The sequence below is a fragment of the Peromyscus maniculatus genome, chromosome 3 (genome assembly GCF_049852395.1).
Source record: "Peromyscus maniculatus bairdii isolate BWxNUB_F1_BW_parent chromosome 3, HU_Pman_BW_mat_3.1, whole genome shotgun sequence".
Taxonomy (NCBI): Eukaryota; Metazoa; Chordata; class Mammalia; order Rodentia; family Cricetidae; genus Peromyscus; species Peromyscus maniculatus.
In genome coordinates, this window is record NC_134854.1 from 128988479 (window position 1) to 129060567 (window position 72089).

Genomic DNA, 72089 nt, shown 5'->3' on the forward strand with positions numbered 1-72089 from the left:
GAAGAAGAGTGAGGCCAGCAGGACGCAGAGCAGGGGTTCTCAACCTTCCTGATGCTATGACCCTTTAATACAGTTAGTTCCTCACGGTGCCACCGGTGACCCCCATCATAAAAGTACTTCATTGCTACTTCACAACTGTGACTTTGCCTCTGTGGTGAATCATAATGGAAATATCTGATATGTAGGCTATCTGATGCGTGACCCCTGTGGGGTTGCAGCCTGCTGGCCGAGAATCACTGAGATAGAGAGAGTGTGTGGAGTAGACAAATCATGAGGACTGTAAGAAGGATGAGTAAGTGGGGGAGTGAGGGGCCTGGATGCTAGCCTGGACTTTGAAATTTATAGCAGGTATTTGCGATACTGAGGGAGCCTGGAGGCCAGCATGGGCTGTGATATGCTGATAGGTGCCACAGGTAGCCATGTGCCCCTTCTACCAGAGCTAAGGAAAATGACTGCTTTTGACAGATGGGATCTGGTTTCACAAGTTCCTGAGGACTTCTGGCTTTTTATCTAACCTCCAGAAATCCTTCTGTAGTCCACCTTGAGCTCATTTATGGATATATGGATATCCTGAGATCTAAAATCAAATTTAAAGGAATAATATCTGATTTCAGACTGGCAAAATAAACTGCCCACACAAATAAGTCAATTAAGCTGACTGAACCCATACAACAAATACTCGAGAAATCTGTCCAAGATTCTTAGCCACTTTTCACTCAATAACCCCTTAAAGAAGAAAGTCTTGGACTCTATTGTGTCTACTAACCCTCACTTTAAACACATGGAAATGTGCCAAATAATATCTATGGAATTTCTAACTCTGTGATCTGGACATAGCAGTGTGGAATCTGATTCTGCCCGTTAGCCACTTGGTTATTTTGCCTGGCTGCAGTCAGCAGACACAGCGGGTGAAAATAAAGCATTGCAAAGAAAAAGGCATGAGTGTGAGAAGCCCAGAAAGAGCCCGGGGGCAAACAGGAGAGATGTGCCATTTTACATAAAGGCCAAGGAAAGCCACTCCAGGGTTGTCGCTCAGCTGGGCCTTGAAAGGAAGGGGAAAATAAGACAGGCAGCTCTCTGGACAAGTATGTGGACAGAAGGTGAAGGTCGGGAGGTGGACGCATGCCAGTGTAACAGAATGTGAAACATTGGTGACTATAGCAACAGACTTTGTGACTGCCCAGAAGTGGTGGCTTTTTAGCTCCAGTTGTTGCCAAGGAGCAGGATAGACCAGTGTGTGTGATATTGGAAGAGAGTAACAGAGGTGTGGCAGTTTATGATGAACAGAAATGTATTTCTGGAGCCTGGGAATTTCAACACCAAAGTGTTGGCTAACAAGGACAGTCTTCTTTCTCTGTCATTATGTGACAGAAGACAAGGGACAGAAACATGCTATAAGGGGAAAGAACTCCTCCAACAGCAGCACATATCCCACCATGGGAGTGGAGCTCTCATAGTCCAGGCGCCTCTTACCTGAATCAAATCACTTCTTAAATGTTTCACTTCTTTTTTTTTTTTTTTTTTTGAGATGGGGTCTAACTCTGTAGCTAAAGCTGATCTGGAATTCACTATCTAGCTAAGCTGGCCTAAATTCACAGTAATCCTCCTGCCTCGGCATCCTTAATAATAGGGTTGTAAGCATAAGCCACTATGTCCCACCTTTTAAAATTGTTACAGGAGCAATTAACTTTTAGCAAGAATTTTAGAGCAGATAAACATTCAAACCATAGCAACCATTGGTGGCCATATCTTTCAACAGTAACTATAAACCTTCAGGCATAATTTCTTAGTTGATAAAGGTTGGCATTTAAAAAAAAATCAAACACTAATATGGCCAAACAAATAATACATGCCAGCAGTATATGGACCTCAGGCTACATGTTCTCTGACTTTGTTTTTTGCATTTTATTTATTTGTGTGTGTGTGTGTGTGTGTGTGTGTGTGTGTGTGTGTGTGTGTGTGTGTACTTGTACCCACCTGTAGTCAGCATGCCTGTGGAGGTCGGAGGACTTCAGTAGTTTTCTTCTTTCACGATGTGGATCCTGGAGATCTAATCAAGGTCATCAGGCTGGGTGGCAGGCTCCTTCACCTGCTGAGCCTCGTGTTCTCCTACCCCATGCCCACCCCTTTTAAGTTCGCTGTCTAATCCCCTTGTTTTGCTCATATGAAGACAGAGACAAGGAAGGGAAAGCAACTTGACCTAGCGGAGGAAGCCAAATTGATAAGATTAATCCAGGCTCCGACGTTAGACCACTTAGGTTTAAACATGAGGTCAATGGCTTACTTGTCACCGGACCACAGCAATTGTCTACTATCTCCAGGTCTCAGGTTGCTATCTTTGATGTCAAAATAGTAAGCAGGCATAGCTAGGGAGATGATCTACATAAACTTTTAGAAGTAGAAGTGTTCAGACACTGGAGAAGCAAAAGTAGTCAGTGTTGGCTGTTGTTATCTCTGTTCTCAGGAATCCTCTCTTGCTTCCTGCCTGTATTGTATCAGATACAAGCACAGCCTCTGTGTCAGTCAGCTGTACCAAGGGTTTGGTGTAAATAAAGCTTTTGCTGGCCTTTATTTAGGTGCCACTGAAGTCTCCACTATTACAAGACTGATAAACAGGGTTGATTAGGAAAAAAAAAAAAAAAAGCCTACTTTTTCCTTGGAAATGTTTCTTTTGGATTTATACTTGAAACTGCTTGGATTCTCTGAGCTCTTGCAAGGACCAGAAGTAAATCAAAGAAGCAATTTGTTCCTCTGAGCCAGATGTGACCTTGCATCCCATCAGCCAGCCCATTCTCCTGAAGGGTTGGGATGAGAAGCGGTGGCTGAGGATTTATTGGCGCTTGATCATTAGCAAAGGGATGCCAAGCCTGGCACAGCTGATGCTTCAGAGGAAGGGGGGGGCGGCTTGTGAATCTTTCCACCTTAAGGAAATTGTGTTTTCCACCTTGTATTAGAGGGCTATAAATTAAGGTGATAAAACGCCAAGGAACAAATGGGATCTAAACTACGTTAAGGAAATCTTGTGAATTTTACTCATGTTTGCTTCTGTCTTGTAATAGAAGACTGACCACATATCTCTGACCTCCATAGATCAATATTTGCAGGGGTCTTAGGGAAACACAATCTAGTCCTATGATTCTCAGTCTGGGATCCCCGATCTAGCAACATTGGTGTAGGTAGGGAACTTAGAAGAGAGGCAAACGTTCGGGCCTTCGCTCTGACCTCGGCAACTAGAAACTCCAGGGATGGGCTGAACAGATACTTTAAGTATCTTGCCTGATTATTCTGAGGCAGGGTAAAATTGTGGCCCCACGCTCCCACCTCTGCTGAGAAGTACAGCTTTAGAGCACCAATTAGTGTCCCAAAGCATCCAAGGCTGAGGACCACTGGTGTCTTCCAGGTCCATCTTTTTTTTTTTTTTCCTGTGGGAAGCTAGACATGGTAGGATATTTGATTTATGACTATAGGCTTAGGAATCAGCTTCCTGCTACTTCTTCTCCATAGTCTGAGAACCCTGTGCCTCAGTGTCCTCATCTGTGAAAAGGCATAATAATACCTGCGTTGTGGAATTGTGGTGATACTGACAAGTTGCTTACAAGAGTCAGAACCTACACGGTAGTTATCCTCATGGTTGTTGCTGGGCACACAATAGCAGTTACATGTTTTCACTCCTTTATATTTTGTTCCCCACTGGGTTGAGCTCCATCAGAGACCCAAGCGAGTGTGTTTTCAGTAAAGCTAGCCAGCCACCTCAGTTGGTAAATTGCAGTCCAAATGCAGCATCTAAGAGGCCCAGGAAGGAAAACAATGGTACGTGAATGAAACTGTTCAGAACCACCACACTTCCAGATTGTCACTGATTGCCTCTTCTATGTGACCCTTAAAAGGGATCCCAGTGGGAGGGAAAGTGGAGAGCTCACTGCTCTTGCCATTCAGAAACCATCTATGTGTGTAGAAATGTCCTCTTTCAAGAAATTTCTTGATAATAACAACCTTCTGGGTGTCTCTTGTGCTGGAACTCCTGCTGTGTGTGCACATCTTATTTCATTTAAGCCTGCATAGATACACTTTTATTTTTTCCAACATATGTTTATTGATAATTAGGGAATTTCGCATCATGCATCCCAATCACACTCACTTCCCAGGCCTCCCAGGTCCACCCCTCCCTCCCTTAAAGTCCCTCATACCCCCAAGAAAGAAAAAGAACAAAAAATGAAAATGAATCTAATTTGTGTTGCCTCTATACTCACTGGAGCATGCTTAATGCATTCTTTAAGCCAGTCTTCACTGCATTCAGTCTTAATGAAATCTTGAAAGGTGGCTGTTACTGCCCCCACTTTACAGTGGAAGGAATTGAAGAACAGTGAAATGAAGTCAATGACCCATGGTCACACAGAGCCAAATCTATTCTGATGCCAAGACTCCTGGTGTATCACTAACTCGGCATCCTTATTTAGACTTCTCTATTTCAATGTATGTAAGCTTACCCATCTGAAGGAATAGCCATGCATGCTGCTCTCCTTTCCCATTTGAAGTTTCCTTGCAACTCTTCCCTCCATGACATGGTAGCAGTAGACATGACCCTCACCACAAATGACCCTTTTCTGTGTGAGCAGGCGGTCAGAGCACTTCCATCACCTTGCATTTAGCTGGTACCCAGAGATAGAAAGGAACAAACACCACATCCTTGGGCATCCGTCGAACAGCAGATGACACCTGCTCTTTCTCTATGAGCAGGTCTTGTATAGATGGAACAGGCAAAGCAGCACTTCCGTCATTGAAACAAACAAAACATCCGTGGAGCTTTCTTTGCCTTTTGATGAAGATTACATCATAGAGATCAAGCCATTCAGCGATGGAGGAGACGGCAGCAGCAGCGAGCAAATCCGAATCCCAAAGATATCAAGTAAGAATGCTGTTCTCACCCTTCCATCCTGCCTACTGTGGCATTCTCCCAGATGACCCAAAGCTCAAAGAAATTGAGCTTGAAAAGAATGAGTCATAAGTAAGATGAATGACAGGAGCCTCCTTCCTCCCATCACTAATGTTTTCTAATTGCAAGAAACTTCATGCAAACCAAACCAACCAACCAACCAAACAACAACAACAACAACAAAAAAAAAAACCCACTTTGCCCAGTTTTCATGGATTTAGTCAGTGACCAACCAAAATAGTATATGAAGGCTGTCCCACATAAATCACAGAGGGTTGTTTCATATTGATCCATTTGGCTCACAAGTACATAATCCCCAAATTATGGCTCCCAAAGTTAATGAATAGTTAGAAAGAATAGGCAAAAAGGTTTTGTTGTTGTGATTGTTGTTCTTTTAGACAGGGTCTCACTATGTTGCATGACTAGTCTGGAACTTGCTACATAGACAAGGCTGGCCTTGAACTCACTGAGTTCCACCTGCCTCTGTCCCCTCAATGCTGGGATAAAAGGGATTAAAGATGTACAGCACCATCTTCTGCCCAAGAAGTTCTTAATAAGGATGTGGTATTTTATCCCCAGTGAACTAGTGCAATTCAGTCTTGAGTTGGAAACATTTTTAAGTTAACATGATTTGTTTTGATTGAGTATATGTAATCTACATGCAAAACACATGTGACTATATAAGGTTAATTGTCTCCATTTAAAATATTGTTAACTAGTATGTGACAGTAGCCTTTCTAGGAAAATGCATTCTGCTCTGTTTTTAAGTATCATGTTTATAAATATCTCAACAGCATACTAATTTTGTTGTATGATTTTATTTATTTTAATAAAAGCAAAAATTCCTAGAGTAAAAACATCAGAATGATGATTGACAGCAGCTGGTGAGTGGAGGATGGCAGTTTAATGAATAGTTGTGTACTATTTAGCATGATTTAAAAACATCTAGGATGAGTGGTGCTGGTTACATAGCATCTGAAAATACTCACTGCCAATGGATTGCACTTTTTTGACTTTGTTTTGTCAGGCAGGGTCTTACAAAGTACTCCTGGTTGGCTGGGCTAGGTATGCAGAGGAAGCTTTCCTCCTGCTTGTAGGAATTATTCTGCTTCTGCTTCCTAAGTGCCAGGATTATAGGAACCATAACTTCCTGAATTGTGTTCTTTAGTTTCCATGGTTTCTTTGTTTATGGAATATTTTATAATGATAAAGAAAAGATTAGATAGGTGTCCAGGTCACCATTAGATATCTAGGCACATAATTTTTTGGCCTTTAGATTTGAGGTCTGGATATTAGAGGATCAATGCAAGCTGGAATTAAACTTTCAAACTGTCACTGCAAAGATGATATTTTTAAACCATGTGTAATATCCTCGACAATGAGACCCTAATTTTAGTGCTAGGTAGGTCTCTGCTAGGTGTCCATCATTTTATTTTTCAGAGGAGGAAAAGGTTACTCTGTCTTTCAGTTAGGAAATGATAACATAGTAGGCATGAAGCAATTTTAATGGCTTCTGTGAAATTTCTCAGTTCAGAAGAGTGAAAAGCTCCCTGATCATTTCACCCATTCTCTGAACTGCCTTTCATTTAGGAAGGATTCAATAAGTACTTGACCTGTTCAAGAACAAAATGGGGTGCTGTGGGAAACTGAGGCCAAAGGCCATGCCCCAGAGATGGAGTTCATACTTATGCAAACACTAATATATAAGTATACTGTGTATGTATGTATATGTGTGTATAATATATGGTTAATATATATTATATGGTTATACTATATATGTGGTATATATTATAATATATGGCTAATGGACTTGAATGCCACTAAACTGGCTGGAAACTAAGTATATAGATGAACTAGCTATCAACAATCAAGGGTTCTGATGTCCCTGAAAGGGAGGTAGCTATACCGTGAGCTGTGGAAAGTCATCTGCAGGCCACAACAACACTCGACAGGGATTTATTTATCTCACTCTGCTTAAATCTTACTACAGACTTCTTATCATTGCAAAGATCTTCCTTTTCCTCACTCATGCCTCTTGGTCTTATCCATTAGAGGAACATATATAGTGTCTGGATAGTGAAGGTCTGACTGTTAGCAGAGAAGAATGTCTTCCCCTAAAGGGACTTCCATTCTGTCAGTTGGAGAGATCAGACTGCCTTAAAGAAACCCAGACTGGCAATGGGAAAGCTTTTATTATGAAAAATGTACAACCCATATGAAAAAGTTTGTTTAAAATGTGATTATTTTGTCTGAGCAAAAGAAATATATTTGGACTAACATGTGTCTGATTCCCAATCCAGCCATTCACTTGGCTAGCCATCTTAGCCACATTAGTTACCTCATCTCTTGAGAGCTCAGTCTCCTCATCTGACAAATGAAACCCTGACAATATCTGGTCCACAGAGGGGGCTGTAAAAGCTGAGTGTCACACTGTCAGTGCAGCATGGAGGTGGAATTGAAAAGGGAGTATCAGTTTTCATACTGTCATACCATGAACATATTGACCTGTATCAGACATATTGCTAGTATTATTGATGTGTTTACCACACTGGATATGGACACCATCAATTTATATATATTTATATATAAAATTTATAAATATATATAAATCTAAAAAGAGTCTGCAGGCTATTCCCTAACCTGTTTCCAGCCTACAAGTAGGCCATCATGGAACTGATGCTAATGAATCATTGAGAGGGAATCATGTCAGCAGGGCTGGAAAGTAAGGTCAGTCAGGAAAGTGCTTGTCTTGCAAAACAAAGGCTATGAACTCAAGCCCATGTTTAAAAAGCAAGATAGATAGAGCCATACACCCTTGTAATCCTAGCCCTGGAGAGGTAGAGAGAGGAAGATCCATTGATAAGTTCCAGGCCAGTAAGAGACCCAGCCTTGAGAAAGCAAGGTAGATGGCATCCTCCGAAGGAGTTGACAGTGTCCCCTCACCTCATATTCATGCATATATGTATGCACACATACCTGATCATACAAGAGTTTATTCATGTACACACACACACACACACACACACACACACACACACACACACACACACACTAAAAATAAAATAAATAGCTGGATGATGGACAGATAGTATGGTTCTTATAGAACCCACCCAGCCATACTGTTTTGGTAAATCCCTGTAGCATCTCTTCCCTTTGTATACAGGATGAGACCCTTTTAAACGAATTTATTCTCTCTTTGCAGATTCCTATGCAAGAGGATCTGGGGCTTCTACCTCCAATGCGTGTACACTGTCAGCCATCAGCACAATAATGATCTCCCTCACAGCCAGGTCTAGTTTATGACAAAAGTTATCTAAAGGACTTGCTATTTATAATGTAAGCAACATTTAGCTAGTTGTTTTGAAGACACCCAGTACTAAGTAATATTGTTGTTCAAGTACATCTTATTACTGGAAAAAAATGTTTTTTGCTTCGTTAGGAATGGCATTATACAGTACTTCCTCAAAGCAAATCTAGCTTTGTCTGAAGTTTCTTTGGAAACTCTGCAATGCACTGAAGACATCTGTAATATGATGTTACCAAAGCAGTTTACATATGTCCTTATATGCATATTTTTTATTATATATTTAGTGTTTTATAGAATTTTTTAAAGTTAACATATAATGTAGATATTGGTTTTTTTCCTCTGCTGTAAAATGCTCTGGGCAACACAACCACACAATTATGATTTGAGACGATTTCCTTTAAGGACAGAGTTTGAAACTCATCTCAGTAAATGAATTACAAATGGCTTGTACAATTTTATAAGGATCTAGCGACAAAACAGCTGGAGACTAGGTCTGTAACTCAAGGCTGCTGTATATAAATTATCCCTTGAATGGTAAATGCATTGAATCGCGTCCCTTTGACACATGTGGTATGTTTTCCCACCCTGTTGTGAATTTTGTTGTTCAACACACCTATAGACGGTTTCAGGAACTGCAAATCTCAAAAGCTAAACTTCCCAGCCCAAGAGGGGCCTTGTGCAATTCCCCCACCCCTGAACTTAGCATTGTCTGATAAGACTTCAGTTGAGCATCGTCTTTGTAGTAGCATCATCTTAGGCATTGGATTTGATGTGACATATCCTGTAGTAACATAGACAAAAAGTTACTATAGTCAAGTCTTTCATGGCATAAAAGGTAATTTTACTCTTTAGACATATCTGTTTTTGAATGTAAGTTTTTTAATAGGTAATTCTGTCAATGAATTTATAATTTCAAATTTTCTTATAGATAACATGTGTAACTGTAATGATAGAATCCTTCTTTTTGAATGACAATAACATACGTAATTTGAAAAAAATTTCCTATTTTAGCAAAAAGCTGCTGCAAAGAATTTTCCATAAGACTCTATGAACTAACAGTAGTACAAATGTATTGTATCTTGATGTCTCTCCTGTTTTGCAGTAGCTAGTCTGGTTGCTTTATAAGCTTTACATAAATCTTAAAATCATACAGTGAAAGATGGCAATATTGACAAAACCTTAGTCTCATGAAAAGAACTCTTTGTTACGATGGGGGATGTTTTGTAGGGTGACAAGGGCGGACTAGAGAAGGCGATGAGATTTTCTATAAAGCTTTTCACATTCAAACACAAAGTCACCTTTTTCTTCTTTCTTGGAGAGCTCACGATTGCCTGTAATTTGTCATTTTTACTTACACATAACATAGCTTTTCAACCTTCTAATTATACTCATCCAATAAAGTCATCATCAGGATTCCATTTGCGTGAAAATTAGGATGGTAACAGGGAAAATATTGTCAGTATTTCAGCTGTGTTCCTTTCTTAGTTTGATATGCTTTACTTCTATGTTAAAATATGATTTAAAAATCACATGCAAAAAATCAACTTAATAATAAAATGAATGAAAAAAAACCACCTGATACCCCCAGGTAGTTCCCATCCCCAGTGTAAATGATATCTACCAGTGATCCAGCAAATGTAATCTTTTTTAAAGGTATTGTTAATAAATATTCTGTCATTTGTAAAGATATTTGCCTTCTGGGAGCATTATTCCTGCCTGCCTGTCAGGGAATTTGTTAGCTTACCCTTGTGCTAGTTACAACTTGGGACCATAGGGTGACTCAAAAGTCTCTAGCTCTGACCCAAAGCTAAGTGACCCAATTCCAAAGGGGACTTTGGAATTGACAACCCTGAAGACAGCATTTCAAATCCTCCTTGGAAGCAAAGAGGATCAAAATCAAGTAACCAATGTCTTGAAACTGAGACTAGAATATTTTTTCTTGGCTAGCCAAGACTTTGTATATTTGATCTAAGTGTATCTGTTGTTTCCCTACCCAAAATCTTAAAATCTATATATAAAGTTAAGCACGTAAGGCCCTTCTTAGTCTAAATCCCTTACCCCCTATATCCAGCCACACCGAGCCCTACTTGGTCCCTGAACACTGCTTGCTTTTGGTCTCACCTCTGTGCCTTTGGTCTCATGGCTGTCCCTCCTTGAAATGTTCCCCTCACTCTCCCACCCAAATATCAACTGTCCTGGGGTACCCCCAACACTCCAGCTCATCTGTGAGATCTTCCCACATGCCTGTCCTTGTGAGGTCCTTCCTCTGAATTTGCTGCAACCCTTCATTTGGTATTTCATAGGGTACCACTTTTGGAAATCTCTTGTACTGTTATCTTGCATTTGAACCTAACTCCTGTATTGTTACTGACTTTTCCTTGTATGTATGCCTTGTCTTCCCAACTAGATTGTAAGCTCCTTGAGGGCAGGGACATTGGTCTTCTCTTCCATGTACTCTCGATAGTGCCTAGCACAGTGCCTTGCAATAAATACTCATTGATGAATTGATTTAAGGGGTCTTTGAAGTAGCATTTTGCCTCAGTTGTCCGCCTGTGTGCTATATAGCAAACCAAGCAGGAAGGACTACTTTGGGGATGCTCTGGAAAGTACCAGTGGCTTCTAGTGTTATACTTTGATGAACTTTTTTCATCTCTCAGCTTTATCATCTGATAGTGATGCCCTGAGTTAGCTGAGGTCAACTGGACTCAAGAGTTTGGCAAGTGCCACCTTCACCAAAGCTTGTCCAATTTGTTGGCTTCTGTGATTATTGTGGGTAGGGGCCATTGTTGAAAGGAACAAAAACAACTCTCCTAACTGGACTAAATAGAAAGAAACTAATTAACACCTCACATGGTCATCACAGGAGCCCAGGAAATACCAGAGATACAAGCCTTGAAGAGTTCGAGCAGCCAGCTACTCTCAGGAGTACAGAAACCTTGCCAGGTCTTTTTGGTGTATGGTTTGAAGGATAAATCAATTGTGTTTCTCGGTTTGATGTCATTCTGCTCAGTGCACTCCTCACTTCTTCAGGAAGTGTCTGATCAATGTGGATCACACAAGCTGATCAACCTGCTCACACCAAGCCTTCACTCACAGGGACAGTGTATTAACCCAAGAGCAGAATGATGCTTCTAGAAGGTGAGAGAATAGGTCTTGGGAGGCTCTAAACAACAGACTTCCTATGTATAACCAATCAAGAGAACTTCCCAAGCACTAAGCCCCAGCCTATACAACCAGGTGGGGTGTACCACTCTTGAGAGCTATTCCCAAGGAAGGAACAGTAAGAAAATTTGTTTTCTTTAATCTTCATATTCTTTTGTATGTCAATCACATGTAATTTCACTGAAGAAAAAAAAGGGGGGTGTTCTATCCTGACAGGTAATTAGATCACATCAGGGCAGCTAGCTTTCAGTGAGATAACAAGCCTTGTATACAAAGCAGTGCATTCCAGGACCTTTCCATGTGGCTGGAAGAGTAGGCAATAAACTTTGATTCTCAGGTAAGCACTGAATTTTTCCAGACTATAACATGGGAGCTGCCATTAACTTTTATCTTGAAACAGAATGCTTGTGGCTATTTTTTATATCTAGTAAACTGTTAAAATCCTGGTTAACATTTTTCCAAACCTTCCCTGCCTTGCTACCAACATGTTCAAGGAACATTGCCTACACAAGCAGCCCACAATTAACTCCTAAATGTCATAGGCTTTATGTAATATTGCCTAACAGGTTTTACTTTTATTTTTATTTTATTTTATTGTACTGGATTGTTATCCTCCCCGCCCTCCATTTCACATCAGTCTTGAAGGCTTGACTGTAATTTTCCTGTTTTTAAAATTAGTGCTGGGTTCTCACTGAGAATGTGGTCAACCATAGTAACTTGAAATACAGGCTCTTAAAATTAAGTATTTCTAGTCAAATTGGGGGCATACAAATATTTTTCCACCACAAAACACCAGTCTCTAGGGCCTCACAAAGGCAGCCTAAGCCAAAGGCTAATAATGATATGTCTGTGGATTCTAACAGTTTGAGGTACATTCTGACAAATGCCCCTTCTTACTTTGGATAAGTTATAGAATGTTCTAGATATACAATTCTCAAAACATTAGTGATTATTCTTGTATATTAGCTATTGCACTTGTCCAAGGACATAACAAAATCTGTAACATTTAATCATCTTACTACAATAAATAGAATATAAACTAACACTAAATATAAATATCAATGTTTACATAAAATAAAATAAAAAGCTGTAGGTTCCTCATTCAGATGCCTGGTTTTCTACAAAATCACTTTCAGTTGTTTCCCCCACATTGTACTGAACCGTCCTTCTTTTCCCCCAGGGCGCAGGATCAGTACCTGTTTCTGACGGTCATCCCTCTGCGGCTAGTATCTTAATCATTGCATTTGTCTATGGAGGGCCATTATCTGTTGCTGTTCCGTGTGATTTCCAAGCCTTCTGTCACACTGTGATCACTGCGCAAGGCAGGCTGCCCGGTGTGTGAGCAAACCCCTTTGACCCTTGTGCTAAATGGGCCATGCAGATTGAATGTCTAAATTCCACAATTCAAGTGTAAATGTGCAATACTCAGCAGAGTTCACAGTTCAAACAAAATTGGCCTCTGTTCTTTAGCCTCACGGTTATGGTCAGACAGAGATTAACTGAGCTATAATAAAACTAGTCACACAGACAAAAGCCTTTTTTAAAAAAAAAGGTCAATCACATGATAGATCTGGAAGTCTAGAAACTATAAGGCCGAGGTATTTAATATGGATATGGTTAAACATGATACCCTGTCTCTGTCAACTGGACCTTCTTTATACATTCCTTCTACTTGTTAGGAATAACACAAATTGAGTGTGAATATAAATATGCCTTAGGGTTTTAGTGAAAATTTTAGTATGATATTTAATCCTTTGTTGTTCTTGTTTTGAGACCAGGTCTCTTTACATAGCCCTGGCTGTCCTGCTACTCACTATGTAGAACAGGCTGGCCTTGAACTCACAGATATCCACCTGCCTCTGCCTCCCAGGTGCTGGGACTAAAGGCATGTGGCACCATACTCAGCTGATACTTAATTTTTATGGTTCTCAAAATGCTCTTCATGCTAATAAGAAAGAGGTACCTTTAAGAGGTTATATTTTGGTCTTGAAATTGACCAGGGCTTGGATGACCTCTCAAATACATAATTTCTACAGAGAGAGCCCAGGTGGATTTTGTGTGGTGATTTTTTTTTCACCCCAAGAGGCCAAGCAGGGCTGCTTCTCTTTTTGCTTCTCTTTTTCCTATTGCAATTTATGTTTTTCACTTGCATTTGTAACACTAGTCCTTCCCCCTTAAGCTGTCACAGCAGTACTGCAAGTTCAGAGTACCAGGTAGAATAGAAGAGGCCCAGTCAAACGTGGACTTCAGAGGAATTCAGAGAAAGCAAACAAATAACATTCTTTGAGCATAAGTATGTTACATGCAATATTTATTTGAAACACAAATTTGATTAATCCTCTTCTGTATGTGCTAAGTCTTGCAGGGAAGAAGATGCAACGATGCCTATGAAGTCACTAATTTTTATTTCAAATTTCCTGGGACTTTCCAATGTCTGAAATTGATGGCTCTCTGCTGGAAGCATGAGGCTTGCAAATTGGAGCACTGTTTCAATGACCTATCTCTTCTCTTTCCTTGGATGGTGCAGGAGTGCTTGCTTGCTTGTGTGCATGCATGCATGTATAAGTGCCCTGCATCATGAGAGCCAGACCAAGTGGATAAGGTTCCACTTACAGCTGCCACCAAAAGAAAGACAAAGGTATCTTTCCAAAGCAAAATTATATGGCAAGGAGGTAAGAAGGGAGTGCAGAAAATTCCAGAAATATTTTAAAGAGTTATACAAATGACCTTCATGCCAAGAACATAAGCCATACAGCCAGTTGGGGGGGGGGGCGGAGATTTATTAATGTTTAGGACGAACTATCTGAAAACAAGTAGCTATCAGTTTTATTGGGTACAACTGTTCTTAGTATTGAGCAGTCAACAGATAAGAGCTAGGTGTTGTGCTGGCACTGAAGAAATGGAGATAAAAAGACTGAGACTTCTCATAGTTTAGTGGAGAAGACCAAAGAATGTACGTATTTGAAATATGGCATTAAAATGTGGACACATAAAAATAGGAACAAAAGTCCTGCACCTGTGTTTTCATGCAAAACCAGTAAGTGACACGGTTAAGTTCAGGGGAACAACCAAGTTTTTCATCAGCACAACTCCAAATAAAATGGTTTTTATTAGATTAAACATTTTCTCAAATTGGTTGTGTTCCAAACAAACTCAAGAAGAACAGCACCCTTGAGGTAACATATTTGGGGTTCATTAAGCTCTGTACAAGTAAAATATTAGCCCACCCGTGAAACCGAGCCCATTGGTCCACTTTCTGCAAGTAAATACGGGGCCACAGCCTTTCCCATGAACACCTTGTGTTGTGCCAGAAAGTGAAGGTGCAACACAGATCCCCGAGTCCTCAGACCCGGCATGTGGACAAGTTGGGTGCCTGTAAGCTATACCACTGCTTTGTTGTTCCCTTCTCTCTCTCCTCTTTTTCCTCCTCCTTCTCCTCCTCTTCCTCCTCCTCCTCCCAGGTTTATATATTGTTGCACTTTTATCACCTGGTAGGGACCAACCTCTGCTTTTAACTTGAAAAGAGAAACAAACTTAAAAACACGCTTTGAGTTGAAAAATAAAAGCACATTAGAAATTCAACTTAACATACCTGGGCCACATTGTGTTCCTGATCCATGTGCTAATTATCAAAGGGCTAGAAAAGCTGGGGCAAGTGCCCAGTGCACAGGCCCTTCTGTGAGTGCCAGAGCTTGGGTACTCTGTGTGCACACATGCATGGTGCCAGCAGCTGGCTGGCTGCAGATCAAGTGAGTGATGTCAACTGTGAATTCTTACTCCATTAGTTAATGGTATACTTCATTTCTGGTATAATCACGCAGCTTTTAATACATGAGTTTGAATTAGAATTCTAAATATCTGTTGAATGCTCTGTCTCTTTCTTTAGTCTTACTCAGCTCAGCAACCACTCAGTTCCTACTGAGGGCCTGTGTAAATAACGGAACATAAGGAACTAACTGTTCTTGACCTCAGGGTGTTTACACAATAAATAAGAAACAAACAGTTGAATGGTGTAAGAATTACGTAGAAGGTATCTGGCAAGCATACAGGGACACATCAATCAGACAAGAAATTGAAGACTTCAATGTGGCAAAGGGCTAAATCTTAGAAGATCCAAGGTTGACAAGAAGGAAAAAGGAATCATCAGAAGACTTTTTTTCCACTGGAGAAAACTTAAGCAGTCATGAGAGGAAGGGAAAGACAACTTGATGCTTACAGACCAGAATGGAGGTTAGATTTTGCACAGTTTTGCTGGAGCACCACAGAGATGCCAGGTCACAGTGGACTTCTTGATAGAATGAGCTTTGGCTAAATGAAGCATCCTTTAGGTTTCTAGACAGAGTGAAACAGGAAGATATTCCTTTAAGAGAAAGGAAATGCTAGAGGTCAGAAATTCAGCTCAGAGGCTCCTGAAAATGAGAAGAATGGTGAGAACAGTAGTGGACACAGAGAAGGAGGAATATTTAAGGGGAGGGATTAAAAATATATCTCCCTTGATTGTATAGACTTAACTAAATCAATGTCATTTATGTTAAAGGGTTCCCATCTTGAACCATACTCATGTTCACATCTACATCCCAAACAGAGTAATGCTAAAAGAAAGAAAGAAATTAAAAGTAAGAAAGAAATTGTAACTCAATATGAAATTCTAAAAGAAGTGTTTTGAAAAAGTTTGTGTCCTGGAACCCCATGTATGGGACGTAAAAGCAGAAGCAGCTCCACAGCTTTTGTCACAAAGATCCTTAGGGTGACACTATGTCCTGTTTCAATCAAGCTCATCACCTTTTCCTGGGCCATCCAAGGTTGTTTTTGGTTCTCTCTTCTCACAAGCAGTCTGCTTTTTCTTTAACAAATTAGCACCTACAGTTTATAAATGCCACCAACAGATGGTCCTGACACATACAAGTCTCACCTCAGAAACGCTGGGATTTTTAATCAGGATGTTCCTTGCCCCAGTGACTTCTTCCCCAGCAGGCATAAAGAGTTTGAGGCCTAAGGCACATCAGTGAGGCTCAGGTGGTTTGGCTGTTGCAGACATATTCCTCATTCCCCAGTCTCCTCAAACTCCCCTTACATCACTCACTGTGAATTTCAAGTACCAAAGAGAAGGGTTGGAATAAACTTTTCATTATAAATGCTATCTTGGAGAACTGCTGTTTGTGATATGCTGTGGCTAGAAAAGATCTAGAAAAAAGGTGGGTCTCTGTCCTGTGCTGGTTGGAATCAGTATTGTGACCTCAACTTCCATCAGCCACAAGGTATCTTCTGGCTACTCCCAATTACATTTCTATTAGATACCTCTCTTTCTTTCTATGGCATTGTAGGTCTTGATAATCTCTGCTGAATACAATTCAATTTTAGATATATGCAATGTTATGCCAAGGCTGAGAGAACATTAGCTAGCTCACTAACCATATACAATGTTTTTAATGTTATGAGTATTTTTGCAATATATGTCTGGGTACCACTTGCATGCTAATGTCCACAGAAGCCATTTAAGAGGGGGATCAGATTCCCTGGGACAGGAGTTATAGATGGTTTTGAGCCACCATGTGAGTACTGGGAATCAAGCCCAGATCCTCTGAAAGAGCAGCCAGTGCTCTTAACCTCTGGGTCATCTCTCCAGCCTCGGGAACCATTGTAACTCTAGAGGATTAGGTACTGTTCTAGACCCTGCAAATAAAAAAATGCATCTCACATACACAATGTTTGTGCTCCTGGGGCATATAGTCAATCAGGGAGGTAGCTAAACTCTTGGGTACATCTTCCAGCACATAAGGCTCACAATGAGCCTCCAGAGCCATGACCTACCAACTGTTTTTGAAACCTTCATAGAAGAGATAATGTTGGATATGGATTCCCAAAGAATGATTTTCACAATCCAAGAATTAGGGAGAGTAAGTCCACAACACGCTGACGAGGCCACATGAGCTACTTTGTGTTGCTTCTTATGCATGCACCAAGATTAGATGTTAACACCAGCACAGGGATGGGGGGCAGGAGATCTGTGAAACCCAGAGGATTGCTGGCTGCTAGGTCTAGGGAGGCCTCTCTGAAATGAGAACTTCACACACGTACAACGAACAACTGGCCTTGTATGAGGCCAGCACCTCGGCTCCCTCTTCTGGTCCAGCCTCCTAGGTAGAGGCAGGTTTCCAAAATAGTGTTTCTAGGTTTCCTTTGCAAGACAAGAGACAGAGAATTCTTGGGCTTGGTTGTTTCCACTGTTATTCTTAAATTGGGCAGCTTTCAAGTTGTGACGCTCATAATAATTTATCAAAGTGTGGTATGCAGACCAGTGGCATAAGCCTTCCTTGAGAATTATTGACCATGCAAATTCTTGACACCACCCCAGACTAGTGCCCATTATAGAGTTTCTTTAGCACCATTTTTCATAGATTCTTGGTCAGTTAGCTGATCAAATATACATTTTTCCCATTATAGCAACACTCCCATAGGCCTCCACTTCCTGGCCTGATCCCTAAAGCCAACTTCAGCTTTTCTTTTTTTTTTAAATTAACTAATTAATTTATTTATTTATCTTTTTTTAAAAAAGATTTATTTATATTTTTGGTTGTGAGCCTAGCCTTTAACGGCTGAGCTATCCCTCCAGCCTGCAGAGCAATTGCAAAATTGATTCCTATGTACCTATGCTCTTGGGGGCTCAGGCAGGCAGGCAGACAGCTATGATCTCAGAAGTGGAACTATGGGGAGAAAATACTCTCATCAACAGAGTGGTGATAAGACCTGTGACATTGCCCAATACCCAGCTGAACTATTTATGAAAGACTCAAGTGACAAAGGCACTTTGCCTTACTGCTTGTGGGTATTTTTTTGTAATGATAAAAAATAAGCTAGAATGTTAAAAGTGTAAGAATTATATTGTCTAAACTATGCCTTTATCAATTCAGTTCTCTTAACAAAAATAACTTGAAAAAAAAAGATTTATTTACTATGTATACAGTGTCTGCCAGAAGAGTGCGCCAGATCTCATTACAAAATGGTTGTGAGTCACCATGTGGTTGCTGGGAATTGAACTCAGGACCTCTGGAAGAACAGCCAGTGCTCTTAACTGCTGAGCCATCTCTCCAGCCCTTACTCATGTATTTTATGTATATGGGTGCTCTGTCTTCATGCACACTAGAAGAAGGGATCTGTTCCCATTACAGATGATTGTGAGCTACCATGTGGTTGCTGGGAATTGAACACAGACATCTGGAAGAGTAGCCAAGTACTCTTAGCCACTGAGCCATCTCTCTAGCCTCCCAACTTCAGCTTTTATGTGATATTCTCCTCTGTGTTACTAAGATCTGCTGAGTCTGAGATTCAGATCATTACCAAACCTTTTCCCGCTATTGACATTTCTCATCCCCATATGTTGCATCTTTAATATGGAGGCAGTCATATATCTGACTGTGACACAGTAGAGACTTGTGAAGGCCAGAGAGACAGTGCAGAGAATCTGGGATTGTGCTCTGACCCTTTGGAGAAGGTCCAATATTGGCAGAGGTCCATGACTCTTTTACCTCTCATTCTGAGCACAGAATGGTGGATGGTTGTATGCTAAATCAGAAAAGCCATGTAAGAGGTATTTGGTACCCCTTATATACCTCACCCAGAGTATCAAAACTGACTAAACCAGCTCCACAAAGTATTAAAAAATAGATCATGGTGTGGATTTTAAGTGCCACCATCTCCTTTCATTGTCTCAAGCTTCTTGCTTCGGGGCTATATAAAACCAACACCATTAGGGTCCCTTCTACTACTAATTATTCCTCCTCCCAGAACATAGTTGTGCTTGCTTCTGCTTTCAGCCCATTGCCCATCACAAAGACCTATGGAAACAGCTTCATATAAGAAGATACTGAGAGAGTACATTTCTCTACCATTGTAATGTGTACTGAGATAGAAGGCTTATAGGAAACCCTAACTTAAGAGAATACGGTTGAACAAGAACTAGCTGACCAATAAGTTGCCATGAAGGCTCTTGCATCAAACATCCCTTCAGGAAGTACATTCTAGATCCAGCAGTCACCTCCATAGCAGAATTGTGCTCAATGTCTTTCTCAGTTTATTTCCATAGTACCAAGGAAACCTTGATGAATGTAATCCTTGAACAAACCCCTGTCTTCTCTCTTAATAGATGATGTTTTTAGTGTGTGTGCATGTGTATGGCTTCGTATGTGTACATGTGTATGTAGGCCAGAGGTAAGTGTCAGGGGTTCTCCCCAGTCACTTTCCACCTTACCTTTTTGAGACAGTATCTCTTACTGAACCTAGAAACCACCCATTGGCTAAACTGACTGGCCAACAATTCCCATGGAGCCTCTCATTTTTGTTTCCCAGTACTAGGATCATAGGCACGTGCTGCTTGCACTGTTTTGTTTCTGTTTCCTTGGTGCTGGTTGACCAGTCTCAGGTATTTATGCTTCTTCACCAAACACTTGTCTGACTGAGCCATCTCCTCAGCCCCAGGCATGACGTCTTAGTGTACGTTTTCAGGTAGTTTCCCTTAGATGCTTACTGGGACAGACATACAGAACTGGACATAGTCTTTGTTTCTACCTCCACTTTACATCATCCCATACCACAACACAAAGGCACAGTTCTTGAAAAAAAAAAAGTATTCTAGAACTCAACGAGAAAAAGCACCATGAAGTTATGGCTCCCACTTGCTTTGGAAAAGACAGTCTTGAATTTGGGCTCACTCTGGATGGGCTCCACTCTTCCTCTCACTGTAGCTGAAAGTGCTGCTGTTGTCAGCTCAAACCAAAGTAAACACATAACATTAGCTTGAAAAACTGTCTCCTGTGCAAAATGTCCAAGGTGAGCCATGCAAATTGCAAACGCTGGCCTGTATAACCAGGTCAGGCAATACTTCATATACTGTGGGTGGGGAAACAAGGCCCCTGCTCTGTTGAATCCATTGTCCTACTGTGAGCAAGGAGGTATTGATGAGGCTTGTACAAGTTAAAAGATGGAACATCGGAGACTCATATATGTCTGGATGTGTTTCCTGGTAACCAAATTGAGCATTGTGTGTTCATTTGAAATTTCTTCTTGCCAAGAAATATTATTCCTTGCTTTTATCATGGAGTCCTGCATGAATTCTTTTCAGAATGCCATCAAAACATGGAATTTTCCATGACTTCAAATCCAGCCTCTTCCACACAACTTACAGCTTCAATTTTGGTTTCATTCCAAGCGGCTTTCTGCAAAACAAAATACTTCCTTACATGTCTTTTAGAGAACATCTCATCTCTTTGATGTTCTTTTGTTTGTTTTAAGTTAACTTTTAAAGAACAATAGTCTGTTTTGCAAATAAGAAAACTTAAATGGAAAGGAGAAAAAAATATTCATAAACTTATCTCCCAAATATACCCTACTGCTTCTCCTCAGCCTTTTTTTTTTTAACACATAAAGTGTCCTTTGCACTCATAATGAAGTAACAGGGACACACAGCTTTATCTTTATAAAATATATTACTATTATCATTATTATTATTGATATTCTTCCAATGAAATATATCCCCCTAGCTCTTGCATAAGTGTATGAATTTTTTTCTTTATAGCATCATATAATATTTTAAGTATATTTTGAATTTTGGGGGTCATGATGTTGTTCTGGGGATTGAACCCAAGCCTTGTACATGTTAGGCAGGTATTCTCCTCGGGAGATACATCCCAGTTAGATGTGGTCATATTCCACTCACCAATTACAATCATTTAATTTGAGGCTAGAGATGAAGTTCAGTTGGTAGAGTGCTCACCTACCATGTACAAAGCACTAGCTTGGATTAAACCCAGTGTGGAGGTTCATGTCTATAATCTCAGCACTTAGGAGATGGGGGTGGGAGGATCAAAATTTCAAAGTAATAGTAAGCTATATATCGAGTCTGAGGCCACCCTGCACTATATGAGACCCTGTCTCAAAAAATAAGAAGATTCTAGTAAAGTGGAGCATTTGGTTTTACTCTAACTTTAGATAACACATAAGGCTAATAACAATTAGAAATTATGTTAGAAATATCCCCTATAAAAGATCATCTTAGGGGCTAGAGAGATGGCTCAGAGGTTAAGAGCACTGGCTGCTCTTCCAAAGGACCTGGGTTCAATTCCCAGCACCCACATGGCAGCTCACAACTGTCTGTAACTCCAATTCCAGGGGATTTGACACCCTCACACAGACATACAGGCAGGCAAAGCACCAATGTACATAAAATAAAAATAAAAAGAGATTATCTTATTTTTCCCTCATGTCCTCATCCAGCAGATTTTTAACACCCACTCTACTCCAGCTATCATGCTATATATTTGGCATAATCTGAGAAACAAAGCAGACATGGTTCCTGAATTACATACTTTATATTATGTATAGTGGACATAATGTAGGGTAGCATCCTCTCTGGTTACCACTGGAAAAAAGTCAACTAGAAACTTATCTCCAATAAGTTTGAAAACTCAGAGTTAAATCTAAAAAAAAAAAAAAAAAAGAAAGAAAAAGAAAAGAAAGAAAGGAAAAACAAAAACAAAATGTTAACTGTCTATTGAATGTTGTAAAATAATCTCTAAACTGAAGTCTGAAGAAACAAAAACTTGCTTAGCAACAACTCCAGGATGACCCCTGTCTCCCAAGCCCCATGACTTTGAGCATTCCTACTGAGTACGGAGGTGCAAGTCACAGTGAGCCCCTAAATCCACTGTTTTGTATCTGTGTGTTCAAACAAGTGCTCTTGTTGTTATTATTCAGATGATGCAGTGTAATAGCCACCCACACAGCATTTGCAATGTGATTATTTGAAGTAATTTTAAGAGGATTTATAGTGTGGGGCAGAATGTGGAGAGTCTAAGCAAATATTGTGCCATTTTACATCAGGGCTTGACTAGCACAGTTCTTGACAACCACAGGGGGTCTGGGCACAAATCCTTTCTAACCCTCACCGTGAAGGATCAGCTCTCAATGTAGAGATTTATTTTCCAATAGGCAGGTGCTTCCCAGAGACCATAGTGCCAATAGCACTCATGGGCCTTCTTTTTCTCGTCACAGGGTCCCCATGAGTGGGATGGTGACTGCTGCCTTTAGGTGGAGAGGCTGGAACACATTGCTGCATGTAGTCCAGCTGTTGTGGTCAGCTCTCTACTTGCTCACATGGTATGTTAGGTTCAAACTTTAGACCATAATACTGGAAACACCATAGAGTACGTTTTCAGTCCCTTAATTCTCTGTGGCCGTTTCTCACCTCCCTCTCTCTTTTCCACAATCTTTCATGTAAAACTCTGCAATGGGTGCATAGAGTAAGTTATCCTGAGAAGCTAGGCAATGTGGACATTAATCCAAAAGCAGCTTGTCTACCCCCAAGTCATTATTCTACACACATGACTTGATTCTAATTAATAACAAACCAGAAGAGCTCAGAAAGGAAGCTCTTAAGCCAGTCCCATTCACCAGGCTCGGAATATTAAGAGAATCTTTCCGGACTCTCTAGGGAAATTAGAGACCAGCCTTCAGGTGCTCCATTAAGAGAAGAGGACAAGTGGCTGATGTGTCATATTTAACTTTCGTGTGCTTTCCTCTGCTACAACAAAGAGGAATGAACAGTGCCCACTCAGATGCACCCAAGTAGATCCACACAGGGCCTGCTCTTTTCCAAAGAACTCTAGATAAGCCAGCATGGGTGGACTCTACCCTCAATGAAGAAAACAAGGAACAAAGGCAAGGTAGCATGACTCTCGGGCCAGCCTCAAGTCTTTACTTCAGTAGTTTAGTAACCTACTGCCTATAAGTCATTCCAAACTCAAACTGCAAGGGACTCTAAAGAATTTTTGGGATTTACTTAAATGAACCATTTTGTTGAATTTTTCATCAGCCTGCCTTTTCTTCTAACTAGTCATGAGATGCTTCATTCACATCTATTGAAGAAACTTCTAAATTTGTTAAGAAAATTCCTTGATCTAAGTCAGAAGTCAGTGAAAGAAGCCCAATCTGACTTATTATCTCTTTTTGTAAATAAAGTTTTATTATAACACAGCCATGTTTATTCATTAGTGCATTTTATGTAGATACATGCTTTATAACAAGAAATCCTACCTTAAATGCTTACTATGTCTTTATAGGAAGAGTTTGGTGCCCTTTATTTCAATAGCCACTCTACTGAAAGATAAAGTCAAGTTGACAAAATGCAATAACTGATTATACACAGAAAATATTGCAATGTTGCTGAAAAAAACTAAAGAAGACCTCAATATATGGAGATGCTGATAATAGTATTAAGATGTTGCTTTTTCCCCAAATTAACCACAGAAGCTCAAATTTACCACAGACTTCCAGCTTCCTGCCTTTAATCCCAGCATTCAGGAGGCAGTCAAGTGGATCCATGAGTTTAAAGCCAGCTTGGTCTACATAGTGAATTTTAGCCAAGACAGAGCTACATAGTGATAACTCATCTAAAAAGGAAAAAAAAAATCCAGCTGTCTGTCTGCCCCCATCCCTTCCCACCCCTCCTTTTCCCCCTTAGAGAAAAATGGCAGGTGGGCTCTAAAATGTATGTAATAATTCAAGACTTAACCAAAATATCTTGAGGGAAAACCACTTTGGGAGACCTCAGTCTACATCATGTTAAGTTTTACAACAAAGCTATAGTAATCTTGATAATATTGTTTTGTCAGGATCTCATCTATGCCTGTTATGTACTAAAAAGGAACTTAAGATTTCCTGTTGTTGGAGGAATTACCAGAGATCAGTTAAAACATGGTGACTGTGAAACTGAAATTCAAGTTTAACTGGCAAGAGCCCTTGTCATTGACTAAGACTTTCCCTAAATGTAGAGACTATAATAACATCTATATCTAACTACACACACACACACACACACACACACACACACACACACACAGAGAGAGAGAGAGAGAAAGAGAGAGAGAGAGAGGAGACAGAGAGACAGAGAGACAGAGACAGAGTGAGAGTCAGAGACAGAGACACAGAGAGACAGAGAGAGATACATATAGGTATTGAGTGTTATATATACAGAGAGAGCTTGATATTCATCTCAGGGCACTTAGAATATCACCTCTTTGTGACTTTAAACATTACCTCATAGTCAGTCACTACCAGTAGATCTTTGATGTTACTCTTAGGGGCTGGAATTGGTGGAAATAACTTGATCCATATGCGACACCTGAAAACAGGGAAGGAATTGGGTGAGTGTAAACAGTCCTCTTGCCTAGATTTCTACTCATTGACCAAGTTGGTTCCTCGTGTAACCATCTTGTAAATTTGGATTCTCTGTTCGTTAAGATTTCTAAACATCTTATCATCATTGAAAACCTTGGAATGCTGCCAGGCTGGGATGTGGCTTCTGAGCTCTCCAGGGAAGAGGAAGTCCTAACTGTTTTACATCAGGCTCATTGCCAGGCCTGACTTCTGAAGATGAGTCGGCAGCATCCTTTGCTTGGCTTCTCATTCATTGCTCATTCTAGCTTTCCTCTTTCAACTATGCCAATTTCACAGCCCCCTCTCTTCTTTCCCTTTCCTTTGGACTGCTGCCTATCACCCACAGGCATCCAAATATAACATGTTAATGAGTTATTACTTATTAATTCGGAAGTTATTTCCTAAGTTGTTAGACTAAAACAGAACTTTGCCTTAGCAATTGGGAAGTGGGTGCATGCAGCCATTTGCGGGATGCAAGGTGGGACTTGAGATCTGTGTAGCCTTTAGAGAAACTGCATTTAACCTAAGGACAGCCACTCTGGACCAGGAGCCTGAAAGCCAGGAGGAGGTCAACCCCTGACCCATATGTGAAGGCAGTGTGTGGTGAATTCAGACTTCGGTGGCCTGCTGCCTTTTTATAGATGTCAAAAGACAAGCCAGTGTGGAAGGGGAGACTGTGAAGGAAAAGAACAGTGTCAAAAACCTCTACAGAAATGAAAATATTGTCAACAAATTAGAGGAGTGTGTGGTGGCTGAGGACTGTGCTGTGTCCTGTCTAGCTTCTGTATGCCATGTTTTATTTCAGCCTGACCAGCATGCTGTAAATTCCACCTGATAATAAGCATGGATGAGGGTGCCCACCACACTGCAAAGTCTGCCCTTGAATGTTAAAGAATACCTACACTCTGCAGATGAGTGAGAAGATTAACAAGACGAAGCAGGCGGTGGCTGGAAACACAATGAGATGCCACTCTGCCAAGGGTTTCTTCTCCTTTCCTGGTGAGAAGGAGAGAGAGAGGGGAAGCAAAGTCAGAACCAGGGAGAATAATCAAAATGATAAGGAGGGCAGCAGAGGGATTGGGTTTGAGTTGAAGGTGCTGGGTGGTGCTAGGCAAGGACAAGTAACTAAGCACTGAGCCGGTGTCTCCTGCTGAAGGAGCTAATACCCATCTCCCAGGGTTGTTAGGAAGGGGAAATGAAACCATGGCAGCAAGGCCTTTTAATTATTATTAACTTAAGCAGGATTAATCCAGCCAATCAACCAATGTTTTAGAGCCCACCACCACCCTGTATCACCTAAATACACTTAGAGCTTCAGATGAGTAGTAGGGTCTTAGGTAGAAAAGTTAAAAAAGCATAAGGCTACTCAATAACCTCATTACAGTACAGGGTGTGGGTGATATATTGTCACAACAGGGAAACATTATTTTTACCTACTTGGAAAAGAAACTTCTGGAGGAAGTATAAGAAAATACTCATAGTTAGCAAAGCAGGCCTTAGAGCCAACGAGGAGCACTTTAGGACTGTAATTATCCTCAAAGTACCACTGACCCTGATGCCCATTCCACAGCTCAGAAAGTAAAAAGTTGTCATTATCAGTCCAGGAAGTTTTCTGCAGATCATCCTGTCTTCTAATTTGTTCCTATTCTATATTCAGGGAATTCTTCTATGGGCTTTAAAGACTACATCAGACTGAGCAGGAGTGGGAGGTGCTTGATTTGTCTGTTTGATTTTAGGAATGCATACCTGAGAAATCAAAGGTCCCTCTAAATGGTGTTGGGAGGAGTAGTGTTCTTGCTAATCTGCCTTACTCACTTTCAGGGGAAAAAAAAAAGCAAATCCTGAGTTAAAGTCAGTTCTCTTTCCTAGGGAAAGAGCTCATTCATTCATTCATTCATTCATACATTTAGCAAGTGTCTGCCAGGCTCTTGTCAGGTATACAAGTTACTGTGGCACAGTGGTTGAGAGTGCATTTGATACCTCCCATCCTACAGCTTGGAGTCCAGCAAGGGAAATCTGCAGAAGGCGAATAATGACTCAGGCCATGATTTATTAATAGCTGTACTATGTAAGCACTGTGGTGACATTCAAACAATGCTACACTGGTATAAAAAGGTCCCAAACCTTGCTATAATTTCTTCTATAAGACAATAAACGCATATAAGTGGAGAGTTTGAGCACTTGTGACTCTCCCAAGTCTTTCAAAACAAAAAACAGACAAAAAAAAAAAACTGCAAGTCGTTCAAAGTTCACACACTGTTCAAGCATCACAGGAGAGAGCTGTCTGGATTTAATGCGAGTTCTTGCTTCTGCCCACTCTTCCCCGTTACATTCCCAGCATCCTTGGTCAGGTTTCACCTCTACCTTTCCAAAGCTTTCATCTCTTCCTTTATCTCTTTCTTTCTGCTTTCAAATATTCGTGGAGTCCTGTATCTTGACTAAGCTGTGACCCTGCTCAGCCATCTTCCACAGCTACCATCAATTACTTTCTTCTCTCACTGCCCAGGCTGGTATCTTAAACAAAGATTCAGTCTGCTACACTTTCAGACCTCAGGAACTACTTTTGAAGTCACTGGTAGTGTCTTCCTAGAAAAAAAAAACAAAAGATCCCTTGTTTCCTGTCCTAACTTGATGTCTTCCGATCTCTCCCCTAAATTTCTTCTTTTCCTTTAAGATAATTTTTGTGGCAGGGTCCCATGTACCCCTAGACTGGCCTCAAACTCAATATGTAGTGGAGGATGAACTTGACCTTCTGATCTTCCTGCCTCCAGTTCCTTAGTACTCTACCACACTTAGTTTATGTCATGCTAGGGATCAAATCTGTTGCTTCTTGCATGCTAAGCAAGCACTCTACCAAGTGAGGCACATCCCCGGCCCGTCCTTTAAAAAATCTTCTTAGCATATATTAATTGCTCAAAACCACGGGATTCATTATGGCATTTTCATATATATATATATATGCATTACATACTTCTGTCATATCTGTCCCATTGCCATCTCCATTTTGAATTCAAGCTGTCCACAGCTGAGCTAAGGGAAGCCACGGCTCTTTCCTGAGATGGTCCCATTCTTCTGTGGCACTTCCTTCTCCTTCTAAAATCACAGTTGGGCCCCTTTCAGTGCATCCCTTGACTAGTTCTCATCTCAGTCTGTTATTTGAGCACTGAAAATTTTGTTTGTCTGACCTACACCTTTTAATCCCATGAAACCCACAAAGCCTTTTCTTTTCCTGCCCCTGCCCTGACATGTAGCTCTAGGTTTACATTATAAAACCACCATAGCCCAAACTCACTTGAATCTTTTGCAAACCTAAGAATAGCCACAACCAAATTTATGTTCTTCATTTCATCGAAACTATTCTCAGCCAGGCATGATGCTGCATGGCTATAATCTCAGAATTTTAATGGCCAAGATAGAAGGATGGTGTGTTATAGCCAGTCCTTGCCTAAAAACAAACAACCAAAAATGACTTCTTTCACCAGCTTCTCCATTTCAGTCTCTGACCTTCCAAGACCCAAACCTGAATCCTTGGAGATACATTGTTTCCAATTTTTATAGCCCCTGTTCCTTTCTCACACTCTTAGTATACATGAGTTCTATGTACAATTATAAATGTAAGGCTACATGCTTCTGCCTCCTGCGTCTATCCTTGCTTAGTCTGGAGACCTGGGTTCCAGACTCGGCTTTCAGTGGAGCTGGACATTTGGGGGCTTGGTAGTCTCACCTCAAATCAAGTTAAAACACAGAATCCTACAAATCCCTCCCCCCACAGACATGCTTTTTTCTGGTAGCACTTATTCTAGCCAGGGCACCATCACTTCATTACATATCCTTTAAGCAAGACTAATTTTACCAAAGCAGTATATTTTTACTGTTAATAGTTTGAAAGTTAAAGTATAAAAATATGAAAGTTATCACTCTTAAGGATTAACTAAGAACTTATTCTCTACAAGTATTTTATATGTACTTTTTTAAAAAGTGACTAGACAAAATGTACACCTTTAATTTGCTTCCAGAAGCCACTGTGCAGATGGAAAAAAACTGAAGTAGAGAAAGGCAGTCACCTGAGGACACACAGCTATCTGGGAAATGGGAAGCAAAGCCCATGATTGGCTAATGATTCCATCCCTAAATGTAATGTAGAGTTCCAAGTCCATTCCTCTCCATCTGTAAAACTGAGGGTGTGCTATGTGTGCCGGGGCTTTACTTGGGTTATTTTAGGTGTCCCTTTACTCCATGTATGTAGAGATAATGTATTTCTTTAGTTAATGTATTCTAGATGTTTCTTTGACATAAAGAACCACACCACTAGCCCCCAACACCACCACCTTTGTTGCTGGATCTGCTTCACTGGAGAAAAAGCCTATTTTGTGTTGGATACATATTTACAAGCCTCCTCTTTAGCTGAGGTTAGCTGCTCTGCAAACTTCCAGTGTGCTTGACAGTCCCAGGCCATAGGTGGGACTGAATCACTTTATTAAAACCCCAAGCTAGGGCTAGAGAGATGGTTGAGTGATTAAAAATTTATACTGGCTTTGCAGAGGACTGGACTTCGCTTTCCAACACCCATATTAGGCGATGTAGAACCATCGGCAGCTCTGGCTCCAAGTGATCTGATATTTTCTGGTCACTGAAGACAACACACACATGTATGTACATAAACACACACTCAGACACACCCACATACATATACAGAAAAAGTCTTTAAAACCCTAAGTTTGTCTTTCCTTTTTTAAATGTTTTTGTGTCTGTTATAAGCAGGCCTTAGCACCCTGGGAATGGCAAGGCGTACCTGTCATTCCAGCGTTTGCGAGGCAGAGGCAGGAAGATAATCACAAGCCAGAGGCCAGCCTGGTCTACACAATAAGTTACAGGCCAGTCAGGGCTGCATAGTATGATACTGTTTGTTGGTTGTTTGTTTGTTTTCTCCTTTTAAAAATGTCATGAAATGTCATTAACCATGCTGTCTATTTGTTCATAACTATGCTACAAAGACACACAGCAAAACTTTGAGTCCTATGAAAAGAACAAGAAATGTTGTAAATACTATCATGGTCACACACTCAATAATTTGTGGCTCAAATTGTACAATACCCACTGGCCTGATATGCCAAGTCCTGATAAGAGTACCGTTGTCTTCTAACCATGATTACAAAAATCTTTTCAGTTATACCACTGGTTTATTCACCTTTCCTCTTAACTTAGATAAGTGTAGACTCTCAGTAAATGAGCAAAAATCAAGGAGGCAACTGATTTTACTTCATCCAAACTAAAATATAAAGTTCTCATTACATGGAAACTACTGTGTAGGAAGCCGAGTCATGGGTAGTGCTTGGAAAGAGTTAACCTGGCTTCTCCAGGCTCCCCTTCTGAATCACCATGTGAAGAGTAGAACTCATGCTCAAGGCCACAAGCATCGTGAGCTTCACCTCAAAGAGAATATGTTGACAGGTCAATCCAGTGCAAGAGAGCTTGTTCACATACTGTTGAATAAAAATGACTTGTCAATTACCAGCAGTTCAGTTATTTAAATTTTATTTCTACTTCTTTTCAACATTTATTTCTTTTATGATGGAAGGCTGTAGGTACCGAGGTACATGTGTGCAGATCATGGGACAACTTGTAGGAGTTGGTTCTCACTCTCCTTTAACTATGTGATTCTCAGGGATAGAACCAGGTCATCAGGCTTAGCAGGAAGCACCTTTACTTCCTGAGCTATCTCACCAGTTGTTTTATCAATGAGAGCAAGAGCAAGAGAGAGGGGGGAGAGGGAGAGGGAGAGAGAGGGAGGGAGGGAGGGAGGGAGGGAGGGAGGGAGGGAGGGAGGGAGGGAGGGAGGGAGGGAGGGAGAGAGAACTAATAATTATAAAAAGATGGATCCAAGCAAGGACCTTCTCTTGTCTGGCTGAAGGCAGAACAGCAAATCAGTATTTCAATACTCTAAAGTTGAGACATTTTCAGATGTCCTGGAATACATGACCTCAGAACTTTCCTTTCCTAATCTCATGGGCAAGACTCTGGGCTTGATCCTGAGACTGGGGCTTTAGTGGGGAGGGGATAAAAGGAAACAAAAGATAAGTAATGTGAATCATTTGTCTGACTTAAGGAGCATTTCTTACATGCTATTCATCTTGAAGTCACAGATGTTTCTTAAGACATTGTTGGGAATGGGGTCTAAAAAGCTAGTTTGTATATCCACCATAAGTCCTGGTCCCATTGCCAGGGGACCCACAAACACATCAAGCCAACGCAACTTTCACCCACATTCAGAGGGCCTAGTTTGGTCCCATGCAGGCTCCCCAGCTGTTAGTCCAGAGTCCATGAGCTCCCTTAGTGTCAGCTATCTCTGTTGTTTTTCCCATCATGATTCTGACCCCCTTTGCTTTTACAATCTTCCCTCCTTCGATTTAACTGAACTCCAGAATCTTGACCAAGTACTTGGCTGTGGGTCTCTGCATCTGCTTCCATTAGTCACTAGATGTAGGTTCTGTGATGACAATTAGGATGAACACTAATTGAGTGCAAGGGAACGCTAGTTCAAGAACCTTCTCCACCATTGCTATGAGTCTTAACTGGGGACAATCTTGTGAGTTCCTGGGGTTTTCCCAAGCTGCAGATTTCTCCCCATCTCCTTAATGGTACACTCTGTCAAGATATCTCTTTCATTGCTCTCCCTCCCCATCTCTCCCCTATGTTCTCACCTCCCTTCCCCTCCCATCTCCTCCTCTCTATTCCCCCATCTTGGTTTGCCCAGGAGATCTGTGATGCAATGCCTTACTCAGCCTTCATGCAGGAGGGAGGGGCTAGGTGTGGCCCCAACATGGCTAACAGCCTGTGTTGACTGACTACCCAAGAGAGGCCTTACCCTCTACAAGGAGGGGATGGGGATGGGATAGGGGTAGGTGAGGAGGAGAGAAGAGGAGGGGGGGGAACAGGGGTTGGTATGTAAAAGGAAAAAAATTATCTTTTTTTAATAAAAATTATATATAAAAAAAGAAATATGGCTATCAAAACAGAAAAAAAAGATAACTGATTCCTTCAAATTGTCCTCTGACTTCCAAATGTGGGCTGTGACACAGGCTTGTCTGTGACACACACCCCTACTCCCCACCTCAATACACATAACAATAAATAAATATAATTTAAAATTGTTGGGTATCTCCTTGCTTTTTTTTTCTTTTCTTTTCTTTATTTTTATCCTGACATGATTGGACACTGGATGGCCTGGGAATTGAACCGACATCTTCTGGAATATCAGTCAGTGCTCTTACCGCTGAGCCATCCCTCTCCTCAGGGTACTCTCTCACTTGCTTGTACAGAGATGTGCTTTTGAGAGAGGGTGTTGCATAGCCTGTCCTTTGGAAAAGCCCACCGGCCCATCTGCCCCATTTCTGGGTACCCTGCAGATCTTACCAACACAGCGTATTTAGAGAACTCAATCATATGGTTCAGGTGGCTTTGGTCCCCATGATTTTTGGCATCTCAGCCAGTGGACCTTAGTATAAGGAACCTCATGGAAACTCTGTGGGAAGTGTACACTGGGTAAAACGGATGGTGACAACAGAGGGCAGGAACTCTCTAGGTGATGATAGGCTAGCTTCCCTTAGCTGCCTCTGGCTGCCTTGGAAGCTCCACCAAATGACTCATATCTTGGTACAGCAGCCTCTCTGGCTCTAGAATTCTGTGATCTATTAGTTGGGACTGGGAGCTCTACAGAGGTGAATTTGATTCCTAAGTCTATTCCACCTTAGTCCATACAAGTGTGTGCTTTGACAGCTTCAGTATCGATTTTGAATCTGACTCTGACTCAACAATAGGTTTGAAGCAAACGTACTCATTAGTAAATTGACGGAGCCCTTCCAATAAAGCAGCCCTGCTGTGTTTTTAAACCAGCAGGTGGTAGGAGCAGTTTAAATGGTGTCAACGTGGTTGAGTAATTAAGATGGTGTCAATGTGTTAGTCTGTGATACAGGGTTTAACTAGCTTGCTGTGGCTTTCCCCTTTTTGGAGGGTGAAGCTGTTGGTGTCACTTAGGAAAGGTTCCCGATTCAAGCAAAAGTCAAAAGTCGCCTCCTGTGACTGAGCTTTCTCTGGCAGCTTTCAGGTGGGCTCTGCGAGATCAGCTGGCTTGAGGAGCCAAGGAGAAAATAACAACAAACCAAAGGTAGGGGCAGCAGAATGCCTTGTATAAAACGGAGACCCACAGGCAAACGCAGAAAGCTGTACGCTCCTGGAGAAGCTGGGCTCAGGCGAAGGGCGGTGCGTCAAGGCCATGGAGACTGCACTGTGTACGTGAATGACTTGACAAGCTTGGGGCTGAGTGGAAGCCCGGTGGTTTTCCTAACCCCGACTAGGTCCAGACGGGATGGATCACAATGGGGAAGGTACAGTTTCCTTCTCCTCTGCAGGCTTCCCATAAAGAACCTGTGCCTTCCAGAGCTCCCACAAACTCAGAATTCTTCCCTGTGAGCAGCTATGGAGCCTGTCTTTGCGAACCCGCTAATGCAGCAGCAGGCTGCCTGCCGAGGGTGAGGTAGCCTGCAGAAGTGAGTAACTCGGGACCGAGAGGTTTGGGCCTAGTTCTGTCTCTTGCTGCTGAGGTGACCTTCCTTGAGCTGTGGATTTGTTTCACTTTGCTTTGAAGCTGGGAGTAAGAGTGAACGAGTTAACACACGCAAAGTGCTTAGCATCTGTGCCGGTCCACAGTAGCCGATCAATCCACGTTTGTGGTAATTATGATTGGGATTAATGCATTGTGTCAGAGCAAAGGCATCGAGTTAATTTCCCTAGATTCTCCAGGGAAGACCACAACTGCAGAGCTGACAGACCCCTCAGGTCAAGAGACACAAACACCAGAATTCTGGGTACAAAGGAAGAAAGAGGTCAGAAGTCACAGCTAGTCTCACTCCTCAAGAATCTGAATTCAGCCGGGTGGTGGTGGCACAAGTCTTTAATCCCAGCACTCAGGGGTGGGGTGGGAGGGGGCAGAGGCAGGTAGATTTCTGTGATTGCAAGGCCAGCCTAGTCTACAAAGTGAGTTCCAGGACAGCCAAGACTATTACACAGAGAAATCCTATCTCAAAATAACAACAAAAAATTAAAATTAAAAAAAACAGATTCTGAATTAAGATGAACATTGCAATGGGCTGGCAAGATGGCTTCGTGGGTACAATAGCTTCACATCACACAAGCCTGAAAGCCTGCGTTCAGATCTCCAGAACCCACACCAAAGCCTAGCACAGCAGCCCAGGTGTTTGTAATCCTGGCAAAACCCTGCAGGGAAATAGGAGGCAGAGAAAGGAGAATCTGTAGAAATCAGATCTAGCCTGATGTGTGCAACTGCAAAGAGCCTAATGCTAGGCCCAACACCCAAAGGTTGTCTGTTCTCTGACTTCCTCGGTGAACTGTGGCACTTGCATGCCCATACTCACACACTCATAAACAAACACACATACACACACACAATGAGTATGGTACACAACATGGAATAAATATTTAGACAAAAACTGCCTGTGGAGGTCAATGTAAACAACTCCATTGTTTGGCCTAGATGGAGCCTGAGCAGACCAAGAACTAGAAGAATGTCACATCTGCAGCAGTCTACATCCCAAGCCAGGTCTATCTCCATGCCTCAGTTTCTCCAGCTTGAACATAACAAATGGAACAAGGGAGCATCACTCAGCACACACAGGTGTAAAGGCAATCTTTTTGCCAAGTTCCAGGCCTAAGCCCAGTGCTTAGCAGCTTTGAGTAGACCCTTGTCTTCATTTGGGCAGATATTCTAGATACTTACAGGACCAGGTACAGAGATCCAATCTTTCCTTCACCTAAATTGTTATGCATAGATGATTGATTGGTGTGGCCACCAAGAGAAGTGGCCACATGTGAAATAAGACAAAACACCAAAAAAACCCAACCAACCAAACAAAAGCCTTGGCATTAGGGGACAGAGCCTGAAAGCTTACTGCTACCCTTCCTTCAAGATAGTGGGACAGCCCTCAGAGCCGAGGTGGTTCTTCTTGAGGCTTACCAGGCAAGATTCATCCAGCCTTGAAACCACAGACGCGTGAGTCAAAGGAAGCAGATTGACTCAACTCCAATGTCTACCCAGGTGAAATCCCCCATTTTCAAAGAAAAACCCAAGGTCACAGCTGTGACAGTAGCCAATGAGGGGTTTTCCTTGTTGCTACTGGGTCACCTGTTTTTCTTTCTAAGCATCGCCCCCCTAGCCCCCATGTTGACCCTTCTCTTACTTCATGAAGCTTTGAACCAGCAGAATTCTTTTGGGAAACCCAGAGAAAGCCAAGCCGGCTCTTTTCTTTTCCCTGTTTCCCTTTCTTCTTCCCTTTTCTGGTTTGTACCTTGTCTCACCACAGTGTGAGAATTTAAAAAGGAAGGGCTGAGCCGGGCGGTGGTGGCACATGCCTTTAATCCCAGCACTCGGGAGGCAGAGGCAGGCGGATCTCTGTGAGTTCGAGGCCAGCCTGGTCTACAGAGTGAGATCCAGGAAAGGTACAAAGCTACATAGAGAAACCCTGTCTCGAAACACACACACACACACACACACACACACACACACACACACACACACACAAAATAAAAAAATAAAAAAAAAAAGGAAGGGCTGGAAGAGAGGAAAGAGACAGAGAAAGGCAAACAGACAGACAGATGAAGAGGGGCCGGGGAGAAACCTCCAGGCCCAGAAGAGAGAAGGGGTGAGAAGCGGAGCTTGAGCTTCTCTGATAGGCTGTGAAAACATGAAGGAAATGCAGTGGTCCAAGATGACCCCATCTCCTCCCGGCTTTTGATTCCATAAACTTCAGTTGGCGCCAAACTGCTTCACACATCTGTCATGGGCACCAAGTCAAAGAAAAAAGCCTTCCTTCCATCCAGTTCCCATTCCTATGTGCCACATTGGTTTGGGCTTCGCTCTGACAGTATGGCCACCACACATGTCCCCCTACACACACACACACACACACACACACACACACACACACACACACAGGCTCACACCATAGCAGGAAAGTGAAGGTCAGGACCTCCACTGAGTGACCTGCCTTTGTTGCTGAGGGATTTGTCACAGTAGAGACAGCAGCAGTCACCCTGTAAACAGTGACCACACTGCTGACTGAGCCATGTGAGAACAGGGGTGATTGAGTCTTGTTCTGCTCCCTATAAGTGCACCCATCTTAAAGCTGAAGAAAGATTTTGAAAGAACACATTTTCACTGATTTCTAATAATGCCAGGTGCAGAGTGGCAGATACAGCCTTCAGTGTGGGTGGAGCAAACCATTGTTCACATGAAGAGGGAGGCCAGTGATTGTCAGGTTTAACCTCTTACCAAGAAATAGGTCAGCTCCTAACCAAGGGCATAGCTACAAATAAATGCAGTCAACCCTCTCATTTCCATGGGGCAGGATGTACCCTGGGAAAATTTATTTCCATAATTGCTTGCTCCACACTCAATATTTGAAGGTCACAGAGTGGAGGAGAAAAGAAGATGTGAAAAAAACAGAAAGCTTCAGAGACCAGGGTCCAGGACACAAAAGTTTTCAGTAAACAGGAGATGGCAGAGATAACACCAGAACAGAAGAATCCGGAACTTCAAGTTTGAGAAAAAGAAAGACCATGAAATTGGGAAGTTCAGCTCTTAAAGCAGAAGCCAGCTGCTGCAGGGTAGTTGATAAGGAGTACTGATAAAACAAAACTGCTACTACTGTTTATTTTTAAGAGAGAGAGGGGGAGAGAGAGAGAGAGAGAGAGAGAGAGAGAGAGAGAGAGAGAGAGAGAGAGAGAAGGAGGAGGAGGAGGAGGAGGAGGGAAGGAAAGAATGAAAGAGAAAAAGGAAAGAAAAGAAAAAGAAAGAAAGAAAGAAAGAAAGAAAGAAAGAAAGAAAGAAAGAAAGAAAGAAAGAAAGAAAGAAAGAAAGAAAGAAAGGAAGAAAGAAAGAAAGTCTATGCTCTGAAAATTCCAGGGCAAGAGGGCAGATTCAAAGCAAATCTCAAGCAGATAGAGAGATCTTATTTGCTGGCTGTCCTGCTCACTTCATCTATACGCCCTGTGCTTATTAGACTGGCCAAGGACCTTGCCAAGCAGAACAGAAGTCCCCTCCCCCAAGCCGAGCTCTCTACATCATCAGTCCAGTTTCCTGTGTCTCATTCTTCATGAAGTAACCTTGGGCCATAATGGGTTAATTAGTTAAACTATCCTAATTTGCTAATTGGTTCTTATGGCACTTATTTGGGGAAAATTATACATTAGTAATCACTCCTTGACTATTTGACAATGACTGAGTCACTTAATATCTTCAGGCTTCCATTTCCTTAGCTTAATTAAAATAACGGGGTGAACATAAAATCAAAGGCATGGGGTGATAGTGAAAATCCAGGAGGGCTCCCAGGGGCCATTTGTGAGGCAAGGTAGGAGAGATGGAAGAGTGTCTGAAGGAAATGAATATAGCAGCAAAACTGCCTGAGAGACTTCAAGCTGAGCATAATTATTACTGCATCCTCCAGGGGTAAGGAAGAGCCATGCAAAATGTCCCTGAGGGGCTTGGACTTCCTATTATGTTTATTAATCATCTTGATGAAAACGGAGAGTCTGCATTGATTAAATTCACTAATGATCCTAAACTGAGCAGGGGAGTAAATTCCAGAAAGGATGGATTTATAAGGTAAGCGCTAATATTAATCAGCTCGTCTTCATGAAATGGGTGGCAATAAATGAAATAGGATTCGCAGTAGCAAATGGCAATGAAGTATACCTGGGAGGGAAATATAATGAGGCCAGGTCCAAGCCAGGAAGCAGTTATTTTGGAAATGGTAAGAGAGCGGGAGAGTGGAAAATGAGTAATACGTTAGAAACAAGCTCCACGTAAACTCTCAAGATGGATTAAAACCTTACTCTCAGTGCTTTGGTGATGAAGATTGGAGAGTGGAGTCACAAAAATGGCAGTTAGCAGCAACCAGGGAATGAAGTGTCACATCTACGGGCTAGGGGACTGAGGCCCAGAAAGGTTACTTGTTAGGAACTAGGTCAGAGTAATAAAACCCAGATTAGCATGCTCCTTCACTCAGTCCCCCGTCTGGTGGCAGACTATCACTCCCCCTTACAACCTGAGTTTATTCTCGGCATCCGCAGCACTGTACTGTGCTCTCTGATTATTTTGCCATCTCTAACTTGGGCCATTGAACCACACACTGCCAGAGCCACAGCTAAAATCCAGATCTGATTTTATCTACTGCTGCTTCCTCACCCTCTTAAGTTCTAAAGTGTCAATAGTCAACACCAACTATAACTTCAAGACTCAAGCACTCAGCAAACAATACTGACTTCTTAGCCGAGATTCTGACCTTGGACTCTACCATACTCATCTGAGGTCTCTTGGTCCATATTCATTTTTTTTTTCAAATTTGTTTAGGTTGCAATATAGGGACAACAATGAGAAACATCAGTAGCTTCAGGCCAATAAGAGTTGTACACTTGAGAAACACATAAAACACTTTGTAAAAGGAATCCATGGAATACAATATGCAAAGCTTCTGCTACAGGATTTGATAAAATTAATAATCTTGTTTCAAAATCCCTGAGACTAATGAGTCTTGGTTTTCTCTTGGGGCACAGAATAAGTTTTATTTGTGCAAATGACATGTTTTTTTAGAGCGGTCCTATGTGTACCAGGTCAGTTTAGTTCAGCCGGGGAGAAAGGGAGAAGAACATTCACCTCGTCAAAATTATGAGGTAGGTAAGGCTGTCCATCTTTCAGTTCCCCATACCCCACTTTCAGTTCCTCTCCCTGGGAAGCTCACGGTGCTGCTCCTAGCAAACACACACACACACACACACACACACACACACACACACACACACACACACACACCAATGCTGCCAGGCACTGAACACGGCAGTGTGGGTTGTGTATTGAACAACTGTAGGGGGTGCCACGGGAATTCGAGGCAATGTTCTCAGCCTCCTTACAGACCCAGATCAGTGCTCCACCTCTCAAGCCCTTCCGTCATTCCTCTCTCCCCTGGAAATGAACCTGATAACATCAGTTCTGACTCACCACCACACAGGCTAATGGTTCGCTGCCCAAGAATTTCCGGAGGACCCACCCTGTAGCCCAAGTGAGCGAATTACTTTAGTAGAAAATTTTAGTATGTGCCTGACATAAATTTCTCTTTAAGTATGCTGTCCCAGTTGTTTTGGAACATCCCTTAGGTCCTGTAAGAGGTAATGTAACCAGCTGTAACCACCAAGTCCTCTATGCCCATCTAATTTGCTAAGCACCTTGCAACATGTAGGGTCCTATCAGACCATGACAGAGTGCTAAGAGACTGGGCCCTAGAATACATTAACCTAGGGTTCACCCAATCTCAGAGCTTGTAAGAGGTAAGCCCATCACCCAAATGTTCCAAATATACATCCTTATCTGAAGGACCGGTTTCTTGATAGATTTATCTAAGAGAATATATGAAAATCATCTAGAGTGGTGTTTTGCAAATATCTATGTATACCAGTAATTTCCTTTATCCAAGAAATATACCCCTTTGTCTATGGTTGCTACCCATTCCGTTACTTGTCATGTATGGTACTCATTTTATTTACCAAATAAACCAGTCAATTTGATCACAAATAAAAATAGGTTCAAAACCAACACACATGCCCAAGAGATGTCCAAATTACTATCTGTTAGGCTAAAGGTTCAGGGATGGATCCAGGTTTCATGGACCTTGAGATTATTTAATTTTAAAATCTTTTAAAAAAGGAAACAAATAAATTCATACCTGATTATGGCAAAATTATGGTGATGGGGACCTTTCCAGGGCCTAGAAATGAGGGGCAAAAGAGGATGGGCGTGTTTCCAAAGGTTAAAGGGAACAATCTTATGATCCACAACTTGGCATCTTGACTGAGCTGCAACGTGAATACTAACACGGCATAAGACCAAACATAAAGAAATAATTATGCATTAAATCCACAGGCTCGGAGAAAGATGGAGGGTCATCAATGTCAATTTTGTAGTTTTAAAATTATACTATCGGTTTTACAAGATGTTGCCATTGGGAGAAATGAGGTCAAAAAAAAAAAAACAGATTGTATTTCTGTTTCTTTCCTCAGCTTATGAACCTGCAATTATCTGAAAATAAAAAGTGTACTCTAAATAATTAGATAGGGGCTGGGGAGATGCCTCAGCAGGTAAGAGTGCTTGCTGTACAAGTGTAGGGGACTGAGTTCAGATTCCCAACATCCATTTGAAAAGCTGGGCATGGCTGCACAGGTACCTGTAAACACAACGCTGTTGAGCACAGAGGTCTGAGGACCTCTGGTGCTTACTGCATACCAGCCGAGCCCCAAGTTCAACAAGAGACCCTGTCTCAAAGGAACAAGGCAAGGAATAATCGAGCAGGATGCTGACATCCCCCTTTGTCTTGCTCGAACACACATACACAGTGCACATACCTGCATACACACACATACATACATACACACACACACACACACACACACACACACACACACACACACCCTCTCATACAGCACACACTCATGCATGCACACATACACGCACACTATGGATGGAAGTAAAAACAGAAAAATCTAAATAAAAATTCTGGAACAAAATAAAATAGGCCTGGGAAGGGCTTGTGCTAAAGAGACAGTGGGACCATGAGGCTTCCTAGAACACAGGCATCTACTTGAAGACACAGTGGATGGATAAAAGGTGAGGCAGAGTGAAGATGAAGCCATTTCAAGACCTGAGTGAACATGTGCACTCACCAGGATCATCTGTTGCCATTGCTTTTAAATACACAATAGGGACTCACCCACATAAATAGGCTGACTCCACTCGCCCCAGCTTCCAGACACTCTGCAAGACGAGCTCACAACTGCTCTCACTTGAATGGAGTATGTAGAAACGTCATCAATTTTTGAGACGAATTTGTTGGTGGCCAGTTTTTCCATCTAAATGGGAAAAATTAACATTATAATAATGTCTAGACATATAATTTTTGCAGAATACCGACTTGAGGGGGTCACATGCAGGTAATGTGGCTCATTATTTAGCAAGTAATCTAAAATCAACAGGGCGTAGTCATGAGTGTATTCTACACTGTTCCAGTGTGAGGTCTTGGCAAGTTACCCTGAGGGGGAAAATTGATGTTATAACTAAAATATATAAAAGGATCAGCTGAAGGACCAGGTGAAGCCATGTAGGAAAATTCATGTTTCATATGGAAAAATTGGAGTCACCTTCAACAATATACATAGTCTCTAGTACCTTGTCCTTCCACACTGGTAAGTCCTAGTTCTAAACAGCACGTGGTTTGTGCCTGTTCAGCCCTGTCCAGTGACCACAGCCCGTGTGGGTTTTCTGCTCTATTGCTTGGATGGTCCAAATACCTCACATCCCTGTACCCACTTGGTCTCCCTCACATCCAGCCTATACATTGCAGCCAGGATTACCCTTCTACCCCGTAAATGCTACACTTGTCAACCATGTAAAATCCTTTGATGCTGCTCATTGCCCATGGTCCTAGTTTTAAAGTAGATGCTCTTTGGCTTCTAGTGAAAGTCTCACAGAGCCACTCTGAAATTGCTATATAAGTACAGAGCTATAAGTCTAATGTTAGCCTTGTGGTGAGGCCAGCTCGGTCACTACCATTTGGCTGGAGGAAGCATGCACTCTCAAGCCTCTGGCCTATTCCTTTTGCTCACACGCCTGGCAGGCACAGTGTGGCTGTGGACTATTACAGGTCAGGAAATGCTGGTTGCTGCTCTATGATAAGATCAGTGCAGACAGTGAGAGCACAGTTTAGAAGTGGAGAACCGTTGGACGTTGCCGTGACAACATGATCAATTGGTTTGTATTTTCATATCTTCAGTTGTATTTGTTTTGTTTTTGTTTTTTCCCTAGTTGATCCTTTTTAATGTTTATGAAAGCGCTAATCTATGACAGATTAGAAATTTACAAGAGAAAGCCGGTCCTTCACAGAGGATATTTTTGGAAACACACACTATGATGTCCTTCTCTCTTTTCCTCAGTAGTCAAGTTTCTGTCTGATGCCCCCAGGCTACATTCACCTCCATGCTGGGGTGGATGACAGGCTGTTTTGTCCCCCCTCCCTTCTGTACTCTGTTGATCTTTCCTATGGTGGGAGGCTCTGATGCCATTTGCCAGGGCAGGACTCATCTTATGTCCACTTATTTTTATTTAATTTATTTTTTGTTGCATTGGTGTTTTGCCTGTATGTATGTTTGTGGGTGGTCACCAGATCCTCTGGAACTGGAGTTACAGACAGTTGTAAGCTGCCACATGGGTGCTGGGAATTGAACCTGGGTCCGCTGGAAGAGCAGTCAGTGCTCTTAACTTTTAGCTTTGTGACTGTAAGAAATTATTTGGCTTTTTTGTGGGGAGGATGGGGCTTAATAAAATAGGAAACATAATTATGCAACAGTTATTGTGGACAAGGTATAAAGTAACACAATAAAACTCCATGGGTGTAACACATGCCCAGTGCACCATTGTCAAGTGTGCAGGCCAGAAATGTTGAACAGACATGCTGTTGTGCAACCAGACTGCAACACACTTTTCATTTTGCAAGTCTGAAGTTGGGCTCTGTGTGCATGAGACCCTCCATTCAATTCCCATCACCTAGTGAGTGATCAAAAATTCACACTCTGGACACTGTTCCCATTAGACAATGGTTCCTCAATTTCCATTGCCCATTTCCTGGCAGTCATTGTACTGCCTTCTGTTTTTATGTGTTTCTCCACCCAGGGCATCTCATAAAGGCAGAATCATATACTATTTGTCTTTTGCGACCTGCTTATTTCACCTTGCTTGCTGTCCTTAGGCTCATTCATATTGTAGCATGTATCAGAATGTCCTTTCAAAGACTGAAGAATGACCCTTTGTACACATTAATTTATATCCCATGTTGTTTTTCCATTCATATTCTGTAGGGCTTTAGGCTTGGCTTGTTTGTTTTCAGATAAAAATCTTGCTATGTAATCCAGACTAGCTTCAAATTTACAGCATTCTGCCTCTCTCTGCCTCCCTCCTGGGTGCTGGAATCACAAACGTATGCCACCAAGCCTGACTCTAGTCATCGATTAATGGATGTGGGGGCTGTTTCAGCTTGTGAGTAATGCTGCTTTGAGCAAGGGTGTCCAAATGTCTTCTCGAGACCCTGTTTTGAAATCATTTGCATGCATACCTGGAAGTAGAATTACAGGCTCTTAGGATAATTCTAACTTCCGGAAAACTTGCCTTCCCGATTCCCCCTACTGTAGCTGCATCATTTGTAGTTTTAGCAAAGCTCTTACAAATGAATTTCATTTTATTCTTCGTAATATTTTCAACTCGAAGTTTGCCTTTTCAAAATAAAACTACTGCAAGATTTGATTTATTTCTGTAAAATCTGGGGCAGATGTAAGTCAACACTGACTTGGTTGGTACTTAAAAACACCCGGAGTAGTCACTACTGAAACTTTTGAAGCAGTGGCTCTCAACCTGTGGGTTGCAACCCCTTTGGCAAACTTGTATATCCGAAAATATTTACATTAGGATTCATAGTAGTAGCAAAATTACAGTTACTTTGTAGCAATAAAAATAACTTTATGGTTGAGGGTCACCACAACATGAGGAACTGTATTAAAGTGTTGCAGCATTGGGAAGGTTAAGAACCACTGTTTTAAATGCTCCACAAATAATGGATGTCTATCATGGAATACTGGAAAGATATTAAAAATTACCTGAAAGTAACCATTCTTTGGGTTGTAAATTTTCAATTCGTAATTAAAGCAATGGACTGGAAAGGCTGAAACTGGTTTCTCCCATTGGATGTAAAGAGAAGTTTCTTCAATCTCAACTGTCACATTCATTGGAGGATTCACTTGATCTAGGTAAGAGAAGAAGAGGTAGGTCAGCGGCAATTCTGTGAAAACACTGATCAGGGCTGACAGCCCCAAGCCACCATTTCTAAGATATGCTTTTTTCAAGATTTACCATTAGGTCTCAATCAACCAATCTCAAGCCACAGGAAGTGGGTGGCTTCCCACGAGGTTCTTGGTATGGCTTGCCGAATAGATTTACACATATAAAGAACAGAAATCACTACTCCACATGGAAGGGATTGATTGGCACCCTTCTCCTGGCAGCTCATTGCAAGGTGTACCCAGCATCCCTTTAACTTTCCAGGTTAGACTGTGCTCATGGTCAGAGCAGGGACCATGTGCCCCACATCCATTTCCCAGCAGAGGGATAGCTCTGGGAAAATCACTTCTCCTTTCTGGTTTCAGTGTTTATTTTTTGTTATTGTTGTCTTGTTTTGTCAGATAGAACAAGAAGCTTCTGTATAAAAAGAACAGATTGAGCTAAATATATCTTTACAGGAGTAAGCACTTTCATACTAGCATCAGAGACCTGAGTTTGGATTCCCAGCACCTAGGTGAAAACAGCTGCAACCTCAGAGCTGGGGGTGGTGGTTGGGTAGTAGAGGTAGGTGGATTCTAGGGCCTCACTAGCTATCCAACCAGTCTAGCAAAAATGACAAGTTCCAGATCCAGTGAAAGTTTCTGATTCCTACAAAATAAAATGGAGAAGCAATTGAGGAAGATATTCTGATGTTAATCCCAAGCTTCTGCATGGACAAGCACACCTGCACAAATACATACATAGTACACATACACATATGAGAAAAATGAAAGAGAAAGTGGGAAAGAAAAGACAAGGGTGGAGGAGAGAAAAGACCTGTGGACATATTGTTTAAAAGTCTAGAGATGAGTCCAAACCACTACAAAGAACCAATAAGGATTTGAGACGGTTAGCTTTGAAAGAAAAGCCACATGATGGAAAACCTGAATGAATACCTTTGGATTACAGAAGAACCACACCTTGGGGAAAAGGCTCGGAACTGTTCTGGGTACAATCTATTACAAGACCTGTGGACATACATTTCATGGAAGAAGCCAGAACAGATGAGTACTGCCATGACTTTTCTGGGTGCAATCATTCTCAACTGGGGAGAACTCTACCCTTAAAAGGATATGTTTAAGATCTGACTTCATGACAGCTCAGGAGAAGGAACAAGTAGGGAAGATAAGAGTTAGTTAACTAATAGATAGGGGCCAAAAAGACCACTAAACATCTTCCTATTCTCAGGACAGTCCCCTACATTGCCAAGTCATGCAGCAATTATGTAGAATTAAAGTTGGGATGCCTATCTTAGTTTTTTTCCCTCATATTGATTGTATGATTGTTCAATATTTAAAAGGTAGCAAGACCCTTTACAATGCAAAGATTCTACTATTCCATTATTCCAGTGTTGGCATTAGTGTCTTACCAATGGCATGTGGAGTGAACAGCTGATCAAAGGGCTTGATTGCAGCATGCTTGCTTGAGCCATTAACATGCACTGCAAGCTGCTCAAACCCTTTGCTGTTGATAAATGTCCTGGGAAACCAGCATGCAGTATTTCTGTCCAGTGCATCTCTGCTGTATTCCTGGCATTCTTCAGTCCAGACACCAAACCTAAATTGCAACACCCATGAGTTTTTATAAGGGAAGAGGAAATGGATAATTTGCATAAGTAAAAATAGATACTGACCTGTAGTATAGGAAATATTGTGTGTCCTCAGGGGCATCCTTGCCAACAAGCCAGGTGCAGCGAAGAGACACTTGGTATGGCCTTAAGTGGGTGTGACTACTCACAACAGTGTTTGTGGTACAAGTTAAATTCATAACCGAGGTTCCAGAAGACCCTAGGGGACCACAGATAAAAAGAACAAAACATTGCCATGATGGTTTATGAATTTTGTGCTTTTGTTTGAGATACTATTGATTGTGAGTGACCACAAACATCCAATTATAGAAACTCATTTGCAAAGGGCAAATTTACTGGAGAAATGAAACTAAAGCTATAAAGCCTTGGGTTTTGACATGAAAGAACTTTTCAGCTATTGTAGATGAAGCTGTGGAGGTGTGTCAGTGAGACGGATGTCTGAAAGTTCAAGTCTAGTGTCATGTGTCCAACAACTTGAGCACTCTAATACTATACTTGTCAGTACCTGACTGTGAGGGATTTCCCCAAATGCTGCCTGAATTCCAGTTTTTCCTGCTGTAAATGAGAGGTTAGGTCAAGGAATCTCTCCAGAATCCCCTTCCCTCTTAGATTATATGAGCCATTCCTTAGCATCTATATCTCAAGAATCGCATGGATTACTGCTCGGGGATGCATTTTGGCAATACCCCAAGATCTTACCATTATATTAGAGACCAATGTACAACAGCTTGCCAGTCTCCTTAACATACCATAACTTAAAATCTAAGATTCTAATCTTTGTTTGCACTGGACTTCCCCCCAAATTATGTTTGTGCTACCCAGAACACTCTATCAAACAAAGAAGGGGGAAAAGTATTTTCGAGGCTAGGGTCAGGGATAACCTTCCTAAAGAGGAAACCCTGAATAATGGAAGGGTTTTTATTTTTTCTTAAAACAGCTATAGACTAATTTTTATCAGTGTCATCAAGTGTCTTTCATTGGACAGAGGGAAAGGGTGAGAGGAGAGAGCTTCCTATTGCCATTTGGAATTTGGAGACAGAAAACTGGTTAGTTTGCCTTATGATACATACATGCATATTATATTTGGTATAGACACATATGTATCTATAAAATTGTGCCTCTGTATCTGTAGTATTTGTTCCAGAACTTTCCTCCCATACTAAAACCGTCAGATGCTCAGGTCTCTTATATGATGTCATCTTGCATATGGCTTACACAGCCTCTGGATTAGTATAAATCCTTTCTAGAGAACTTGGAATACTTAACGTAAGTGCTTAGTAAATAATTGTTAGACTGTGTTATTTAGAATAATGGCATGAAACAATCTGTTCATGAAAAGTATAGATGCTTCAATGCTTTTTTCGTAGAATGCTTTTGATCCACATTTAGTTGAAAAGATAAATGTGGAGCCTATGGATATAGGGCTTCCCTCCTCACTCTGCACATACATGTGTCCGCATACTAAACATCTGCACAGTCTATGTCATGTCAAAGTAAGTCATCAGTTTCCCAGTTCCAATCCAAGACATAATTCAGTATGGATTTTCACTTGGTTAGTGGCATAAATAATACTTGATTAGTGTAAGCATGTATTGGGCGGTGGTACTAAGGGAATAATTAGAACTGCAGAAACTTAACACTAAAAGGAAAACCACATAGAGGAAGTTCAGTTGTTCTGTAAATGTGAAATAATGGCTTAATGCAAGGTACACAATGGCCCATATGTATATTCATCTATATTCCTTGAAGTACACTCCTTCTTTAGGGGCAAACCACTGGAAAATGATGAGTAAATGCACACATCTGTGTTGTTACCAACACAGTTCAGGGTTTTTTGGTTAAGTGTGCCCCAGGTTCTATTTGTTAAAGACTTTGCTGTGCAGCTCATGGTGTAGTTGGGAAGTGGAGAGTCCTGCCTGAGTTGGGGTCTTTGGGGAGGTCTTTGGAGACACATCTGTAAAGGGGATAGACAGTGGGGCCTTGCCCTTTTTATGCCTCCCCTTGCTTCCTGGCTCTAGACCTCTACCACCTGCTTCTGGAAGGATATGCTGTGTTGTTAAATGGACTAAAAATAGGCCTGACAGGTCATGGGTGGAAACCCCCACCCAAACCAGAAACCAAAATAAGTGTATTATCTTACATATTTGTTATAGCAAAAAGAAAGCTGACTAATAATACGGGAGGCAGGATCTTCTTCTCCAATGATGTGGCCAGAATAAAGATTTGAAAAACACTCATAGATATGGTGCTAAAACATATATGACTTAGGAAGTCACATATCCCAGGGTCTGATGGCCTGTCTCCTCCTTTTTTTTTCCACCTTGTGTTTGTGTCACTCTGTGTTAAAATGTTTAAACAGATCTATCTCTGCTTATGTGTATCAGAAGCCGCAGCTCCCAGTGTAGATACAGGGGTGTGCTTGCAGGGGTGCCACAGGTGGACCTGGATGGCCGTATGAAAGTTATGATTGGAATGTGGGTGCTATGAAAGATTAAAAGGAGATTGGAAGGTGTAGTGCCAGGCTAAAGAAAAAAGGCTCTTTCCCATTCTGAGAAGTGTAAAATATGAAATTTAGATGTCCCATGTCTCCTTTACCTGATGGAGCTTTGAGTTCAGCAGAAACCCAACTGCTGGCCAGGGAAGAGTGGCTTCTCCTTAGGATGCTCCTCACACTAGCTGCAAAGCCGTCATGAAGGGGGGCCACATATTTGCTTTCAGTCTTCCTGGTGTTATACTAAAATAAAACCCGCCAGTCATGGTATGTAACAGAAAACAACACCAATCAAATAGGCCTTTTACTCCACTTTGAAAATGATAATAAATAAAATGGTATGAAGTAATTTTCTTAGAAAAGGGGCATCATAAAATTAATATAGTTTCTCAATGACACATGAACATATTCCTCTTTTAATAACAAACACCATATTGTAATTAAAGCTCAAGTTGCCTTTGATTCTCATCATTAATGCCAGTCTCCTCTCTAGGAGCAGCTTCTGGACAGAAAATTCTTTAAAATTTCATATTTACTCCAAAATGGTTAGTACAAACCACATGTTCCTTTCTTTTGCCTTACTACAAGTATGATGAGCAGTAGGTGTGTTAGCACATTCCTAGCATAAACCTGAGAAATCAACTCAAGACCTGAGGATATAAACAAGGTAGTGAATGAACTTGGCCTTCACCTTGGGTTTTCTGACCCTGTACTGCTCCCTTGTACCATTTCGTTCATGACTTTCTTCTAGTTTTATTGACATTTTAGGAGATAAGTAAACAGTACTATCAAATACATTACCCTTCAAAAGTTGGTAAATAGTCTGGGAAGATGCCTGAATTAAAAAAGTCACTGTTGTGTGAGCACAACGACTTGAGTCTGGGTCCCCAAAACACATGTAAAATCCAAGGCACATAGCAACATGCACCTGTAACCCTAACACTGGGGTAGTGCGGAGAGGTGGATCCCTGAAGCCTAGGCAAATTGATGATCTTGCAATTGAAGGAGAGGCTTCTCTCAAAAACAAAAGGTCTTGGAGAGGGATCAAGGAAAGTGTCAACCTGTGGCCTTCATACCCCTGCATACCTAGCCACCGCGCATGTACACAGACCTACACTAACAAGTGCATAAAACACATGTACATCTCTCTCTCTCTCTCTCTCTCTCTCTCTCTCTCACACGCACACACACACACACACACACACACACACACACACACACACACACACTAGAGAGAGGGGAAGGGAGGAAGGGAGGGAGGGAGAGAGAGAGCGAGAGGACTTTCCTCGAAGTAAAGCCTTCTAGGCTACTGTTTCATTTTGAATAATAAGCATGTGTCTAATTCACTTTATGGATCCTACTGGTAATACAAGAAGATCTTTAGTAATTAGATGTTCTTTATGAAGAATTTCACTTCATGAAGAAAAATGCAGTTTAAAAAAATGAATATTCACTCTCAGTTTGTTTGGTTTTTGTTTTGTTTTGTTTTGTTTTCATCAGACCCAGCACTTACCTCATCTTCTTGTGGAACACTTATTTTCACATGATATTGTAGATCAACATTTCTTTGCTCTTGGTCAGGATTTGGGGCCCAGTGTAAAAGAACTTGAGCCAATCCAATGGCTTTAACAGTAAAATTGACAGGTGGTCGAAGTAAAACTATTGATTCAAAAAACAACAACAAACAAAAATGATACAATGTTCAATTGTCCATTTTGTGTATGGTGCTGGGGGTGAAACTCAGGGCCAGGGAATATGGGACAGATATGTTACCACTGAGCTATATTCCCAGTCTTTAACAGATTTTAATTATTTTCTTAAGTAACATACTGGTTTGTTGTGGCTTATTAGAATATATGATACAGAAGTAATTTGGCAAAAGTTTCTTTAAAATGATTGCTAGTTCATCATCCAGGCACTACCTGTAACTTTCACATGGTTTTATTGAATATGAACAATCTACCATATTGTTATTCATTAAAGGTGTAGTTTTTACACTAAGCATCATAATCAGTGGATGGGATGTGATAACAATTTCTGGACTTCTAATCCCTCTTCTTTCCTTTTCACATGAGTATAGAAGATAAATAGAACACACTGGGGGTTGGGGGCAGCATATATCAAACATGAAAACAATTGTCTCATGGACATCTAGTTTCCATTGCATAAAAGTACCTACTTATTTTTAAGATCAGTGATTCACGATGTAAAATGTATTTATTTTTCATTATTAGCCATATCTAAAGTATTTGAGTAGAAAAAAAGGATTTGCTTTCAAGATAAAATATTTTCTTTAATTAAGGACTCAGTACTCATTGTAGAAATACTGTAAAACACAATGAGCAAAAAGAAGAAAGTAAAACTTTTCAATTCATGTCTTATTCTGTTATGTTTTTTCTGGCGTGTGTCTAAACAACTTCTTAAAATTTTTCATCCAAACTCGGGCAACACTATACATTGTGAAACACATAATCTTTAATTTATTCATTTTCTAAATTGTCAGTGTTTTCCATTGACCTTTAAAAGCCCTTCATAACTCCGCACCTGTGTTTGACATGCAAGGGTTTCCAGGACCGCCTGTGTAGTTCATCTTTATTCCAACAGCCACTGGCTACTGTGGCTTTTCAGATCTAAATTAGCTAACTAACCCCCAAAGTTCATTGCTCTAGCTGCACTGTGTACATTTCAGCTGCTTGGTGGTTATGTGGACAGTGGCTATGTGCTGGGCAGTACCAAGACAGAATACCATCTTCATAGAGAGTTCGAGATAGAGCTGGGCTGGTGCCATCAAACCGTTTTCCTCTCTTAACCTCCATCATCATACTAAACCCTTAGATCAACGCGTTTCAGGGGCAAAAAAGAAAAGAAAAATGGTAGAAGTTTATTCTTGCTTCTTGTGAGGCCTTTTGTGAAATTCCCAGTGGAAATGGGGGTCCTAAACATGGCCTCTAGAGGCTGCCTTCTTCCACGATGCCCATATATACTCTTAGAATTGAATTTTTCACTGAAGTATAGAATTTACATTTCTGCCCACAATGATTTCTTAAATTTCAAGAGTTACACTGTTTTATAAAAAACTTCCCAACTGAATGCTTATTTTGGAGAAAATTCCATTACCGTTTTTATAATATACTTTAACAAAAACAGACATTATTGGATAGACGATCCTTACCCTTTTTGTCAGAAAGCAAGTCAGCTTGCAGTGTTGTCCAAGCCCCCACAAGGATTAGTAACATAGGCTGCATGATGGTCAAATCCTAGGGGAAACATGGAAGACAAATTCCAGATCATCGCATTGTCATTTCTAAGGAAAGCTGGCAGCTACTTTCTAACTTGAGATCAGTCAGTGGGTCACCTAGCAACTGCTTATAATCTATCTCTTTTGCTTGCTGGGAATGCAAACATATGGGGCTTTGCTCTTGGGTTGTAGAATCATCTGTTGGGACAGAATGACATGTAAATTAGTAATTAATTGAAAGGTGTGATGTGTCTGGGGCACAATAGGTGCAAAGAGACTTCTGTTTTGACTCACAGAGGGTGAATTAAAGTTCACAATACACACAAGCAGAGATTCCACTAGAGTCCACCGAGCAAACACGTAGCGGTAGAAGAAAAAGAAGAAAACAGCAGACGATTGATATTCAGGACAGTAGAGCAGGCCTCCGGATGGGAAAAGTTCTAAGTAATTAATAATAAATAAACACTACTGATTTCGTTCATATGTTTTTAAATTAGGGGCTTGGTGGTAGAGTGTTACGTAGGAGGTCCTAGGTTTGATCCCACCACCCTTCCCCTTCAAGTCAATGTGACAAGAAACTTACATTGATAACAATTTGTAATGTGAGAAACGTAAACTTCCATTTAATGTCTGGAATAAATTGGTGATACTTTGAGTTTGGGGGAAGATGATTTATAGTCTTAAGGACCCAAATGAGAACAGGACAGGGGGCAGACAAAGAACATGATCAGACACTTAGAAAAAGTGTAAGTATTTCTCCCTCCAGAAAACAACTTGACAATGAGATGGGTGGAGAGTAGAATGTTGGGTTAAGGGAATGAGGAAAAGCAGAGGGGTCTCAGACCTTGAGTTCAAAGGGGAATGCCACAGCTCCTGCTGGGACCTGTAGATTAGAGAGCTGGAGTTTTCCCAGAGATTTTCTGGAGCTTAACTTTAAGAATGAAAAGTGTGTGTGGCTTCCACCTGGGGTGTGCCTCCTCACTTAAAAAGAAAATTAAGGCATTTATTTATTCATCATGTGTGTGTGTGGCTGTATGAACTTGGGTCATACCTCAATCTTCAGACAACAAAAGATGCTCTTGCAGCTTGATAGTAATTAAAATGACTTACAGGGCTGAGTTGTAGCTCACTAGGAGAGCCTTGTTTAGAATATGAAAGACCTTGCTTAGACCCTTAACACTTTCACAATAAATCATTTAAAAAAAAATCAATAAGAGAAGGTTTTACTTTAAAATGATTTAAATGACTAGACATTTTCAAAGTCTAATTCCAGTGCAGGCAAAGGAAAGAACTTCATTAAATGGATAAATTCTGAAAATTAACTCCAGATACTTTTGCTTCATTATTTAATCTCATCTTACAATATCTTACTTAACATATTGCTATTACTGCCCAAGTTGGAGTAATAACACAACAGCCGTAAAGGGACAGCATATAGAAGTCATTCAACTCTTTCTTTCTTTTTTCTTTTTTTCAAATGAACTTTCAGAGTTAGGCCAGTTTTCACCAAAATAATCCTTTTTACTATTTTTATGACATTTCCACTCCATACAAGTGATTTTTCATACCGATCATGATCATGACAATGAAAACAGACATTGTAATAGTCTTCTAAATTTTCAACAAGTCAGACTTTTTATGAACCAAAGGGAAGCATTTCTAATGCACCAGGCCTGTGAAGCTCAGCTAAAATATCCTTAATAACAAGAAAGGTAGCGGCTGTCTCAATTATGAAAGCTACATCTTCAGATGTCAGCGTTTCCCGACATGATGTTTAATATGCCCTACGTTCACTGGTTTTCATTAACATGAGTTCTAGGTCAGGGAAAAAAATCCCTAAAAATTAATACCCTATAGTGACTTTTACTGACTGGTAGAACAGGAAGTGTCTTAACGCAGTGCTTGTAAAAATAACAAACATCTGTTTATCCTTTGCAATTAAATTGTTGAAGTAAATAATGATTCTGTTTAATATCTCAGTGGGGAGGTAATTGAATATTTTATATTAGTAAGCACTCTCCCCTAGAATTTACCTTGTATTCTGATTTTATAGCTGCTAAAAATAGAATTCTCTTTCAAGTTTTATCACTCAAACATTTTTTTTTACTAAGTTTTGGCCATTAATGGCAACATGTTTTTTTTTTTTTTTTCCGTATCTCCTGAGTTTTCTATGCCTTTGGAAAAAAAAAATCAGTGTCCTATGGACAGCACAAAGTGCTCAAATAGACCACAAATATTTCAAAGCCGGGCAGATAAATTTCAGCAAAGGCTGAATGTTCCTGGAGCTTCAACATCTGACTGTTTCCTGTGATTAGCTGGCTCTGTTTCCCCAAACACCTCTAGGCTTCATCTCTGTGTGGCTGCTCAAAGCACATGGGCCCTTTGTAGGAGCTGTCATCTTTGGTTAGGGATAAAAAGATTCAAGCTCTTTGGTTCATACATTCAAAGTTACACTATTATCAAATGAGCTATAAATCATCATATTAAAATATAGTTATACAGTAGCTTTCTTTATTTGTGTAATCTCAAGATGACAATATACCTAACTCATTTCTCTTGGATATCAATTATAATGCAAACCAGAGCCATTACATTGCTAAATTAAGATGTAAATTTAGAAGAATAAAATAAATAAAGATTGCCTGCCTACATTAGAAATACATGCTCTATCCTTGAGGGTGATCAGAAGAAATTTGTTTATGTGACATTTCTGTGAGTAAACTTAGATTTCTTGAGTGCCCTCATTAAAATTTAGAAGAAAACAGGAGTGCAGTCTTTCACATGACAGATTTTTCTAGAAATGAAGTTGAGTCAGGCTTTAGCCATTGATGATGGACTTCCCCAGTGTTCCTAAGAATCAGCCAAATTCTGCTGAAGTTCAGAAATAAAATTTTTCCTTTCCAATTAGGAGCATTCATTTTGCAACCAAAATTATATTGGTAGCCCTATTTTTAGAACCTTTGTGAGTGACTTGTGGTAACATCTAATTCCAAGCACAACCTGAATAGCAGAAATTGAAAAGCCACTGGGAAGATTCATATGCCCTTTTAGACTATCACAAGGAAAGAATTTGTTTCCCTTTTTTTAACCCTGTACAGTATAGTCAGTCATAAAACCCAATTCTTACATGGGGGGGGCTGAATATGTAAACCAAAGGATATGTTTAGCTAGGTACACTGTGTTACCCCCACAGTGAAAAAACTGGACATGCTCATAAAAATAGAAACGAGCAACAGGATGACATATGCAACACTTTGTTCTTCCCACTACTGGACTTCTGAATAATTTTCTATAATAGTCCTAAAATATCATCCTTGGGGTCAAGTTGTGGCCAAAAACACAAAACACTCCATAAATCCAGATGCAAATAGATGCCACCCTCAATATTCTGTACAGAGAAGGCATTTGCCACCAGTATCCCAACACTTAAACACATCCTGCCAGTCTCATTTGCCACTAAGTATTATCCACATAGATGCTGCCTCAGTGGTGGACATACCTGTCTATGGACGATCCCTTCAGTTCCACGGGTTCTCAACATTAGAAGCTGAGGACCACAGCTGCCTGTTGTGTCTGATATCCCATCAGAGCCCCAGCACCTAGCACTCTATTGAGCACAGGGCACATGCCTATTAGGCTTGGTCCTGTAAAGAGTGGGAACAAGTCAGTACCCAGCCCTGAGAAGGCCAGGCAGGTCTGTTCAACATGAACTAAGGGACAGCTTAGGTCAGCTGGGACTGCGTGGGGAACACCTACCAAGCCTGGTTCTCTGCGTGCCTTACTTAAAAATTTCCCCACATTGCATTTTAAGTAATGGTAAACAAATGAGACAGCTTGATTTCCAAAACTTTATTATATTTCAAAATGTAAACTTAATAACAACTACATAGATTTATTACCAGACAACTATGGAAGAGAACATATTAACAATAAAGCAGAAATAACAGGTAATGAAATGTTAATTATAATTCATTGAATTCTAATTTTTCCTGTCTTTCCCCTCTCTTTTTCTGTTTCTCTTTTAAAAAAATTTTTTTGATTCTTTTCCATCCATTCTTTCCATGTATATGGAATATATATCTTCCTCACCTTAGGTAACTAATTAAATTAGTGAGTATAAAGGCAAGTGAGATATTTCATAAGCTTTTTTGTACATTTTAGGTAAAATGAAAACGTCATGGATACCAAAGAAATTTCAGCAGAAGGCAAAAGCAAAATGCCTTCAGTTATACTATGACATCATTTCCTTATTGTTGTCTCTAAATTTGTAACTTTTGAAATTAACTCTGAAACTTCTTCCTTACAATCTCCAAATAGACTTTATAACCTATTTTCTAAACTCATATATTTTTGAAGAGGTCTTATCACTAGATATTAACTCCTTTAAGTCTTGTAAGGTGTCTACAGAAGCAGAAAACAGATGTCTTCTATTTCCAGGCACACTGACAAGATATAAGATGTTACTTTAACAAGACTCACCTTGGTGTGAAGGAGCGCATCAGATACAGAACCACCACCAAAAATAGAACCGCATAGCCAGGACCTGTCCCGTGAGCTTCTTCAAGTTTGGTGCCCCCAGGGTTTGCTCTGTCTCTGCTGATAACAGGGTTACGAAGTGTTCTGTTTCCTCTTTTCTCTATTGAAACATTGTCTATATGCTTACAAATTATTATTTCTCTTTTCCTGACCCTCCTTTTGTTCGGGGGTCCTGGGTGTGTGTCCGGTCTAGTAAGAGAAAACAGTATTTATCTGCCCCACCAACCCCGCAGTGAGTCAAGCGTTGGATTCCCTTACTGAGAAGTTTGGGTGGCTACGTGATGTAAGCCAGCAGCTGTGAACCTTATCTCTGGGTACACTGTTTGACTTTGTAGCGGTTCTTTATTCTTTCATCATCAGAGCTGTACTGGTTAAGAAGTCACCTGCAGTTTCCTTTACAATAGAAAGGCCACATGACTGTTCTTTGGAGGATGATTCTCAAGAAAGCAACCCACTAAAGAGGCTGGACCCTCAGTGACTGTTATGTGGCAAAAGGCTTGTCTCCCCAAGATAGCCACAATTTGCTAACTCTGCAAGCTTCAGCCTCTGGGGGTGATAGTGTGCTGCCTTTGGGAGTTAGAATATTTAAGAAGCTTCATCAGGAAGAGAAGGCACGGTGCGTGGTCACTACCCCAGTAGTCGGCTCACGCCTTGACAAGTGCAGAGCCTGACACATAAGCAGTTCCCTCCACCCTGAGCCTGATGTGCATTTCTCAGGCCCTCTGACTTCTGCTTTGTTATTAAATTCTATGCCCTTAAGTGAACATGTGGGGAGAGGAGTGCCCAGGGGTCTGGGTGTAATAAATGGCTAGGGTCTATCTAGCTTGACCGAGCTCATCCTTCATGAGCCCTGACAGCAGCGAGTTCCCAAGGCACGCTCCACATACTTTTCCCGAGTCGTCTCCCAGTATTCCTGACAGCACCCAGACCTCGTTGTACTTCAGTTGATGCAGATCTACTTAGATTTTCCTGCCCTCCCTTTTCTGGGTGTTTCAATCCAGGGAATTTCAAGCTAAGTGACTAGCAGCAGAACAGACTCCGCCCCCCCCCCCGCCCTCCCCCGCTTCCCTCCCCAAAGCTGCCACCCTTTAATCCAGTTCCTCATGCTGTGGTGACCCCCAGCCATAAAATTATTTTGTTGCTACTTCATAACTGTAATTTTGCCACTGCTATAAATCAGAAGGTAAATATCTGGTATGCGACCCCCAAGGGGGTCACGACCCATGGGTTGAGAACCACTGTTTAGAGTGAGCGTGCACAAGAACTGTGCTTGATGCAATAGTTGAGGCTGATATCAGTAGCTGCCTCTGAAAGGCCAGCTGCAGGCTCAGCTGTAGGGATACCTGGTGCAGGAATCCTAGTCCCTAGAGAAGGCAGCACAGAAGCCTTTCAGAAAAGAGGGGCAGCCATCCCTTCAGAGAAGACACAGAGAGGCTATTATGGAGGCTAGATCAATGTTTCTGTTTGTGAGACGATAAATGATGAGTCCCCTGAAGGAAGCTTCCACACAGCTCAGCGTCCCTACAGTATAAGTACAGTACTATGTTCTTGGAGGTTCCCAGGGTAACCGTTTTAAACAGTTGCCAAAGTGAAACCAGATCAATTATTATTTGATGACCTGAAAACTGTGATTTTTCCTTGGGAAAGAAGAAGTGAAACAAGAAACAGAAAGAGCTCCAGCTCTTTGCTGAGAGCTGTCCAGGAAAGGTTAGACAGAGTCTCAGCCATCTGGCCTGCTCTTCAGAGTCCTGTACCTCCTAGTTTAGATGCAGCACACTCATCACTAAAGAACACTGAGAATGTTTATTAATCACCACGAGGACAGTATTTTGTGTCCTGAAAAGCTGCTTTTAACATTTGATATATTTCTTAGACATGTTTACTCAAAATGCATTTACAAATGTAGATATGCACCATACCAGACCCTCTGAAGACTTTCAGAAAATTATTCTGGCCATGCCCCTGTATACCATTTTTCTAAGGATATGGTTTGATATTTTAACTTACTACACCAATAAAAAGCACAAATAACATGCTCATATTTCTCCCATGTTTTCCTGTGAACTCAGAGGAAATGAAGAAAAGCTGAAATTTGCATAGTTTATATTTTATGGCATCAGTTCCATTCTTTAAAATAAAATATGTGTTCAAGACGTAGTGGAATATTCTAGAAGAATTCACAAAATTAGTTTGGCTTTTTTTTTTTCTTAATCTGCCTCATTTCTTAAGAAATGAAACTGCGAAGATTTAGGCAAATGGCATAGGTGAAATCTGAATTGTAATTACATGGGGGCAAGATGCAGCGGCTTCCCTTTGGGCTCTGCCTAATGAGCTTATTAAAGTCTGATATGCAGACCAAGATTTATAGAGAAGGGACAGAAATATATTACAGCCTTCCTGAGAACAGGAAAAGTAACATAGAGATGGGTGAGACAGACACAGCTCCTCAAGCTTCACTCATGTGGATATTAAAATGGGTAATTATTGTAAGTTTCTTTCTTTCTTTATTTTTATTTTTATTTTTATTTTTTTGAGTCATGGTCTTATGTAACTGAGGCTGGTAATAGACTAGCTGTGTAGCCAGCAATGAGCTTTAACTCCTGATCCTCTTGACTCTTCTAAGTTGTGGTGTTACAGGTGTGTACCATTATGACCAGCATTATCAAGAGTTTTTGATAAGTAGCTATTATAGAAAAAGCAAGAGGAGACTGTACACACACACACACACACACACACACACACACACACACACACACACTTTTGTAATGTCATTTTTAGTCAGACAAAGAATGAGAGGAGGGATTGTGTCTAAGTTGTAGGTGTCTTAACTATTCACTCAGAACAGATACCGTGGCATGTCAGTGGTCGTCATTGAAAGGCATCTGTTTCTAACCCGCCCGTCTGATTTTTCACCGGAGTCTGGTGTATTTTACACTGGGTTCCAGGTCACACAGTGGGGTCAGGTTTGGCCCAGGTGTCTGCAGGATATTTGGAACCAGGACTACTCCAGGTATACTCTTTTCACAATGACAGCAAAGGTGCCAGAAGGCGAGACCAACCATTTAAGCTCATGCTGCTCATCTGCTCAATAATATTCTATGGCTCAAATCATAGAGCAAAATCAACCCTAGAATCAAGTCTCAGGCCCCAAGTGTACTTTGTCATCCACAGTTGTCAGGCCAAGGTAAAAGCACAAATGTACAGGTCAGTAAAGGATTGGGAATAAAATAATTCCTCCTAATACAGCAGGATTAATATTCCGTTTACTTTATTCATGTGTTTCTCATATAATACATTTTTTATAAATGCATGAACAAAAATTATGTATGAGGACACTAGATGCCAATTCTGAAATTAAATACACACCACACACATATACACACACAATTATACAAATACTGTATACATCATATGTAAAAAAATCAATTGATTATAAATCTAAGAGTCTACTTCTGGATTGTCAGTTCTATTCTGTTGGTCAGTATGTCTCTGATATTTTAAGTATATCAGTTTGTCTCCATTGTTTTTGTTTATGCATTTTATTTATTGAGGTAAGGTCTCTCAGTTGAGTTTACAACTCAACAATCAGCTAGTCTAACTAGCCAGCTTGCCCTGGAGCTCTCTGTCTGCCTCAGTGTGCTGGCATTATAGGTAGGCACCACAAGTGCTTAGCCTTTATGTAGGTTCTGGGGATACAAACTCTAATCCTCCAAATTCTGGTCCTCATGTTAGTGCAACAAGCATCCTATCTACAGCGCGCCCCCCTAGTCCAACGAGATGATTTTTTTAGAAGGATACTATTACAATTCAATGGAGGAAAGACCAGGCCTTTCTAGAAATAGTGCAAATACACACACAGAAAACTGATATTGAACTTAGTTTACAACTTATACAAAAATCAACTTGATAGAGATAAAACACATGAGCTTAAAAGGTGTGATGGATATTTTTGGTTGTCAACTTGACTACATCTGGAATTCACTAAAGCCCAAGCACCTGGGTATATCTGTAAGAAATTGTTTTCCTAATTAAATCATTACAAGGGGGGAGACCCACCTATAATCCAGACCTTTTGAGGTGGGAAGATCCACCCTTAATCTGGGCCACACCTTCTAGTGACAGCCCATATAAAGGATGCGGAAGAAGGAAGCTTTTGCTCTTTACCAGATTGTCCTTCATCTCATTGACAAGTTCATTCTTCAGGATTCTGGCATATACTGAAGACCAATTGAGACATCCAGCCACATGACTGAACATCTGCATTTTTGGACTTTCATTTGTAGACAGCTATTGTTGGTGTTGGACTAGCTGGACCTCAGCCTATAAGCCAATTATAATAAATTCCTTCTCTCTCTCTCTCTCTCTCTCTCTCTCTCTCTCTCTCTCTCTCTCTCTCTCTCTCTCTCTCTCTCTTCCCTCCCCCTCCCCTCCCCCCTCTCTCTATGGATCAGGATGCAGCTCTCAGCTTCTGCTCCAGTGCCTATCTGCATGCCAGCATGCTCCCAGCTATGATGATAATGTAAGCAAGTCCCCAATTAATTGCTTTTTTGAATAAGAGCTGCCTTGGTCATCATGTCTCTTCATATCAATAAAATAGTGACTAAGACCATGAGCTTGAACTCTACAGGTTTTTAAAAAATGAGTCACAAAACTGCAAGTAACAAAAGAGGAATAGGCCATCTGAAATTTCACTAAATTTAAAAGATTCTGTACTTAGAAAAGTCCCTCCAAAATTTTTTAAAGATATAACACAGCAATTAAAAGAAAAATAATCTAAGTTTAAACTCATCAAAGAATTTGAGCAGATATACAGCCATAGAAAGTATACCAGTAGTCAATGTGCATATAGAAAAATGCTCAAATCATTAGCTATGAGGGATATTCAAACAAACCACAGAGAGGCAACCTCTTTACACCCATTATGATGGCTAAGATACAGATGGTAACAAGGGTGGATGAAGAACTTCCAATATCTTTCCTAGGGTTGCAAATAGTGCATTTCCAGGCAGATACCCAACTCAAGAAGACTGAAAGTGTATGATCACATAAAAATTTATATGTAGTAGGTCAGTGAAGCTCTTACGTTTCATAAGAGAGGTTTCTTTGTGGATGGCGGCAAATACAGAAACTCACAACTAGTCAAAGAACAGAGAAAAAGTGTCCATGGAGTACTCAGCCATAAATGAGACATCTGTATTATACCCCTTATCCTCAGATCTCAGGGACCATCATGGAAGAGAATTGTGGAAAAATTTCAAGAGCCAGATGTCGGGGAAGATTAGGTCAAAGTTGTGTCTTTTGAACATGACAGGACACTGATGAATTCACCACTGCTATGCTTGTCTTCATAAGGCATACAAGATCAGGCCAGTCAACAGCACATTATGGAAGGAGGATAAGCTCATGAACCCCAACTCTTAGCTGAGGAGCTAGTGACTCCTAATGGGGATTGCAGAAGGGCAACTCAATTGTCTTTAAATTTGTGTTCTCTTGTAAGTCAACCATGTTCTGATTGATGGCCATATACCTATGAGTATATGAATAGCACAAATTAAATTCAAAGATTACAAAAAGAAGGAGATGTAAAGTTGGGTGGGAGTATGGGGGTGAATCTGGGCAGATGTAAAAGGAGGAATGGGAATGAATATAATCAAAATACACTGTCTTCTTGCATGAAATTCTCAAAGAGCTAATACAAACATATTCAAGTTTATGTGAATATTCATGGCATTACTTGTAATAGCCAAGAAATGGGAACAACTCAAGCATCCATCAATTTATATGAATAAAGAATACATAATACAGGGCTTTGAAGATGACTTGGAGTAAAAGTGTTTGCCACACCAGCATGAGGACCTGAATTCAAATCTACAGACCCTTCATTAAAAAAAAAAAAAAAGAATGCATGATGAGTGTCTATAATCCCAGCAGTACTATAGCAAGATGAAACTCAGAGACAGGAAAGTCCTAGAAATGCATAGGCCTGCCATCCTCTACAAACATCTGGTGGAAAACACAACCAAAGAGGCCCTGTCTCGAACAAGGTAGAAAGTGATGACTGCACCTGCGATCACCCTCTATCTCTAGCAAGCATGCCACGATTGCTGTATCACCCCACCCTTGTCCCCCTGCCACACACACACAGAGGAAGAACATATAGTGTAAGCATCAATGGCATATTGATAATTCATAAGAATGAAGTACTGATCCATGCTATAAAATAGATGAACCTTAAAAACAGGAAGCTAAGTCAAGTTGGTTAGAAAGGACCAACATGTGATTCCACTCTTAATGTGAAGTGTCCAGAACAAGATAATCTACAGAGGAAGAAGATCAGCTAGTGATTGTGAGTTCAGCTGTACAGGGAACACAATGGGGAGAGTCTGTAGAACATGAACAGTAACTGCTATTGAGTGTGAGTTTCCGGGAGTAATAAAAACATTTTATGCTGTGTGTGGTGATATCAACTCAACCAATTTAAAAAAAATCATTGAGTTATATACTTTACATACATTTTATGACATGAACTATGTGCCAGTACAACTGTCATAAAAATACTAGAAAAGTCTCCCTAACAAAATTTGATCAGAATCCCAGGAAGTAACTGGGAAAACTATATAGTGTAAGCTCAGTGTGTGCAGACTCATCTTGTTTCCCTGAAATTCAAAACTCATTTTTGTCCGGCAGGGACTCCCAGAAGCTGAAGGTTTCCCAGTTCTTTATCCAGCAGCCAGATCTTTGCTCTGCAGTCAGACATTAGATCAGCTTAAGTGTACGAAAGTTAACAAATGGACTGGTGGATAGCTCATAGGTTAAGAGCTCTTATTCCTGGGTGGTGGTGTTTGCCTTTAATCCCAGCACTCGGGAGGCAGAGGCAGGTGGATTTCTGTGAGTTCAAGGCCAGCCTGGTCTGCAGAGTGAGTTCCATGACAGCCAGGGCTAGACAGAGAAACCCTGTCTCAAAAAACAAACAAACAGACAAAAAAATAATTCTTATTCCCAGTGCAACAATGACGACCTGTATTCAGAACACCTGTACCTACATAACAGGCTGAGTCAGGTACTCCATGTGCCTGTAACCCCAGGGCTGCAGAGGTTGGATTCAAGAGAATGGCTGGGGCTTCCTGGCTGCCAGCCTAGCTGAAAATATTCAAGGTCTCAGGGAGAGATCTTGACTCAAAAGATAGAAGAGGTTACCCAAAGCTCTCCTCTCATCTGTGCACACACAACATACAACAGAACACAATCATACAAAGAAAAGAAGAACTAGCAGAAGCTGTGCAGTTAAACACATTTTGTTTCAGTGAAGAAAGAAGCTATGTGCATCACTGTCTTTTGCTGTGCACATATTACTGTGGCCCCATAAACCTGTTTTATGGGTGAGTAAACCGAGGCTTAGAGAATTTGCATAACACAGCTTCTTTGTGATGCTTCCTAAATTCACATTGCCTGGGATGGCAGAAACCTTCATTCTACAAATATAGTAGTTATTTTAGAAGAAGATAGTAAGTGTATGACTTGGATGGAATGTTTAGTTGGTAATGGCTGGTGAGTAATTCTTCCTGGGAACCCTCTGATGAATTCACAGTTCAGTGTAAATGTCATTGGTCCATGAAGCCCTCTCTTGCCTCCCTCTTATTTGTGCTGTTACTGAACTGATATTGATGTTTGTTTTTCTGTCACCACTGCAGCCGTGGCTGCGGGAGCCATCGCCCATCTTGAATCTGAAACTCTGGGTGGGTCAGAAGACAGGTGTTATTCCAGCTTCTGGGTGTTTCCGGTCTTTGCTGGGAGTCAGCACACAAAGCAGGTTTGGGTGCTGCAAGGAGGAAGGTTTCTGCTTTGGCAGTAGATTGTTCCATGTGAACCCACATTTAGAGCTAAACAGTGCAGTGTTGAGCGATACTCTAAGAAACTGACTTTAGATTCCTCCTTACTCTGATCTGAAGCTGCTGAAAACTGAGAATTTTGAAGGTGATTATTTTGTCTTTACCCTTGGGCCTCTGTTCTCTTAACTATTATTGAAGTCTCATCTTTTAAAATTAATGACCCGGTAGGAAATTTCAGAGCAGCTCAAATTGATTCGTCTATTTACTTACCTCTTTTAAATGTAAAATAAAATTGCATTTGTGTGTAAAATCCCCCAACACCAGTGGAAACTGCAGTTCTACATTTGCTGAGAAATATCTTTATTTGTCCTCTGGGAGATCTTAAACTTTAGTTGGCTTCTATTAAACTTTTATGAGGACGAAACTAGGGAATGACTTTTTCTTCAAACAGGTACTTTTTGTTGTTTCACAGAAAAGCACACATGCCTGAAACAGAACTTCTTTTCCCCCCAGCAAATTACTGTGTGTCACTTACAGAGAAAAGGCCGAATGGGGGGAAGGGGTCAGGGAGACAAGTGCCAGCCCTCCTGAATTGCAGACTGTAACATCAGGTCACAATCATATTATTCCTGGCTTGTCTAAATATTGTCTAAAATGTCTTCCTCAAGAGGGTGACAGTGTTATATGAACTCCCAGCACAGAGAGAATAGTCCATTTGCCTTCTCCTCGAGTGTGAAGACGTGGAAACTTCTAGCAAGGAGGGTAAGGTGAGGAGGGTGAATGCTGAAGGGGCATGCATGAGTAGGGAATTATACTTATATTTAGCTGTGTTTTTGTTTTATTTGTGTGTGTGTGTGTGTGTGTGTGTGTATGTATGTTTATGTAAAGATGATGTGTGTGTGTCTATATGTCAGTCTGCCTTTATGTAAGAGTAAATGTATATGTGTATGGTGTGTGTGTGTGTGTGTGTGTGTGTGTGTGTGTGTGTGTGTGTGACAGAGTTCAACCTTGGTATTATTCTTTAGGAACCTGGTCATCTTATTTTAGGGGACAGCATCTCTTACTAGCCTGGCACCTGTCTGTTCTGATACACTGATCGGTCATCAGTAAGCTCAAGGCATCTCCTTCCTTCTGCTTCCCCAGTTCTGGGACTACAAGTGTGTGTCCTTATACCTTGTTTCATTTTACATGGGTTCTGGGGATTGAATTTAGTTCCTCATGCTTGGACATCAAGCATACTGCCAAATGAGCTATTCTCCTAGTCCCTTATCTGCATTTGTGATGGAAATCACACAACCTGCCTAAAAGCCAAAAAGGAACACTCAGGAAAGTACTTGATGTTATCAGATGCAGCTAATGTTATTGCACTTGTGTGGATCTTTCCATGGTATTCCTTTTCCTCCCCAGCTGCCTAGCCACTAAACTATGTCCTTAGAGATTTTGCAGGCAGAATGGTGGGAGAACCCAGAAATCAGTCTACTTCTATGAAACAGAGTTAAGGCAAGAAATTTTCTGTAGAAAGATCATCTTAGGATATCTAGATAAATAAATCCAGTTGCCAATGTCCTTATGACAGGGTGGCAGGAAGAAAAGAAAAGAATGAGGCTCTGCTCTGGGCTTTGAAAGTGGAGAAAGAAATCCTCTTGGAGCTAGAAAAAGCAAACAGAATCCCCGGAGTACTCAGAAGGAACCCCACTCAATAGACTTATTTTAGAGTTTTGACCTTGAGGTAGTTTCAATTAGAAGTGTCTCCCACGAGCTTAGGCATTTTGTTCTCTTGGTTGCCAGTTGTTGATGCTGTGCAGGAAAATTTAGGAGGTGGGACCTTGCTAGAAGAAGTACATCACTGGAGGCCAGCGTTGAGAGTTGATAAATTCACCCCACTTATAATTTGCTTTTCTTGCTTTGTGCTTGCAGTCAGGGGATATGAGCTCTCAGCCTCTGCCATCATGCCTGCCTCTTACTGTTACGCTTCTCCACCATGATGGGGACATGTAGCTTTGAGACCTTAAGTCAAAATAAATTCCCCCTTCCATAAGTCACTTCTGGACTTTGTGCTTTATCACAGCGAGAGAAAAGTAGCTAATGAAGACTTCCAGAGCTGTGAGATGATGCATTTATGTGGTTTCAAGCCATTACATTTGGTGTAGTTGGTTATGGTAGCCATCGGGGGCTAATGCAGTGGGTTGCCAGTCATTTCCTCTCCTCACTTCATCTTTAGCTTTTCTCACTTTTCTTCTGTTTACCATTCACTTTTCTCTTCCCTCCAGTGTAGCTAGAGTTTTCCTGCCTTGCCCACAGTCAGGACAAATCTTTGTCACCCTCCAGTCCCACAGCCGCTCTGACCCAACCGAGTAAACACAGAGACTTAATATTGCTTACAAACTGTATGGCCGTGGCAGGCTTCTTGCTAACTGTTCTTATAGCTTAAATTAATCCATTTCTATAAATCTATACCTTCCCACATGGCTTGTGGCTTACCAGCGTCTTCACATGCTTCTTGTCATGGCGGTGGCTGGCAGTGTCTCCCTCTGTCTTCCTGTTCCCTCCTTTCTCCTCTCTGTTAGTCCTGCCTATACTTCCTACCTGGTCACTGGCCAATCAGTGTTTTATTTATTGACCAATCAGAGTAATTTGACATACAGACCATCCCACAGCACTTCCCCTTTTCTTTTTTTTTTTTTTAAAAAGGAAGGTTTTAACTTTTACACATCTTCAAAGCCAGCTTGGTATATTTGGGAATTTGGGCGTAGCATCTCTTACTACTTCCTGCTGGAGGGGGGCGCTGTATCTTATGGGGACATAAAGAAAAGTTTAGGATCATGGAGTAGTCCGTGAGACTGTATCATCTGAGCCAGTTGCCCTGAAACGATTCTGGATGTTGGATCATCTGGGCCATGGTGTCATCGGAGACCTTTCAGGTGGTCTTGGCTGGTCAAACCTGATGTATCTTAATCTGGAACAAATCCATAGCCTCTGGCTTTCTGTAGAAACAAAAGCAGAGCCTCTTTTCCAAAGCAACATATCCTTATAGCCAAATTTGAAGTCAAGGTACCTTTAAAATATACATTTTGGCATAACTCAACAGCTTTTGCAATCAAATGTTTTTCTTCAGTTACGAATATCAAAGAGAACATAATCCAGATTCTCTGTGTGGTAGCCATCTTTATGTAGCTTATGTTTTTATATTACCTTGAGCCTATTGCTTTAAACTGCAGCCTTCTTAGCACTGTGGCTGCTGGCTCCACCCACTTCAGCTTCCCCACATGGCGGTGGTACGTTTTCCGCCAGCTCTGGGAGCCATCAACTCTCAGAAATAGTGGGTCTATGCTTCTTATCAAAGCAGCGTGTAGCCCAGAAACCTCTTTTTGTTTTGTACTAGCAAAGGCTAAATCCACCATGCAGCTTAATGTGCCACTTGCAGAGGCCTCATTCCCGCCATACTGCAGGTCAAGCACACACACCAGGAACCCGCCAGTAACTCAAACCGGCAGCTGCTGCTCATTTAAGAGAGACAATTAGGAAGCTGTTTTTAGCTCCGTTTTAGAATCTTTTCTCAGGTTTTAGGTGGAAACTCTTGCCCTCTCGTTGGGCACCATTTGTAGCTAGAGTTTTCCTGCCTTGCCCACAGTCAGGACAAATCTTTGTCACCCTCCAGTTCCACAGCCGCTCTGACCCAACCGAGTAAACACAGAGACTTAATATTGCTTACAAACTGTATGGCCATGGCAGGCTTCTTGCTAACTGTTCTTATAGCTTAAATTAATCCATTTCCATAAATCTATACCTTGCCACGTGGCTGGTGGCTTACCGGCGTCTTCACATGTTGCTGGTCATGGCGGCATCTGGCAGTGTCTCTCTGCCTCAGCCTTCTGCTTCCCAGAATTCTCCTCTCTCCTTGTCCCACCTACTTCCTGCCTGGCCACTGGCCAATCAGTGTTTTATTTATTGACCAATCAGAGCAATTTGACATACAGACCATCCCACAGCACTCCAGTGCCACTATCTTGGCCCAAGTGCATAACTATAGCATCTCCAGCTCTATTCCTCCTCCCCAGGCCTTCATGCCACCAGCATGTAGCTGGAGGGCTTCTCTCCAGGTTCCCCAAGCCCCGCAGTCCCACAATCCACTTATAAAATAATCACTCAGACGCTTATATCACTTATAAACTGTTTGGCCATGGCAGGCTTCTTGCTAACTGTTCTTATATCTTAAATTAACCCATTTTTATAAATCTATACCTTGCCACGTGGCTGGTGGCCTACCAGCGTCTTCACATGCTGCTTGTCCTGGCGGTGGCTGCAGTGTCTCTCCCCTCAGCCTTCTGCTTCCCAGAATTCTCCTCTCTCCTTGTCCCACCTACTTCCTGCCTGGCAACTGGCCATCAGTGTTTTATTTATATATAGAGCAATATCCACAGCACTTCCCCTTTTCTTCTTTTTTTAAAAAGGAAGATTTTAACTTTAACATGGTAAAATAACATATAACAAAACAATTATCGAATTGCAGTTACAATATTAAAGAAGATGTCCTAATATTTGTGAATTTAAGGTTTTATATCTAACTTATCTTTTATCATAACTGAGGAAATTACAACTATCTAGTTTTCAACCACATCAAAGACCTGAGAAGGAACATAATGGTACCTGAGAAATGGTAGATGGATGCAAGCAATTTTCAGGAATCTTGCAAAAGTAGACCAAGACAGCTGGCAGCCTGACAGTCACCTAATATTTCTTAGCATTGTTGGTGCATTTAAATTGGCTACAGGCCTAGAGTATCTGACAGACCATTTTCAGAAGCAGGATTTCTGAAAGACCATCTTACCCTGTCTTGGCAGAGTACAGTGGTCGCTTTCCTTGTGTCCTGCTTGTCCAGAAAGGACAGCATTGCATTTGTACTGTCAGCCATCAAGGCAAGGGCAGTTCTTTGCCCAGTAGGCCATTTTGTGCCAAAAAGACAAACTTCCAAATGGAAATGTCTTAGAAGCCCAACATTCTCTCGGGATCAATTGGTGCAGCCAGGAGCAATTGTGTCTCATGTCAACAGAATTTTAAGTTATTTAAAAATGCCATATTCTCTAGGTCTATGAAGTGTTTGAAGATTACCTATCTATCTGAAATATATCTATGTATACCTAGAAGACTTAACTAACATGGTTACAAATATGATTATCATAAATGACTAATTATTAATCTATTTTTAATTATCCATTACAATTTTAAATGAGTTACATAAACATAATACCTCAAACAAGAATAGAAATATATATATATATATATAGTATAACAAAATTAACTTAAAGTTTGTATCAATAAACTAAAATTTATACCAATGTAAAACATTTTAAACATGAACTAAAACCTATACCAATGTAAGACATTTCAAACAAGTTTTCTTTAAAAGCAGGTTCATTAATCTACCCTTTTATCTCATCATCTCCACATTCTCCTATATATCTATATCATATCCCCTTTTCTTTTTTAGAAAGAGATCACATTTATAATCAACCTGTTTTAAATAAAAATAATGTTTTTTCTCTGTCCCACATCAGAGGGCTCTTCTGATTTGGGACACAAGAATCTCTTAACCATTTTTTTTTAAAGCAATATGTCTGGGTTTAGAGGGGGAGTGAGCCAATTCCACCTCTAAAGCCAGCTTGGTATATTTGGGAATTTGGGCGTAGCATCTCTTACTACTTCCTGCTGGAGGGGGGCGCTGTATCTTATGGGGAAGCAAAGAAAATTTTAAGCCTATGGGGTAGTCCTTGAGACTGTATTGTGTGAACCAGTTGCCTTGAAACCGCTCTGGATGTTGGATCATCTGGGCCATGGTGTCATCGGAGACCTTTCAGGGGGTCTTGGCTGGTGAAACCTGATGTATCTTAATCTGGAACAAATCCACAGTCTCTGGCTTTCTGTGGAAACAAAAGCAAAACCTCTTTTCCAAAGTAACATATCCTTAAATCTAAATTTTGAAGTCAAGTTACCTTTAAAATATACATATTGGTTTAATTCAACATCTTTTTTGATCAAATGTTTTTTTGCAGTTAAAAATCCCAAAGACAAGACAATCCAGATTGTCTGTGTAATATTCATCTTTACGTGGCTTTTTACATTATTTTTTTTGTCTCTTTCAAGCCTATGTATATTTTACACACATTGTAAACGATGTTATCTTAATCAGTCTTTTTGTGAGCCTATTGCTTTAAACTGCATCCTTCTAAGCCTGAAACAGCGCTGTGGCTGCTGGCTCCGCCCACTTCAGCTTCCCAACATGGCAGTGGTACGTTTTCCGCCAGCTCTGGGAGTCATCAAGTCTCAGAAATAGTGGGTCTAAGCTTTTATCAAAGCAGGGTGTAGCCCAGAAACCTTTTTTTAAAAAATACTAGTAAAGACTAAATCTACTACACAGCATAATGTGCCTCTGGCAGACCCCTCATTCCCGCCATACTACCGGTCAAACGCACACGCCAGGAACCCGCCAGTGTTCAAACCCGCGTTTTGTGGCACCTAGCTGCTCATATGAGACAAGAAACAGGAACCTGGTTTTGGCTCTGTTTAGAATTGGTTATTAAATATTCTCAGGTTTAAGGTGGAAACTCGAGCCGTTGGGCGCCATTTGTAGCTGGAGGGCTTCTCTCCAGGTTCCCCAAGCCCCGCAGTCCCACAATCCACTTATAAAATAATCACTCAGACGCTTATATCACTTATAAACTGTATGGCCATGGCAGGCTTCTTGCTAACTGTTCTTATATCTTAAATTAACCCATTTTTATAAATCTATACCTTGCCACGTGGCTGGTGGCCTACCAGCGTCTTCACATGCTGCTTGTCCTGGCGGTGGCTGCAGTGTCTCTCCCCTCAGCCTTCTGCTTCCCAGAATTCTCCTCTCTCCTTGTCCCACCTACTTCCTGCCTGGCAACTGGCCATCAGTGTTTTATTTATATATAGAGCAATATCCACAGCACCAGCATGCAGTGATGACTCTCGGGAAAACACAAATGGGTTTACAAAAACCCCTGCTTCAATAAAACCACCAACTCCTTACTATTAGAGTCAAACATATGTCCAGCGTCATGAGTCCCAGTGTCACCCTGTCAGACCTGACATCTGTGACCTCTCCCAGTGTAATGAATGTTGAGTAACAGTTCTGAGTCAGAACACTTGAATCCAAAATCCCACATGGAGCCTTTGATGACTATTCTTCATTGTCAACTTGACTACATCTGGAATTAACTGAGGCCTAAGGGGCTGGGTACACCTATGAAGATTTTTTCTTAATTGAATCATTTGAAATAGGAAGACCCTCTTTTAATCTGGATCTTTTCAAGTGAGAAGATAGATCTTTAATTCAGATATTTTGAGGTGGGAAATTCTGGCCCATACTTCTGGGGCAGCCTATATAAAGGACAAAGGAAGGAACCTTGCTCTAATTGCCTGCTCTCTCTCTCTCTCTCTCTCTCTCTCTCTCTCTCTCTCTCTCTCTCTCTCTCTCTCTCTCTCTCCTCTCTCAAGTCCATTCCTTCACTGGCATTAGAGCCCACTTCTTTGGGATTCTGGCATATTCTAAAGATCAGCTGAGACACCCAGCCTCACGGACTGAACAACTACTGGATTAGTGGACCTTGTATTGGTAGACAGCCATTATTTCACTAGCCTGTAAGCCATTCTAATAAATTCACTTCATATATATTTTTGACATACACATATGTTTAGATTTCTTTTATTTCACTTTCCTAATTTTTCTTCTTAATCACATAGTATCTTCTAGCTAATGAATAATAGCCTTGACTGTGTTTTTTTCTCTAGAATAGTACAAACTTGCCAGACCCTTACAGGGGGCTTTGTACTATAATTAATCTTGGAGTATAAACTACATACCTAGGGAGAATTCTTTCTGTGTTGTTTGTGTATTAAATACCAGTTCTTCTTGTAAGCATTGCAGCTCAGATGGAAAGGTATCCTGGCAGTCAGGAGCCAAGGAATACCACAAACTCACTGTAAGCATAGAAGCTTACAGCTCTGCTCCAGGGAAAGGTTTCCCCAATGCAAGTGAATTCTGCTCTGTCAGGGGAGGGTTTCTCCAGAGAAATTGTTACAGCTCTGCTCTGCTCTGGAGAAGTGTTACAGCTCTGGTCAGGTCTGGGGAAGTGTTACAGCTCTGCTCTGGTCTCCAAGAGTGTAACAACTGTGCTTCTCTAGGGGAAAGTTTCCCCAGGGAAAGTATTACAATTCTGCTCTGCTCCAGCTGGATGAAAGTTGTTACAGCTGGGCTCAGCTCCAGGGAAAGTGTCATTCTGCACAACAAACCTCATTCAAGAGTTTTATTGGGAAGGAAGAATATAGGAGGGTGGCTGTTTTGAGTAAGAACCAGCAGCAAACTGAATAGGGTACAAAGCTTATACAGGGTTTGGGGGGGGGCACTTTCCAGGCTTTGGATTGGTGGATTTCTGTGGTCTGATTCTGTGGCAAGCTCAGGGATTGGTAGCATTTTGAGCTCAGGGCCCCCAGGAATTGGTGTGGTTCTGTCCTCAGTAATAGATAGGATTCTGCAGACTGATTGGTGTGATTTCAAGTTCTGGTCCTGGAGTCAAGTCAGGCTCAGGGTGTTTTTCCTTGGCCCAGATCTCAGGTCTATTCAGGGGCAGTGTGTTTTCCTTGGCCCTCTTCACCCTACAATTCTGGAAGTGGAGTTTTCCTTCCCCTTATGGTTGGTTTGTAAGTGTAAGCCCCTAGAGCCACACAAGTGGCCAGGCACCTCCCCTGAGGACCTCCAAATGCCAGGTTCCATCCATAGAATACTCTAACTTC

At 41.2% G+C, this 72089-nt stretch overlaps 2 protein-coding genes across 8 annotated transcripts in view; one reads left to right on the plus strand and one right to left on the minus strand.

The window, feature by feature from the left end:
* The window catches only part of Cntn4 (contactin 4), a 1007992-nt gene extending 997245 nt beyond the window's left edge, over positions 1-10747 (plus strand). For all 6 annotated transcript variants that reach the window (XM_042273735.2, XM_042273733.2, XM_042273730.2 and 3 more), the window contains 2 exons: positions 4738-4906; positions 8136-10747. In XM_042273735.2, coding sequence (XP_042129669.1) covers positions 4738-4906; positions 8136-8236 — 270 coding nt within the window. In that variant the 3' untranslated portion in view covers positions 8237-10747. The remainder of the gene's footprint in view (positions 1-4737; positions 4907-8135) is intronic.
* An 8705-nt stretch (positions 10748-19452) lies between these two features.
* Il5ra (interleukin 5 receptor subunit alpha) lies at positions 19453-55746 on the minus strand. 2 transcript variants are annotated; one of them, XM_076567487.1, is made up of 12 exons: positions 55390-55746; positions 54410-54554; positions 50845-50929; positions 49186-49331; positions 47777-47915; positions 45227-45380; positions 44963-45150; positions 43374-43519; positions 40442-40580; positions 25514-25607; positions 24492-24576; positions 19453-20614 (listed from the first exon to the last, which is right to left on the minus strand). In XM_076567487.1, the coding sequence occupies exons 2-12, from the start codon at positions 54449-54451 to the stop codon at positions 20528-20530; spliced, it is 1305 nt and encodes a 434-aa protein (XP_076423602.1). In that variant the 5' UTR covers positions 54452-54554; positions 55390-55746; the 3' UTR covers positions 19453-20527. The 2 variants fall into 2 exon arrangements, with proteins under 2 accessions (XP_076423602.1, XP_006974517.1); XM_006974455.3 differs by lacking the exon at positions 54410-54554 and having other exon boundaries at positions 55390-55520.
* Positions 55747-72089: the final 16343 nt, after the last annotated feature.

Coding starts and splice junctions, on each gene's coding strand:
- Il5ra (XM_076567487.1), bottom strand. CDS start 54,451: ATGTTGAGAACCCGTGGAACTGAAGGGATCGTCCATAGACAG. Junction 45,381..47,776: donor TGAACTCAAAGCTCCATCAG/GTAAAGGAGACA, acceptor GTGGTCCCCTAG/GGTCTTCTGGAACCTCGGTT. Junction 40,581..43,373: donor CAAAGAATGGTTACTTTCAG/GTAATTTTTAAT, acceptor TTTCCCATTTAG/ATGGAAAAACTGGCCACCAA.